The following is a 72089-nucleotide window of genomic DNA, read 5'->3' on the forward strand; positions in this document are numbered from 1 at the left end:
TTATTGCTGGTTCTGCTTAGAGTTTAAAATAAGTAGGATCCCTTAACAACTGAGGCCTACTATCTCATTTTTAAATCTACTGCAATATTTTGAGGGACATAAGCAGAGAGGGGTAAGAAATGAGTCTTTGGTTAATATAACAAAAAGAAAGATCTGCATATCTCTTTGGTTTTATTCTGCACTTTTTCACTATCTTCTAACATATTTTAATATTTGATTATGACATGCCATTTCATACCTGGGATAGGAGATCATGTTAGGGTATGTCAGTAAAGCCCAGCTAATTATTGTTTTATTTGCTATTACTAAGACATTTTCACTATTGCATTTTTCTATATTAGGGAGCAATTTCAACATATAGGAAAATATGAATTTTGTAGGAAATGCAACTTATAAAATTTTTGATAGGATACTTTATCATAAGTAGCCAAATCTAAAAGAGCTCACTATGCCAAACATTTTTCAGAGTTTTCTAAAGTTCACAAATCTAGGGCAATGATCATTTCTTATTGTCGCTCATCACCTTTTCTCCTCCTTTTTCATGATAGAAAAACCAAGAGGCACTGGAATAATGTGGTCTTTATACCATCATGGAAAGAATCACACTCATAAAATCCAACAGGAATGGATATTTCAGTGAGTGTGGAGTTGGGATAAGAGATGGCCAGAACTGATGGAATTCTGCACACTAAGGAATCTAGGTAAGAGACAGACAATGGATTGCAACCCAGAATTCTCTCCTCACACTTGAGCTGAACCAAAGAGAAGCTGAGAGTAAAGGGCAAGTCATCTTCCTTATTTTCCTTCGCTTCTCAGTGTCAAACCTTTTCACTTTCGCGAAGCTGAACCACACCCGAATTTCAAGAATCACTACTTTTACCTTCTTGTTATTTCCTTCACCTTTAACACCAACCCTACTTCTCAAATTCCCATCAAAATTCATTTTGCAAATATCAATCCCAGAGTTAATCCAGATAAGGGAAAGCAAATAAGAGATGTCTTTGTATTTCACTACAGTAGGTTGAGGAAATTAGAACTGTACTGAAAAAATCAGAGAAAATATATTAAACCTAGTCATTGTATACTGCAAAATACCTAGGAAGGGGATTTATAACTAGTTACCAAAGAGTTACTTTATCATCACTTTTGTGTACTCAAAAAATATAGAAAGGTGACTTCATTACCACAAATATTTTTCTAGTCCTTTATTTCTCCATTTTCAAATCTTCTTATATGTTATCTTTACTGACCAGTTCAGGAAGTACAGAACAAGAGCTTGACAAGCTCGGCTTCTTCGGTTTTCTTAGAATCAAGTTGTCAGAACTTGCCACCGTTGAGCTGGCCTCACCTGCCCAAACACCAACTTAAATAAACTAACAGTACCTGAAACAAATGGAATTTCAACCACGAGTGTTAAATAAGCCCTCAAAATGTCAGAGACCGATGACTATTGTTGCTTAGTCTCTTCAAATATTGAAATGTTATTGTAAACCTTGAGTGTGACTTTCAATGTACTTACGGGGGGCGGGGGGTGGGCAGCATGGGGTGGCGGGGGAGAGTCCACACTCCTCAAAACAGACACCCTCCTCTCCCGCTAAGCCTGGTGGGATATGTGAAAAAAAATGAAAGTGCCAGAATTTCTTTTGCTATCAGGTACTCCAGAAGAAACGTAAATTTGTGTCTGTCATAAAGTTACGGAGAATGAATTAAAGTCATTAATGCTAAACCCTTACTCACAAAATGTAACACTTTTTCCAAAGTAGAAACTCAATCAATATAATGCAATAAATCAAACATGATTCAGTACAGAAAGCAACTGGTTTTGTAGTTCACTTTAAAGGGATTCAGGATAAGGCAGCAGAAAAAGTTACTGTTTAGCACATTTTTCACTAAAAATAGATAAAATGTCTAATTCCAGGCTCAGAACAGAATTTGTTTTATTGCAATTTCCTTGAAAATTGCTGTTTCTCATGCACCTCTGAATATATGCTCAATGTGAATTAATTACCACTGGTTTCTTAGCTTAAATTTTAGTCACTGCAAAAAGTGAAACCTGTTCCCTTTGTCTTTCCACTAGAAAAAGGAAGGTAGCACCTATAACATTAGCATGGCGTATGGCCCTAGAATCAATGTGACACACGGAAAGTTTTTCTATAAAACTGGGTACATAGAACCATTACGTCTTATGTGATTGTATCTCTGAGATCTGCGATAACATTTGCTCAGTTTCTTTGTTTCTCCTGTTAACATTTTCATTTCAGTGTTGCTGATCATTTTCTATTATCTCTGCCTTCTTTATGTTTCTCGTGTATTTCCCTTTCAGATAGCCTCGTTGAATTAACTGAAGAATAAAACTATATAATATAGTCTTATTATAAGCAGAAGAAAATGAAGATGATCTGATGAGATAAATCACTGAAGGTTAATAGCTTTAAAAATCAATCTTCCTTCAAAGGAAAAGGCTAAATGGCTTAGTGGATGAAATGCTAGCCTCTCACCTCTGAGTTCAAGTCTTAACTGTGAAGCCTTAGGCGGCACGGTTACTGGGCAGAGATGTCTCTAGTGGACAAAGATCTGCACTGCACAAGTTGGAGGCTGCCCAATAACCCTTGCCCCATGCACCATCAGCCCCTGTCAGTGGGACTGATGGGTTTTTGTGTTTCCAGTCCATCCTGTCCCTTTGGAAATGGTCCAGGTAGATGCTAACATCACTGTCAGGAAACCATCTTTTCAGAGCAGCCTCCTCAAATAGCACCAGTGGTGTGAAGTCACTAGAGGTTGCTGCTTTGCAGGTCTGACCCCTCAGCTGCCACTCAAATAACCTGACCTTCCCTTCCTGTAAATTGAGTGACACCTTTTCCTGTCAATTAAAAAACTAGGACAAACAGAACTAATCACTGGGCTATTTCAGACTGGCCAAGGACTCATTTGCCAGAGGGTGGCTACACATGTGGAAGGCAAACTTCAATAATTAAAAATGAATATATTCAAATAAAAGAGGGAGGCATGAACAAGCACATGTATGTCCTCATACACGAACATGTATATTCCTAAAAATGCATGTAGTCATTTTTTAACAGATACAAGTTGGACCATTTGTTTATCCACACAGGTAATCCTCTATTGCTGGCGACTTAAAGGGCTTCTTTGTGTTCACCCCGAGCAATGTGTTTTTCTGTTTCTGTCCTTCAATAGTATAATGCACTGCATTTTGAGCCTCCAAAAGAGATATCCAAACTGTTTACAAAACATACACGTGGCACAAATAGCTGTTATTTAAGGAGATTGCAGTCAGTTCGATCTTATGAGCAGAGATGTTTATGTTGAATAAGACAACCGTAGTGTCCAACTAAAATCAGCACTCTATTTCACAGTTTTATGGTGAGATATGTTTTCTCTGTGCCCTTTTATGCATTGTGCAATAACCCACTTGAAAGTGGAAGTAATGTCTAATTTGGAACCATTTGGACAAGGCATGGTATTTGCATACAGTGAAATAGTATGAAAAGTTCAAGAAGTAGAATCATGTTAAAATGTTGACGCAGCCATGATATTTCCATATTCTTCCAAAATGATTTATTAATGATTGTTGTTTACTGCTAATTCAAACCAACTGCAAATCCCTTTGTTATGATTAAAGCGAGCATTTTTCACCCCAGGCTGATAGATGGCTCTGTAATTTCGGAGGAAATATGCTAAAGGTCATGAGTTAATACATCCTCTGGTACTTTCTCTTCCCATCCTTTCTTTCCCAAATGGAAGGAAAGCTGTGTTGTATTATTTCCATGTCTTTGTAATGTCCATTCAAAATAAAATTAGAGAGTGCATTAGAAAGAGAGTATCTGTGTGTACACACAGCAAAATCCACACGTATTCTGTAGAGTCTATTACTAAAATTATACAATTGCCTTTTGAGAAATTTCATACAAAAAAATCTTTCCTTAATAATCTATGAATATCACTGTTTGAATCAAATAGTATTATTCCTTTTAAAATTAAACTATCCACAAAACATGCATTTACTTTCCACTATACAAAATGCTAATAATGCTTTTAGAATGGTCTTTAAAAAGTCTAATTATATCATTTAAAAACTGAGAGACCAAAGGGCAAACTAAATTCTCCTAACATAAATCAGACTTTTTTTATTTCAATGACTTTAAAAACCTCAAATGCAGCAATTTTAATAGCAATGAAAGAATGAATAAGTCATAACTCCGCCTGATCACATAACTGTCTATAACTGTTATTAAATGCTCCAAAATAAGTGAACTCATTATGTTTCTGCACTGCTTTTAGCTAATCTAAGATTCTGCTCACTTAATCATGCAGAAAAGGCTTTGGTGCAGTTTTAGACCCTCAGCAAGGTCACTTCAATGCCTTTTTTCTGTTCTATACTGATCATTTAAGAACAGCACTTTGACCCGAAACTGATGCTGTCTCATATAAGCCTGAATGTTTAACCCCCACAGAGCTGCATTTTAGACATACATTTGCAAAGCCTACTGTCATATTTGCTGCAAACTGAGCTAGGTTTCCTTCAACAAAAAATGAAATGCCAATCAGAATTTGGAAATGCCATATGCCCAGTGGAACTCCCTCTCATGATACCTATGGAGACAGAATTTGTGATTTTAAAAACACACTATCCTTCTATGAACACTTTATTAAGTTTTAATTGCCTTTAAAGTTGTGGTGATTAAGTATTTTTTACTATCTGTTTTTGTCAGATCATATGTAAACTTCATGTGGATAATTTACCTAGCAAAGCAATTCTTTCAGAGACAGGTTGAGGTTTTCCATGCACTTAAGGAGGTTATAAGATAAAGAATATGGTACTTGACTTTGGTCAGGTTCTGGTTCTTTGCCAATGAAACAAATGCTGATTTCAAACTTGAATAATATTCCTTTATACCTGTTAAGCCACAATTATGAAAATAAGTATTATAGGAAGGGTCCTAACAGCTGTTCTAGAACCTGGAGTGTTTCCTATTGTGAAACAAAAAAAGAATCTGCATGTAAAGAGAAACCAAGTGGAGCAGTGTTGAGCATAGATGAGAAGAAAAAGACAACAGCTGAAAGCAAAATGGAAGCAAGCAGTGCAAAAGATGAGAATTTAAGAATAGAGAGAGAGGAGGAGGAGAAAGAAAAAAAAGAGGAAGAAGAGGGGGAGGAAGAAGAAGAAGTAAAAGGGAGAAGCCAAAGAAGATTATTAAGGCCCAAACAAGAGTTTTGTAAAAAGATGATTCACATCTGGAAAACAGGCAAATCAAAGGAAATTTTGGTGTCTTGTGAAATTTCACTGGAGGTTCCTAAAAAGGGAAGGACATCCTTTGAATCTTGTACTTGAGGCATGGTGCTAGACTGCATGGCTTCTTAGGAGTTATTCCCTGGGGTCTGACTTCCAGAAACAGACACTCCAATTCAGTACAATCTCACCAGCTAAAAGATCTAGTGCATGACTCAGCTCACATCCCCCATCCTGACAATTTTGAGTGATCATTTCTCAGACCAGAAAATCAAGAACTGAATTCCAATCTTGAACCTTACTCATGGTGCATTCAATATTTTTTCTGTATCTCTTTGAAGAGTATTCACCATGGAAACGGAAATACCAAGCAGAAATGCACATGGAATACGTATTGAGACACAGCAAGTGTGGTATAACTAGGTTCCAATCACTTCCAAACCAGGTGTATTAAATCTGTTAACTATGTCAGTTTTCTATTTTTGCTTAAGTATAAAGTGTTCACTTGAGTTTGTATAAGTGTTCACTTGAGTTTGTATTAGTCTTTAGCCATGAAATCATGCTTTTGAATAAATCTAACTCTATACAGCACACACGTATTAAGCAACTACCATGAGCATTGTAATATACCATGTGAGATGCCAGGGTGGGACACTAACAATAGGAACATGTGTCCTTGCTCTCAGGGCACAGAGAATATACCAGAATCTAGGGCACTCCTCTGAGAGTCAGAATACCAGGCTTCTTTTGTTGGTTCATGTTCTGACACCAGTTGGTGTACTGCAATTTCAATTCTGGCTAACCACCTGGAGTTAGCACAGACCCCATAAGTTAAGGGTTGAGTCCTCCATAAAACTGCTTCACTTTAAATACCAACCGCATTTCAGGGGTCTCCAGACCATCAGCATTCCGACCAACTGGCTACAAATTTGGGGGTTCCCATGGCCCCCTTAGGTCAATAATTCAATTCAGTAGAATGACACACAGAACCCAGGAGAGCACTACACTTATTATTATAATTATTATAGTTTTGTTATTAAAATACAAATCAAGACCATCCAAATGAAGAGACAACTAGAGTGAGGTCTGGGAAGGTCCTGAACATAGAGCTTCTGTGCCATCTCTCTGTGGAATGAGGTCATGTCACCTACCTGGCACACAGATGTGTGCACCAACACCAGGAAGCTCCACTGAGCTCGATGTCCAGAGTTTTTATTGGGTTTTCACTATGTAGGCATAATTGATTGAATCATTGGCTACAGATTGAACTCAATCTCCAGCACCCTCCACCACCCCACAGGGTGGGAGGTCCAGCTGATACAAAGTGGCTCAAAGGTCCAACCCTCTAATCATATGGTTGGTCTTTCCAGCATGACCAGCCTCTATCCTGAAGCTTTCAGGGGCCCACTAGGAGTCACCTCATTAGCATAAATATCAGGTATGACCCAAGCAGTGCATGAATAACAGACACTCCTATTACTCGTGAAATTCCAAGGAATTTTCCTAGGAACCAGATATAAAAGCCAGTCAGATTCTTTATTATAAACCTGTTTATTTGTTCATTTGTTGATGAATTTATACAGCACCTACTTGGCAAGCATGCCTTCTAAGAGGGGTCTTCAAGGCTTTAAATCAGGGTTTCTCAAAGTTCTGTGGAACCTGGTAGCTCAATGAGATGTTTCTTGAACAAAGGTTTCCGATAATCAAAAAAGTTTAGAAAATATAGCGTGCCTATATAGGTCCCTGTAAGATAAGTATTTCACAATCCTACAGTAAGAGGCAGGTTTAACTGTTGAACTGTTTCCCAAATTATCGTTCTCTTGCAAAAAACTTAGATAATGTTTCAGAAAGCCTGCTTTAATTGAAAAGAATTTTACTCCCTCTGTCAGGTCCTTGAAGGAAGTATATTTGGAAGTAGATATTCTATATTAAACCACTTATAAAATAATAAAGCAAAATATAAGTATTATTATTCCTTTAAAGGAAGATCCAAGTATAATTAATGAGTAATTAAGCTACTGTCTAGCAAGAATTAAGATAATCCTATTCATGAAGCATTATTATTGCATTTATTACTATTACTACTAAAAATACATCTTTTTTATAAGGTATAAAGTGTCCACACTTAGCAGAAAAATATAATTGAGGAGAAAAAAATAATACAGTCATATAACCACCCCCACCCTGCATTTGATCCTTTCTCTGTCTTCAAATATATCTTCTACTTGCATCTGATTAAAACTGTAGCTGGGGATGTGTCAGATGTGTCTGATCAATTCCACTGGAAATATAGCCAAGACTCAGATACAGTCCTTGCCCTCAAGGAGCTCACAGGAAAAGGGAGGAAAAGACCAGATACAGATAATGTCCATACTTTAGAGATTAGAACAAAGGAGAGAAAGTGATGGGAGTGTAACAGTCCACAAATAGAAATTAACATGAACTAGGACCCAAGGAGGAGAAGCTGTTGGACCAATGCAGGGAACTGCCTTAGGGGCACTAGTGGTCAACAATGGAGAGAGGGGATCCTGGAGATATTACTTTGAACGAGCTTGTATATCATTCTTAAGCTACTTCTCTAGTCTCTAGAGCTGGGTCACCAAAGGGGTGTGCAAAGATCCTTTGAATATTAGGAAGAAACTAGAATTTCTGATTACATTTAGTGCTTTTAAAAATTTTATTTATCTGTTTTTTTAAAGCACTTAATACCTTAGTACTTTGTATGTGCATATTATTTACAACTAAATAAATACATATATATTGGAGTAGGGAAATTCTTGAACTTTTTTCTTTAATGATAAGAGTGTGATCAAATAGATTGAAGACCATTTTCTAGGCAATATGGAGCATATGAAGAGTTTTAAATATGGGAGTTAACTCACATATGAAGTTTTAAATATAGGAGTCAGATTCACATTTTTGATAGATAAAAGTTCATTTTATGGATTCACTGGAACCCTTCTCATCCACTATTCATTATGAAACAAAATTTAGTACAAAGGTGTTCTGTGCTTAGCTTCTACCCTTTCCCTCCTTATGCATCTTCAATACTATCAGTGGAATGAACTTTCCAAATGCAGATATTATTACGTAAATTCCCTTGTTTAAAATCCTTCAACAGATACCCATCACCTCTAGGAGAAAATTCAAATTCCTTAAAAGAAAACATCATGCAGTCTCACCTCTGAGCTTGTGCACGTAACATGCTTTAGGGATAGAGAGAGGGTTAGGTCCTTTTTTGTATGCCTTTAGCCCCTGCTCTGGCCCTGACCTTGGGTTGAGTTCTTGCAGGGAAGATAGCAATAAATAATCAGGTTTTAGTGCACACCCACAGTCTCCAGCTCCCACTCTCCAGGGGGAGCCCACAGCCCAGTAGGACAAAGTATATACGGCTCTTTTAAAGATTTGAGTAGGGACACTCATGCCTCCAAAGAATGTTCAGACCCTTACTGGGCTTCCAAACTGGGCTGGCTTGCCTGAACACTAATGGCAGAAGCAGGCCTTCTTGGGCTTTGGAAAAACAGGCATCTGCTCAGGTCTATTTCAGGTAGCTGCCCCGTTTGTTAGGGCTCATTCCCAGTTTACTGTCACTAGTGTCTTCTCTTGAGATAAAGTGATGGACTATCTGATGACCAGCCGCTTGGGCACTCGGGCTTAGCTGTTGGGCCTGAGCTGTAGGAATTCTCATCAGGCTGAGCAAGAGGGTTCAAGTCATCATTTTAATGCTTAGCCTAAACAGTGGTAAATCTTAACAGCTGGTGTTTACTTTGACAACACTCCCTGTTGCCATGACTTACAGAGGTGAACTTATAGATATTTTCTATATATGCTAACTTCAGTATCTTTTTTTCATTATCAAACAACCCATAATTTTACACTTAATTCATATGTGTATTTAACATTTCCACAGCCCAACTGAGCAGGCATTAGACCCATGACATGGTTTCCTTTGTACTGAGAGAGTCCTTGAAGTGGGTGGGAATTCTCCACAGAAACCGTTCTCCTATACAGGCAGGAAATCCTATCCCAGTATGGAAATCCCTGTGGACCCCTTGAGATTACTCAGAGATCTCTCTTCTCCCCTTTGGTGAGGCATTCCTTAACAGCACCCCCTGCAGTTCCTTAGTTGACGTATAGCACCCTAGGTCTGGGTCATTTCTCCCCTGGAACTTACTTTCCACTGGTTCATACATCTCCCTCCCACAATGCACTAAATATTCTTGGAAATGAAGGTTTACCTCATCTGTCACAGCCAGGGTCTCAGGGAATGTTGGGTGATTGAGTAGCTGGTCCAGTCTAAAGATGTTAATGGTTGCTGTGATATTTGATGCATAATAAATATATTTATCTGGTCTTTGTCCCTGTTTCTGGACAGAGTTCCTAAAACCCTTGGAATTTCCTAAGTGATGAGAGAGATAAAGGTATCTTTTATTATGAACTTGAGGTTACTTTTGGAAAGCATTTAAGGCTGGGGCCTGGTTGCCAGTGAAGCTAACCCTGTGATTAGTGGGCTATAACTTTCAGTTCTACCACCAACCTCTGAGGAGAGGAGAGGGGCTGGAAGTTGAATCAATCACCAATGACCAATGAGTTAGTCAATCATGCCTATATAATGAAGCCTCCATAAAAACCCAAAAGGACAGGGTTCAGAGAGCTTCCAGGTTGGTGAACACGTGGAGGTGCTGGGAGAGTGAAGAGCCAGGAGAGGGTGTGGAAGCTCCGTGCCCTTTCCTCAAGTCTTGCTCTATGTATCTCTTCCATCTGGCTGTTCCTGAGTTACATCCTTTTATGATAAACTAGTAATCTAGTAAGTAAAATGTTTCACTGAGTTCTGTGCATTGCTCTAGCAAATAATCAAACCCGAGGAGGGGGTCGTGAGAACCTCTGATTTACAGTCGATCAGTCAGAAGCACAGGTAACAACCTAGACTTGCAACTGGCTTCTGAAGTCCAAGGAAGAGGCAGTCTTGTAGGACTGAGCCTTTAACCTGTGGGATCCAATTCTGTCTCCAGGTAGACAGTGTCAGAATTGATTTGAATTATAAGACAACCAGCTGGTGTGGCAGAGAATTGCTTAGTGTGGGGAAAACCTCACACATTCGGTGACCAGAAGTGTAAGAGGTGAATCTTTCTAAGTGAGCAGTAAGGAGACTCACGGGGAAGAAAAACACAGCGGGGAAGAACTGAGTTTTTCCCTAAACAGAACGGAAAAAAAGGCTGAGCTCTTCCTTTAGAGTTGCTGACAAAAAGAAACAACCTCCATTATTAACAGTTCTCCGATATAAACCCCTAAGGCAATAGGACAGGTGAGGTACATCCAGTGATTCTAAAACAGGAAAAGGGGTAAGAATCACTGGGCAAGCTCTTTTCCCCAAAGAACATCCCAAATACTTCCCTCCCCTGCCACCCCATGTAAATCCACATCAGAAAGTCACTTTGAGAGATTCAAAGGGGCTAAGCTACCAAAGGATCAGGACCTAACTGGTTGACTAGTGTTTAGGAAGCATTTTTTTGTTTTTTGTTTTTTTGCGGTATGCGGGCCTCTCACTATTGCGGCCTCTCCCGCTGCGGAGCACAGGCTCCGGACGCGCAGGCTCAGCGGCCACGGCTCACGGGCCCAGCCGCTCCGCGGCACATGGGATCTTCCTGGACCGGGGCACGAACCCGTGTCCCCTGCATCGGCAGGCGTACTCTCAACCACTGCGCCACCAGGAAAGCCCTAGGAAGCATTTTTTAAAATTTATTCCTGTAGCTGCATGTAGTCTTCCCCAAAATGGGCTTAAGTAAGTGGGTTATCCGAGGCCAGACCACTGCTCTCTGCATCATGTCCATCTTTCAGATCGGTGTTCTCAGAGTGTGGTCCCTGGAACGGCAGCATCAGCATCACCTGGAAACGTGTCAGAACTAGAACAATACAAACTGTCAAACAACACCTTCGACCTACTGAATCAGAAACTCTGGAGGGGGCGGGGCAGCAATCAGTGTTTTAACACACCCTCCAGTGATCCTGAGATCCTGAGGCACGCTAACTTCTACATTCTAGAGGGAACCATCTCTCCGTCCTGTTTTTCAGCCACCTGAAAGAACCACTTCTCAGGCTTGACTCTTCATTCACATCATTTCACTGAAACACCTTGCCCATTCCACATGGTATATTTGCTTTAATGGTAATGATACCCATGGTATATTTCCACATGGTAATTTGCTTGAATCAAAAGTGCCAATGAGTTCCACTGAAGAGTAAACCTAAAAAGAGTAAACCTAAAAACAGAAAATGACCGAAATTGAGACCATCTGCCCCTTCTGCCACCCCCGCATGATAAACACACAGGCTGTTGTTAGCAAGACAGGTTTTTCGCTCAAAGAGACACCATGCATAGTACCCAAACAGTACCACTCTGTATTTAAACACAGAAGCTCCCAACAATTAAAGATACAAATGACATAAATTTACATGGAAAGTGATATGTTTTAAAAACATATGTTGGGCTTAAAATAATTGATCTTGGTAAAAAAAGAATTAAAATGCTTACAAAAAGGATTCAAGGATATAATGATATTAATGCCATCTGCGCAGTAGCCATCATAAATGAATCAGCAACACATGTTTTTAAAATTTTTTTTTTTAATCCTATAATGGGTGCTCCTGAGCAACACTGTAGTTTCCATGAAAATGCGCTTGAAACTTACTACCGTATTTTAAATACGTTAATTCATTATCATTTTCTCCTATGTTTACCCCCTCCTTTTTCTTGGAAGGTATTAAAACCACGAATCATGTTTTTCAGATACTTTTCATCTCTTTAAAGTACACTGTTGGGCTGTAGATGTTTTTCTAAATATATTACCATTACTGATATATTTCATTATTTTGCTCAATATTCTGCTAAATATTGTTTTTCTTTAAAATGACACATGAAAAGCTGCTATTCCCTGAAGTACTTTAAGCCCAAATCATCTCACAGATCAAACGCATTCAACTCTCGGCTCATTATTTGAATTTCCTGTCTATTGAGACTTACTAAGAGGATTTCAGTTCTGCTCCTACGAAACTATTAAAAGAGTAAGAGATGTTGGGACTTCCCTGGTGGTGCAGTAGTTAAGAATCACCTGCCAATGCAGGGGACACGGGTTCGAGCCCTGGTCTGGGAAGATCCCACATGTCACAGGGCAACTAAGCCCGTGCGCCACAACTTCTGAACCCGCATGCCACAGCTACTGAAGCCCACACGCCTAGAGCCCGTGCTCCGCAACAAGAGAAACCACGACAATGAGAAGCCTGCGCACCGCAACGTAGCCCCCACTCACCACAACTAGAGAAAGCACACGCACAGCAATGAAGACCCAACACAGCCAAAAATAAATATTTTTTTAAAAAAAAAACAGAGTAAGAGATGTTAAAGAACTTAACTTTTTTCTCTATAAAAGGATTCTAGGACCTTGGAGAGCAGGCACCAAACAAGGAACAAAAGTTGTAAAGAGAAAATTTAAATGACTATTAAAATAATGTGAAAAATAGGTGAAATTAATCTATGCTATTAGAAGCCAAGGTCATGGTACCCTTGGTAGAGGGGTCCATAGTGACTGGAAGGGAGCAAGAGCGGGTTTCTTCAGTGCTGGTGATGTTCTTTTTCTTGATCTGGGTGGTGGTCACACAGTTGTAGAGTTTGTAAAAATCAGCACTTATTCTTTGTACACTTTTCTGAAATTTATTGTTTCATGAAAACTTCAATATTCAATAGAAATAGTTAATGATCCTTTAGTAAAACTCAAAAATAATAAAGGTACAAGCATATTTAGCTCTATTTTAATATTCAAACCAGTATCTGCTAAATAAATACTGCGCTTCCAAGGAATACGCACAATACATATGGCCGGGGTAAGGCATGGGATCACTTAATTCTGGAAAAAAAAAAAAAAAAAATATATATATATATATATATATATATATATATATATATATATATATATATATATATATATTAGAGAATAAACAAGCCAAAACAGGCTGAGGCAATCACATATTCCTTCTTTTAGCAAAAACGCATTCGCTCTGCCCCTGGCTCCATTCTTGGTGCATGAGTACAGAGAAGCAAGTCCCTGCCTTTGGTAGTTTACATTCCCCCAGGGTAGGCCAGCAACCAGGAGATAAATCCATGCTAGGACGTTAGGGAGGAACAAGTGCTGGGAAGAAAAATAAGGCATGGTGAGGGAGCAGAGTGGAGCGGTGGTATTAGGATGATCAGGGTAGGCCATAAGTCCTCTGCAGAGGAGGTGACACTTGAACAGAGACCCAAATGAAGTGAGCGAGCAAGCCCTGCACACATCTGTGGGAAAGTGTTCAGGCACAGGGAAGCAAATACAATGGCTCGGATGTTCCTCGAGTTGAAGGAAATTTCATGAAAGCCAAATGGCTAAAGCAAAGTGGGCTGAGTAAGCGATAGCTGATGAGCGGCCAAATCACATAGGCAGTGGACAGTATCATGTAAAGCTTGGATGTTATCTTCTGAGTAATGGGAAGCCATTGGAGAATTATGGGGAGGAGAGTAGCATGATGTAATTAGAAGACAGAGGTTTAGATTCTGCTCCCAGGACTGCAATGCTATAATTAAGTTTTAAAGTATATACTAATTGTGCTTCATAAATCCTTGTGATTTGATCTGATTAGCTGCTGGTCATTTGACCATTTTTAGTTAGCTTGCTGAAAGACTAGAAAGGTTTTGAGTCCTGAGTTCAAATGTGACCTCTACCAATTCCTAAATTTTTAACTTGGGTATGTTTCTTAACCGTATCAGAAATGGTGGGGGCTGGGGGGGAACACAACACAAAGTAAATGCTCAACAAATGATATTTAGTGCACTTTTTAAAGGTGAAAGAAATCCAGAAGTATGTTTTAAAAACATATTCTTTGCTAATAAATTATGTCCTATAGTAGGAGAGACTCATTTCAGGCTGCTATAATAAAATATCACAAACTGGGTAGCTTATAAACAACAGAAATTTATTTCTCACAGTTCTGGGAGGTCCAAGATCAAGGTGCCAGCATAGATGCCTTCTGGTGAGAGCCCTCTTCCTTGTTCATAGTGGCATCATCTTGCTGTGTCCCCACATGGTGGAAGGGGTGAGGGAGTTCTGTAGGGTCTCTTGTAATAGCACTGATCCTATTCATGAGGGCTCCACTCTGAGGACCTAAACACCTCCCAAAGTCCCACCTCCTAATACCATCATCTTTGGGGTCAGAGTTTCAACCTAAGAATGTGGGGGTGTGCAAACACCCAGATCACAGCACAGGCCCACTCACACAGCTGTTCCCTGAGAGGTGCGGCAAAGAATTATGATACTCTGATCCTGCAGGGGGCTTGACTATATTTTATTCACTGGAAACATAAAGGCTTCAGAGAAATCATGGTTTCTATTTTAGATTTTTGAAAAACAAATTCTAAATGTTTGGCAAACAAAAAGTCTATCTTAAAAAATCAGATGTAACCTAGTTGTCATTCACTAGGAGAATGATTAATTTATGCCTACCATGGAATACTATGCAGCAGCTTAAAAAAACAAAGTAGATCCAGTGAACCTGTGAAAGCAAGCTGCAAAACTATATAGACAGCAGTCTTCCCTCAGTATCCACAGGGGGATTGGTTCCAGGAGCGTCCACAGAGAGCAAAATCCCCAGATGCTCAAGCCCCTTACATTAAACTGGTGGGCTACAATGAATACAGTTGGCTCCTTGTATCCATTGGTTGCATCCACAAATGCAAAACCTGAGGACTGGCTGGAGCTTCAAGATGGCAGAAGAGTAAGACGTGGAGATTAGCTTCCTCCCCACAAATACATCAGAAATACATCTATATGTGGAACAACTCCTATAGAACACCTACTGAACGCTGGCAGAAGACCTCAGACTTCCCAAAAGGCAAGGAACTCCCCATGTACCTGGATAGGGCACAAGAAAAAAGAAAAAACAGAGACAAAAGAATAGGGACGGGACCTGCTCCTCTGGGAGGGAGCTGTTAAGGAGGAAAGGTTTCCACACACTAGGAAGCCCCTTCGCAGGCGGAGACTGCAGGTGGCGGAGGGTGGAGCTTTGGAGCCACAGAGGAGAGCACAGCAACAGCAGTGCGGAGGGCAAAGCAGAGAGATTCCCACAGAGAAGATCGGAGCCGACCAGCACTCACCAGCCTGAGAGGCTTGTCTGCTCACCCGCCGGGGCGGGCGGGGGCTGGGAGCTGAGGCTCAGGCTTCGGTGGGATCCCAGGGAGAGGACTGGGGTTGGCGCCGTGAACACAGCCTGAAGGCGCTAGTGCACCACAGCTAGACAGGAGGGAGTCCTGGAAAAGGTCTGGACCTGCCGAACAGGCAAGAGACTTTTTCTCGCCTCTGTTTCCTGGTGCGCAAGAAGAAGGGATTAAGAGCGCTGCTTAAAGGAGCTCCAGAGATGGGCGCGAGCCGCGGCTACCAGCGTGGACCCCAGAGACAGGAATGGGACGCTAAGGCTGCTGCTGCTGCCACCAAGGACCCCAGAGACAGGAATGGGACGCTAAGGCTGCTGCTGCTGCCACCAAGAACCTTTGTGCAAGCACAGCTCACTATCCACACCTCCCCTCCAAGGAGCCTGTGCAGCCCGCCACTGCCAGGGTCCTGTGATCCAGGAACAACTTCCCCGGGAGAACGCATGGCGCGCCTCAGGCTGGTGCAACGTCATGCCAGCCTCTGCCGCCGCAGGCTCGCCCTGCATTCCACACCCCTCCCTCCCCCCGCCTGAGTGAGCCACAGCCCCCAAATCTGCTGTTTCTTTAACCCCGTCCTCTCTGAGCAAACAGACACCCTCAGGCAACCAACACGCAGAGGCGGGGCCAAATCCAAAGCTGAACCCCAGGAGCTGTGCGAACAAAGAAGAGAAAGGGACATTTCTCCCAGCAGCCTCAGTAGCAGTGGTATAAATCTCCACAATCAACCTGATGTACCCTGCACCTGTGGAATACCTGAATACACAACGAATCACCCCAAATTGAGAAGGTGGACTTTGGGAGTAACAATATATATTTTTTTCCCTTTTTCTCTTTTTGTGAGTGTACGCGTATGCTTCTGTGTGAGATTTAGTCTGTATACCTTTGCTTTTACCATTTGTCCTAGGTTTCTATCTGTCCTTTTTTGTTTTGTTTTGTTTTTTTAGTACAGTTTTCAGTGCTTGTTATCATTGGTGGATTTGTTTTTTGGTTTGCTTGTTCTTTCTTTCTTTCAATTACTTTGACAATTTTATTTTAATAATTATTTTTTGTTTTTTATTTTCATAAAATTTTGATCTGATTTGATATGATCATTTTATTTATTTATTTATTTATTTTCTCCCTTTTATTCTGAGCCGTGTGGATGACAGGCTCTCAGTGCTCCAGCCAGGCATAAGGGCTGTGCCTCTGAGGTGGGAGAGCCAAGTTCAGGACATTGGGCCACGAGAGACCTCCCAGCTCCACATAATATCAAACAGCAAAAATCTCCCAGAGATCTCCAACGCAACACCAAGACCCAGCTCCACTCGATGACCAGCAAAATACAGTGCTAGACACCCTATGCCAAACAACTAGCAAGACAGGAACACACCCAACCCAATAGCAGAGAGGCTGCCTAAAATCATAATAAGGTCACAGACAACCCAAAACACACCACCAGATGTGGACCTGCCCACCAGAAAGAGAAGATCCAGCCTCATCCACCAAAACACAGGCACTAGTCCCCTCCACCAGGAAGCCTACACAACCCACTGAACCAAACTTAGCCACTGGGGGCAGACACCAAAAACAACGGGAACTACGAACCTGCAGCCTGTGAAAAGGAGACCCCAAACACAGTAAGTTAAGCAAAATGAGAACACACTCAGCAGATGAAGGAGCAAGGTAAAAACCCACCAGATCGAACAAATTAAGAGGAAATAGGCAGCCTACCTGAAAAAGAATTCAGAATAATGATAGTAAAGATGATCCAAAATCTTGGAAATAGAGTGGAGAAAATGCAAGAAACATTTAACAAGGACCTAGAAGAACTAAACAGCAAACACATAATCATGTACAACACAAGAATGAAATCAAAAATTCTCTAGAAGGGACCAATAGCAGAATAACTGAGGCAAAAGAACGGAGAAGTGACCTGGAAGACAAAATAGTGGAAATAACTACCAAAGAACAGAATAAAGAAAAAAGAATGAAAAGAATTGAGGACAGTCTCAGAGACCTCTGGGACAATATTAAATCCACCAACATTCTAATTATAGGGGTCCCAGAAGAAGGAGAGAAAAAGAAATGGACTGAGAAAATATTTGAAGACATTATAGTTGAAAACTTCCCTAATATGGGAAAGGAAATAGTCAATCAAGTCCAGGAAGCACAGAGAGTCCCATACAGGATAAATCCAAGGAGAAACACACCAAGACACATATTAATCAAACTACCAAAAATTATATACAAAGAAAAAATATTAAAAGCAGCTAGGGAAAAATAACAAATAATAAGTAAGGGAATCCCCATAAGGTTAACAGCTGATCTTTCTGCAGAAACTGCAAGCCAGAAGGGAGTGACAGGACATATTTAAAGTGATGAAAGGGAAAAACCTACAACCAAGATTACTCTAACCAGCAAGGATCTCATTCAGATTTGACAGAGAAATTAAAACCTTTACAGACAAGCAAAACCTAAGAGAATTCAGCACAACCAGACCAGCTTTACAACAAATGCTAAAGGAACTTCTCTCAGCAGGAAAAACAAGAGAAGGAAAAGACCTACAAAAACAAACCCAAAACAATTAAGAAAATGGTAATAGGAACATATATATCAATAATTACCTTAAATGTAAATGGATTAAATGTTCCAACCAAAAGACATAGACTGGATGAATGGATACAAAAACAAGACCCATATATATGCTGTCTACAAGAGACCCACTTCAGACCTAGGGACACACACAGACTGAAAGTGAGGGGATGGAAAAACATATTCCATGCAAATGGAAATCAAAAGAAAGCTGGAGTAGCAATTCTCATATCAGACAAAATAGACTTTAAAACAAAGACTATTACAAGAGACAAAGAAGGACACTACATAATGATCAAGGGATCAATCCAAGAAGAAGAAATAACAATTGTAAATATTTATACACCCAACATCGGAGCACCTCAATACATAACGCAAATACTAACAGCCAGAAAAGGGGAAATTGACAGGAACACAATCATACTAAGGGACTTTAACACCCCACTTTTACCAATGGACAGATCATCCAAAATGAAAATAAATAAGGAAACACAAGCTTTAAATGATACATTAAACAAGATGGACTTAACTGATATTTATAGGACATTCCATCCAAAAACAACAGATTACACTTTCTTCTCAAGTGCTCATGGAACCTTCTCCAGGATAGATCATATCTTGGGCCACAAATCAAGCCTCGGTAAATTTAAGAATATTGAAATTCTTTCAAATATCTTTTCTGATCACAATGCTATAAGACTAGATATCAACTACAGGAAAAAATCTGTAAAAAATACAAACACATGGAGGCTAAACAATACACTACTTAATAACCAAGAGATCACTGAAGAAATCAAAGAGGAAATCAAAAAATGCCTAGAAACAAATGACAATGAAAACACGAAGACCCAAAACTTATGAGATGCAGTAAAAGCAGTTCTAAGAGGGAAGTTTATAGCAATACAATCCTACCTTAAGAAACAAGAAACATCTCAAATAAACAACCTAACCTTACACCTAAAGCAATTAGAAAGAACAAAAAAAACCCAAAGTTAGCAGAAGGAAAGAAATCATAAAGATCAGAAATAAATAAAAAAGAAATGAAGGAAATGATAGCAAAGATCAATAAAACTACAAGCTTGTTTTTTGAGAAGATAAACAAAATTGATAAACCATTAGCCAAACTCATCAAGAAAAAAAGGGAGAAGACTCAAATCAATAGAATTAGAAATGAAAAAGGAGAAGTAACCACTGACACTGGAGAAATACAAAGGATTATGAGAGATTACTACAAGCAACTGTATTCCAATAAAATGGACAACCTGGAAGAAATGGACAAATTCTTAGAAATGCACAACGTTCCGAGACTGAACAGGAAGAAACAGAAAATATGAACAGACCAATCACAAGCACTGAAATTGAAACTGTGATTTAAAATCTTCCAACAAACAAAAGCCCAGGACCATATGGCTTCACAGGCGAATTCTATCAAACATTTAGAGAAGTGCTAACACCTATCCTTCTCAAACTCTTCCAAAATATAGCAAAGGGAAGAACACTTCCAAGCTCATTCTAAAAGGCCACCATCACCCTGATACCAAAACCAGAAAAAGATGTCACAAAAAAAGAAAATTACCGCCATACATCACTGAGGAACACAGATGCAAAAATCCTCAACAAAATACTAGCAAACAGAATCCAAAAGCACATTAAGAGGATCATACACCATGATCAAGTGGGGTTTATTCCCAGGAATGCAAGGATTCTTCAATCTATGCAAATCAATCAATGTGATACACCATGTTAACAAACAGGAGAAAAACCATATGATCATCTCAAGAGATGCAGAGAAAGCTTTCGACAAAATTCAACACCTATTTATGATAAAAACCCTCCAGAAAGTAGGCATAGAGGGAACTTTCCTCAACATAATAAAGGCCATACATGACAAACCCATAGCCAACATCATCCTGAATGGTGAAAAACTGAAACCATTTCCACAAAGATCAGGAATAAGACAAGGTTGCCCACTCACACCACTATTATTCAACATAGTTTTGAAAGTTTTAGCCACACCAGTCAGAGAAGAAAAAGAAATAAAAGGAACCCAATTAGCAAAGAAGTAAAGCTGTCACTGTTTGCAGATGACATGATACTATACATAGAGAATCCTAAAGATGCTACCAGAAAACTACTAGAGCTAATCAATGAATTTGGTAAAGTAGCAGGATACATAATTAATGCACTGAAATCTCTTCCATTCCTATAAACTAATGATGAAAATTCTGAAAGTGAAATTAAGAAAACACTCTCATTTACCACTGCAACAAAAAGAATAAAATACCTAGTAATAAACCTACCTAAGGAGACAAAAGACCTGTATGCAGAAAATTATAAGACACTGATGAAAGAAATTAAAGATGATACAAATATATGGAGAGATATACCATGTTTTTGGATTGGAAGAATCAACATTGTGAAAATGACTCTACTACCCAAAGCAATCTACAGATTCAATGCAATCCCTATCACTCTACCAATGGCATTTTTGCCATTGAAAAGGGAACCCTCAAACACTGTTGGTGGTAGAAAAGGGAACCTTCATACACTGTTGGTGGGAATGTAAATTGATACAGCCACTATGGAGAACAGTATGGAGGTTCCTTAAAAAACTAAAAATAGAACTAACATACGACCCAGAACTAGAACAAAAAATTTTGCAATTTGTATGGAAACACAAATCACCTCGAGTAGCCAAAGCAACCTCGAGAAACAAAAACGGAGCTGGAGGAATCAGGTTCCTTGACTTCGGACTATACTACAAAGCTACAGCAACCAAGACAGTATGGTACTGGCACAAAAACAGAAATATAGATCAACGGAACAGGATAGAAAGCCCAGAGGTAAACCCACACACATATAGTCACCTTATTTTTGATAAAGGAGGCAAGAATATACAATGGAGAAGAGACAGCCTCTTCAATAAGTGGTGCTGGGAAAACTGGACAGCTACATGTAAAATAATGAACTTAGAACACTCCCTAATACCATACACAAAAATAAACTCAAAATGGATTAAAGACCTAAATGTAAGTCCAGACACTATCAAACTCTTAGAGGAAAACATAGGCAGAACACTCTATGACATAAATCACAGCCAGATCCTTTTTGACCCAGCTCCTAGAGGAATGGAAATAAAAACAAAAATAAACAAATGGGACCTAATGAAACTTAAAAGCTTTTGCACAGCAAAGGAAACCATAAACAAGACGAAAAGACAACCCTCAGAATGGGAGAAAATATTTGCAAATGAAGCAACTGACAAAGGATTAATCTCCAAAATTTATAAGCAGCTCATGCAGCTCAATATCAAAAAAAAAAAAAAACAACCCAATCCAAAATTGGGCAGAAGACCTAAATAGACATTTCTCCAAAGAAGATATACAGATTGCCAACAAACATATGAAAGAATGCTCAACATCATTAATCATCAGAGAAATGCAAATCAAAACTACAATGCATTATTATCTCACACCGGTCAGAATGGCCATCATCAAAAAATCTACAAACAATAAATGCTGGAGAGGGTGCAGAGAAAAGGGAACCTTCATACACTGTTGTTGGGAATGTAAATTGATACAGCCACTGTGGAGAACAGTAAGGAGGTTCCTTAAAAAACTAAAAGTAGAACTACCACATGACCCAGCAATCCCACTACTGGGCATAAACCCTGAGAAACATAATTGAAAAAGAGTCATGTACCACAATGTTTATTGCAGCTCTATTTACAACAGCCAGGACATGGAAGCAACCTAAATGTCCATCAACAGATGAATGGATAAAGATGTGGCACATATATACAATGGAATATTACTCAGCCATAAAAAGAAACAAAATTGAGTTATTTGTAGTGAGGTGGATGGACCTAGAGACTGTCATACAGAATGAGGTCAGAAAGAGAGATACAAATACTGTATGCTAACACATATATATGGAATAAAAAAAAAAAACATGGTCATGAAGAACCTAGGGGCAAGACAGGAATAAAGATGCAGACCTACTAGAGAATGGACTTGAGTATACGGGGATGGGGAAGGGTAAGCTGGGACAAAGTGAGAGAGTGTAAAATAGATAACTAGTGGGAAGCAGACGCATAGCACAGGGAGATCAGCTCAGTGCTTTGTGACCAGCTAGAAGGGTGGGATAGGGAGGGTGGGAGGGAGGGAGACGCAAGAGGGAAGAGATATGGGGATATATGTATATGTATAACTGATTCACTTTGTTATAAAGCAGAAACTAACATACCATTGTAAAGCAATTATACTCCAATAAAAAATGTTAATTAAAAAAAAACCTGAGGATTCTGAGGTCCAATTGTAAAACTATGTAAGTAAAAATCATTCTATATGCGTCTAAGAGACACTTTGAAAAAAAGTTCATGATTTGTTCACCTTTTCCTCTCTTTTCATTTTTATACTTTATGCCATTTAAATACTTTTCAACTAACAAGTATCTAAAACAAACAAACAAAATAAGATTTTAAGTATATCCTCAAGAAAATTAAGGTCTATATAACTGGAGTTAAGAATCCAAAACAATTGAAATAATTAAAAACAACAAGAACCATATTTCAGTATCCACTGAATGAATATATGTGCCAGGGACCATACCAACTGCATAGCTTTATTTATTTCTCACAACACTGTAAAGTGGGTACCATTCTATAGATATTACAAGTGAGTCATGTGGCAATAAATAACTTGTCCATACTCACATGTAGAGCCTGAATTCTATCCAGGTCCATCTGTTTCCAAAGAATACTCTTTACCCATGACGTAACCGCTTTCACATACAATGGAGATAAGACTAAATTTACAGGATCGTTACCTTTGCAAATTCTATGCTCTGTTTAACTTCCTGGCTAATCTGCACCTCTATTAGTGACAGTGGGTGATTCATTTTACGTATTGGTATAAACTGTAACCCGAAATTCTGTCACCAGAATTACTATCATCTTAAATTGTAACCCCACAGAGGGTAAGGATTGTATATAATAGAAATAGGTTTAAATGTTTCAGATAATAATTGTAATGTTGTTGATACAAGATCCCCTATTAAAAATTGCTTATTAAGTTAACAAATGCAACATATAATATTTAGTTTATACTATAATACAAATCAACAACTTTACCAAACGAAGTGTAGTCTTTGTTTTAAGTTGACTACTTACTTGTCATTCTGTCCTTTTGTCCTGTGACAGTTCTTAAAGAGTATTTTACTGAATTTGAGCAAATAAAATACATTTAGTGAATTTAATGATTCAGTTAATCTTTATAAACAAAACGGTGGCCAGGAACACTTTTCCAATGGGCACATCTTATGTATTTTTAAGAAAGTGCCATGCAGTGTGGTAGAGGATACAGAGAGAAAATGTCTCAGACGAAAAGGAAAGTTAACATTTACATCTGAAAACTGTTTCCTTGCCATGTAGCTTGACAAGTGATGTGGATAATTTTATCCCCTAGTGAGGTTTACAATTTGCAGAACTAGTAATTATGTTGATTTCATCAGAACCAAGTGAAAAAGAGTAGACATTACCTAAATATCATGCCTCAGATGGAAATAATCCATATGGCAAATGGATTCCATTTTTTATCGGGAAATTTTTTTACTCTGGAGATTCTGCAGGAGCTTGATTGGTTCCTAGTATCCTCTCTTTAGGTAAAAATTCCATTTTTTTCTATTTGTATAAATCTTCCCCCTTGATAATCACAAATATTGACTGGGTCATGGCTAGCTGGCTAGGAGGAAGGTGGTATGGGCAGTGGTTCTGTGTAGTATATCAGACATTGTGTTAAGTATGAAATCCATTTTGTAAATGTGTGTCTATGTTCCAAAGAAAAAATAAGTTTAGCCCTAAATATTACACCTTAAAAATGGATTTCATATATATCATCATCATTACACTTAACATTAAATCTATCCTATAAAAATCACTTAGGAGGTTCATGGGAACAGTGACCTCCAGTTTAACTTTCATTGTTTCATTCTTGTATCACATACTCTGGCCACCACCTTCAGCTGCAGCTCAGGACAGATACCACATATCTCAATACTTTCAATGCATCATTCTTCCACTCGGTGACAGTAACCAACAAGACTGTAACGTAGTCCAGTTGACGTATGGTGGTTTTTGTTTCTCCTAATTAATATTCACAAAAACCTTCTGCATCTCTTTTTTCATTGTTAAACAAGACATCTGGGAGCATTTTCATATGTGTTAGTGTGTGAGTGTGTATGTGTATATATACTATTAGGCAAATTTTTTTATACTTTATTGGAGTATAATTGCTTTACGATGTTGTGCTAGTTTCTGTTATACAACAAGGTGAATCAGCTACATGTATACATATATCCCCATATCCCCTCCCTCTTGAGCCTCCCTCCCACCCTCCCTATCCCACCCCTCTAGGTGGTCACAAAGCATAGAGCTGATCTCCCTGTGCTATGCAGCAGCTTCCCACTAGTCATCCATTTTACATTTGGTAGTGTATATATGTCAATGCTACTCTCTCACTTCGTCCCAGCTTCCCCTTCCCCCGCTGTGTCCTCAAGTCTGTTCTCTACGTCTGCGTCTTTATTCCTGCCCTGCCACTAGGTTCATCGGTACCATTTTTTAGATTCCATATATGTGTGTTAGCATACGGTGTTTGTTTTTCTCTTTCTGACTTACTTCACTCTGTATGACAGACTCTAGGTCCATTCACCTCATTAAAAATAACTCAATTTTGTTCCTTTTTATGGCTGAGTAATATTCCATTGTATATACGTGCCACATCTTCTTTATCCATTCATCTGTTGATGGACATATAGGTTGCTTCCATGTCCTGGCAATTGTAAACAGTGTTGCAATGAACATTATGGTACATGTTATCTTTTTGAATTATGGTTTCTCAGGGTATATGCCCAGTAGTGGGACTGCTGGGTCATATGGTAGTTCTATTTTTAGTTTTTTAAAGAACCTCCATACTGTTCTCCACAGTGGCTGTATCAATTTACATTCCCACCAACAGTGCAGGAGGGTTCCCTTTTCTCCACATCCTCTCCAGCATTTATTGTTTGTAGATTTTTTTTTTTTTTTTTTTTTTTTTTTTGCGGTACGCGGGCCTCTCACTGTTGTGGCCTCTCCCGTTGCGGAGCACAGGCTCCGGACGTGCAGGCTCAGCGGCCATGGCTCACGGGCCCAGCCGCTCCGCGGCACGTGGGATCTTCCCGGACCGGAGCACAAACCCGTGTCCCCTGCATCGGCGGGCGGACTCTCAACCACTGCGCCACCAGGGAAGCCCTGTAGATTTTTTTGATGATGGCCATAGGCAAATATTTTGCCAGCATTTTCTGCCATATTAATTAATTAACTTATCTGACGGTCACCAACTACATCCTCTCACTTATGTGATAGAGCCATCCTTATATTTAGTTTTATTTCCCACATTCTAAAACACTGAGTTATAGAGAGATGCTACTACATGCTCATTGGGTTCATACCAGTATTTTTCTAGACTTCTTGAGTTCCTGTCTTAGGACATGAGTCGGCTGCCTCTCTTAAACCTTCCATCACTTCACCTTTTAAGACTTTCCCTTCCTTAACCCTTGGACCAGACTCAGTGGACATTTGTGCAATTTCTCACACTGGATGTAACAAGATCATTTTAAAACCAGAAATATTTTTGCTATTATTATTTTTAAAAATTAAGTAAATCCATCAATGTAAAATCAGTGGGAAGTTACTGATCACCTAACATCATGGTTCTCAAACCTGTGAGGAATACAACAAGGCTGTCTTGTTAGTTTCTTGGGACCCATGGCCTGGAACTATGCTGGCAATAGCTACATGTGCTTATTGAACACTTGAAGGTGGCTGGAACAACCAAGAGACTGAATTCTTAATTTTCTTTCACTTTAAATTTAAACGCCCACATGTGGCTAGTGGCTCCACATGGGACAGTATAGACATCAATCATTTTCATTATCCCAGTGACATCTTGGCAAGTTTCAGTAGATCTAGCATTTGGCTCTAGAATCTATATTTTTCGAACTCCTTGGGTACTTCTGGAGTAGAACCAGATTTGGGAACCATGGAAATAAGTGGTGGAGAAGCATAAACAGAATTGGAGGAAATTGGAAAGGCAGTTGAGAATTAGGTATCCGAACTGTGTTTGTGCCAAATCCAGATAGGAGGTATATTTTCTCAAAGTAGTCTAAAGTAGCCACGTTAAGAGGAGCTAAAGTTTCTAACAGGCAGATCAAAAGAACAGAGAGATCTAAAAATAAGATCAAGAACCAGGATACCAGCATGTAAGTTGTTCTGAAGCAGGAGAAAATCAGATGCAAGGACTGGATAAATCATAAGGTGCAGTGCTAAGTCAGTGAAGTATGGAGCACCAGTGTTATTTGATGCTTTGTTGCAAGACAGTAGCAGCCAGTTGAAGGATCCATGCAAGGAAGAAGGTAGGAAAAAGGAAAGGAGATTTTAAGTAAAATAGAAAGAAGTATAAAAATACAGTAAAGAGAAGACCACTAACAACTGTCTGAGCTGCCACTTGGTAGTATTAGAGTCAACTGCTTCTCTATCTTAGCCTTACAATTTAGCCAGGGAGAATCTCTTGACATACATGGCATCAACTAAACATCTGTTATTTCATGGATCTGTAGTCTTCATGTCTTATATGCTGATTTTCAACATAAAAGTCTATCTTTGGGCTTCCCTGGTGGCACAGTGGTTAAGAGTCCGCCTGCCGATGCAGGGGACACGGGTTCGTGCCCCGGGCCGGGAAGATCCCACATGCCGCACAGCGGCTGGGCCCGTGAGCCATGGCCACTGAGCCTGCACGTCCGGAGCTTGTGCTCCACAACGGGAGAGGCCACAACAGTGAGAGGCCTGCATACCGCTAAAAAAAAAAAAAAAAAAAAAAAAAAGTCTATCTTTGAGCCCAACAAAAAAGTATACATAGTGATAGCAAGTTATTGCTTTTCACAGTCACTGCATATCATAACAAGAGATATGTAGTGATACAAAAGATATGCAGAACTACAAAAGAGTCATAGTATCCTTGTCCTACTAGACACTTCTCTGCCCTCTTCCTTTCTATGTCTCTTCTCTCCCCAGATATCCAAATGAGATAGATGTAGGTGATTAGAGACACAAAAACTGGTGGTTGCCAAGGGCTCTTGTTTCCAATATGGATAGTAGTTCTTAAATGTGTCTCTCTGTCTATCAATTCCTAAATAATATTAAATACCAGCACCAGGATGAAGTATCAGTGTCTCCACAATGTGCTTCTATTAGTAAATATAAATGGAAAGCTGCAGAAATGGAAACTGTTTGCTTCTGAGCCAGTTAATGGATTGCCCATCTAGCTCAGTGCCTAAAACATGGTACATGCTCAAAAGTATTTAATGGATGAGTGAGTAAACGAATGAATTTCCTTCCAATAGTGTTGATTAATAGTTATTAACCAAGAAATATAACCCAGAATCATGTGGGAGTTTATTTTTGTTGTTTGGTTGGTTGTTTAAAATATGTACACTTAAGTCTCTCTGAAATTCTCATACATCCTAAAGAATGGAGTAAGGTGGAAAAAGAGTTAGGATTAATAAGGGCATAATAAATATTTTGAAAAATCTTCCTGGATCATTCTGATATGTTCTGTTCTCCCCAACCCTATTCTGCTGAGAAGTACAGTTGTATGCGGTAACTAAACTGATACGTAGTAGTACTAATAACTGTAGCAATAATATTATTCATAAAGTTTGACTTTACTTATAATAATGCCTCATGTTTATAGATTTGTCAAAAGAGGTTCATGTATATTGTCTCACTAGATACAAAAACTCCAATGGCAGGATTAACATGAGTACGCAAAGATGGTAATATTTAGTGTTTTCAAAGGAACTTGAACTTGTAATGCACAGAAAAATGAGAAAATGGAAAATTAGGTTACTGAAAAAGAACACAGTCAAGCTAAGGGATTAAAAAAAGGACCTTGAATATTATCATATTGCAATTATAGTATTTTTGCTACTTCTATCATTACTAACAATTTTTGCTCTTAGCATTACTGACTTTCTCCTTATAGTGAAAACACCCTTGAATTAGATGTTGAGAAATAAATTCTAATCTTCATTCTGCCACTTACTAAATGGAACTGTAGGCTATAATACAATTCATCTCTTTGAGTCAAGGCAGTAAGATTTTCCATCTAAAAACTACAATGTTTAGTTCAGTCACCCTCTCTGAGCCTCAATTTCCTGATCTATAAAATGGAAATAATTGGGACTTCCCTGCCAGTCCAGTAGTTAAGACTCTGTGCTCCCAGTGTGGGGGGCATGGGTTTCATCCCTGGTCAGGGAACTAAGATCCCACATCCCTCATGCCTCATGGTGTGGCCTAAATAAATAAATAAATAAAATAGGAATAATTATATACCTGCCTAGCCATCCTCAAATACTGTTGGCATGATCAAATACAGTATGTCATATAATAAATGCATTTTATCCTGTTTGAATTCAACTAAATGTGCTCAGCCAACATTTAGAGACAGAACAATTTAATTAGTGCTGGTGTTTTCATCTGCTGTATCCTATGATGACTGTGAAGTAGCTACAGGAATCCAGAGCTCAGTTGGAGAGAGGGAAAACCAACTGCTTGGCCTTTTTTGAAAGCAAGTATATTGGTCTATAGTGTGCTTTCCTAAGAGATTTATAATGGCAATTGTGATTCCTTGTGATTTTTGCCTCACTCACTGACTTTGGCACCAACCATTATATGTGATAAAAATTCAATGTTGATGGCGTATTCCCCTGTTAATGATCTTGACATTTTGTTATCATAGTTGTTCTTAATCTATTTTTTAATCACAGACTCTTTGAGAGTCTCCTACACATAGACATAGGCAAATGCACATTTGTACAGAGTTTGCACACCATTCCATGAGGGTTTGAGTTTACTGAAGCCCACTCTAAGAATCCCCTACCTCAAAGGAAGCTGCCCTTAGTTATGTTCACAGCCCAAGACTCTAGTGATGACGTACCTGGAGTTGTCGGCTATAATTCCAAGTATAACAGCAAGAGATTGCCTAAGTAATTCTTCTCAATCAAGGCATTTCTTGTTGTCTCCTAAGTAAAGCTCCAATGTCACTGGTGATCTTTACCAAAGGAGTACATACATCGATCTCTGGTGCTTATTCATTACCAGGCAGGTGACAACACAGCTTTATTTCATTTTCCCCCTCTGATGCTAAAGCATAAACTACCTTTTAATTCTGACACATTTATCCATTCAGGAGACAGTATGAAAAACAGTTGAGGATCACCTAGCCATCTATCACCTTGGACTTTTCAGGCCAAAATGGGGTTGCTGTCTCATTTATAAGCCAGGGCAACAAGGGTGATTCCAGGTGGATGGGTTAAAAATGGAAACTCCAAGCTCTTCAACAGTGGAATCTGATGTTCTACGTTGCCACAGGCTAGTCTGAGAGCCTCTCGGCACAGGACCAAAGAAGTCCAAGTGAAATAAAAGAGCTACCGTATGACAACTGAAGTCTAAGCCCACATCTGTCTGAATGTGCTAACAAATGCCACAATCCAATGCATATATGGCTCCAAAATGCAGCTATATGACTGTGTCCTTTTCATGTAAAAACAAAAATGTGTCTATGCTGGCCTCATCTCTTCTTCCCTTTTTTAAATCCCCATGAACTTCTCCTAAATATATTCTTTGCTACCACAAAACAAAACTGGTAATGGAATTCCAAGTTATCTATATCCTTACCTATTTTGTTGGTCATTTTATCTACAATGATGAGACCTCCAGAAGGGACTGAACAAACAGCTTTGGGAGGCTGTGCAGAGGGACCCTCATCACTTCAGAGGGTGCCTCAAACAAATAAATACCACATTCCATACTAATAAGAGGATTGAATGTACCACTTAGAGGTTCATTTAGAGATCACTGAGGTCAGTCTATTAGCAAAGCCATCTACTATTATTTGACTTCCAATGTCTGAAATTTTTTGACATTCCACTACCATTCAGTGAAAACAGAATTCTCAATCAGATTAGCAAGGCATAACTTTGATTCCATAACTTTGAAATCTACCCAAAGCTAAAATATAGGTGATCCTTGAACCCCTGTGCAGGAAGCTTTTGATGAAATCACAATTAATTTTCTCCCCTGAAATACACAGTAGTCAGAAGCTGCTTTTTAATCATCACTCTTTCTCTATTTTACATGAATACCAATGAATTGTGCGGTACTGTTTTAAAAAAACATTTAGAAGGAAAACTCATCACCGGTTGCACATTATTTTTTTTTATAAATGTCATTCTACATTTATACCGGCAACTGTAGCAATCTATGCAAACCAGATTTGAATGGTTAGCAAAGCAGAGTATTTACAAACACCTTGGCTACTTTAGCATTCACACTCTCTTCCTGCCACAGTGAATTTGAATTGGATACCACAGCTGCTGTCAGATCCAAACACGAGTGCATCCTTCAGCTGCCGCCCCCTACCAAGAACGCCAGGCAAAATCTGCCCATCTTTCATCCACATCTCCTATCCTGTAGCTCATTAATTAGTATTTTCAATGGAAAAGGAAAATCAAAGGACACCAGAAGTACAGCTTCCTTCCCATCACTGATGGACATGAGAGCTGTCAGAAACACCAACTGAACAAAATCCATCCCTACAATACTGCACTTCTCCTGAACTAGCACTCCCCCCACCCAACCACCACCACCATCATTTTGGTTTGCAATATATAATCAGCAGAACCCACTGGGAGTCACACTACATTTCAATGATTAGAACAACATCTCATACACCTTTGTTTGAAGCACTTTCCCCATCAGGCCTATAGCTAAACCCCCAAAGATCGTGATATCACAATATGGCACTGTAGATGTTCTATAAGAGCTACAAAATAAAACAAAAGCCTATGTTCTGTTTTCCTTTCTATCCAAAAATCATAAAATTATTTGTCCTTACTAGTGAGAGATTAGCACATTGCATTATTCATCCATGTATCTTCTGTACCTATTTTAATCTAAAGCTGAGTGTGTTCAGGGAGACTTTTAATAACTACCTTTTCAGAGCAACTCATTATAACAGGGATTTTAATATCTCTTGTTGCCCATTTTTCTACCGGTAGCAGGCAGCACTAGAACTGCATGCACCAAAGTAGGCTTTAATGAAACCTAATGTTCGTTCAAATGAATCTCTCATGGCTATATAGGTAATACTGAAACACAAATATTTTTGTCTTTGAAGCAGATTCTCTAGAGAAAGGCACAGGCAATGGGAGTAATGAGTGACAGTTTCTTAAAGGTTAATATCTTCCTTAATCTAGTTCCATAACAGAAAGGGAAAATACTGTATTAATAAGCATTGGGTATGCTTTGGGGATTGCAGAAACAATTTCAACTATTATGTATATGTTAAACCATAGGGAAACAAGGAATCCTACACATACGTTTTATTTCATAAGAGAAGTGCTTTAAATATATTTTTTATTTCTTATTAAAGAAGTGCCTTAGTTGCATGTGAGCATGTGTATGTGTGTACAAAAAAGAAGAGAAATAAAACTGCCCTCAATACTGGACCAGGAACTGTGATTGTCACATCAGGTAATGAAACCATTAAATGCGCGGTATTAAGAAGAGACAAGATGCAATTAGCCAAGAAATTACTCTGATCTCAGTGACATTTTCAAAAAATCATAATACAATATACATCGGAAGATGTGATTGACAGCCTAATCCAGTTTTGATGGGACGTAGTCCACATACTGCGAGTAAAGCAGTGCATGTCCAGATAAAGCTCACAGCTGTGAATGTCTGATATGTCCTTACAGTCTTGTCACCCAGGAAATTCCTCAGGTTTAAAAGATGATGAAAGTATCGACCATTAATGACAGGATCATCTCCTGCCCTGAAATAAAATGTACTAATCCCTTTTGCTAGGTCTATGAATTCCTAATATAAATTATATAAACTCTAGTAATTCATCTCTGTTAGCACAGTTGTGTTTGGAAATTGTACAGCAGTCTTTGCCCTATTTGAAATGCTAGATGAAAGCAAGACATGTTCGTTTAAGCTGCAGCATAAAGTAATTTAACAGAAGGGACAGAATAACTTCTGGATAATGAGAACTACAGATGTAAAAGAAGGGAAGTTTAAAAGTTATAAGGTGGCTTGATGGATTTATGTTTCATCTTTGCAAAAGAGGACAGAAATACAAGTGTATAATGTTTTAATTAAGCATAGGTCCCTTAACTTTGAATAGCTAAATAAATGACATCAAACAACTGTTTGTGACTAACAAATAATTATATGGAATTAACAATTATTAATCAGAGACCTTAGAATTTTCAAATAAACAGAGTATTAATGAATAGCTAAGGCAAGATGATTTTCACCAGTTTCATAATTGTATGTGATTATGTTAATGAAACATTTCAGTGTGGCTCCACATATATATTCTGCATTAGATAGACACAATGCATGTTATGAGATATCTACACACAAATACACAGCGAAAAGAGTACATAAAGGGTGTTTGATCTTTCAAAGTCTGCACTTATTTCATGGTAATAAAGCACTTAAAAGGTAATGATGGTGTTGTCAATGTATTTATAATCTGGTGAATATTACATTAATTATATTTCCTGTTTTTTTTTAAATTTGAACACTATATACTACTTTGTTTATCTATCAGAGTTATTATTCAAGGAAAAGTACAGACGGACTAAACTTTGCTCTCTGAAATGTAAACTGGAAAAAATGGAATGCATATCTTAGGACAAGACTAAATAGTAGTCAGATTCATTTTTTAACTAAATGTACTAGATCTCATCTATGGGGAGAATAATTAAATGATAAAGAAACTGCCATTACTCAAAACATGTTGATAACTGCTCTTTGGAAATGCCTTCAGAACAACTGGTGAATTGTATGAATTTCTCCTATAATCATACTTTCTTTTAACAACAACCAATATTTTTGTACTTTGTCAGCCTTATCAATTAGACTTCAAATGACTTTGTTCTGTTCTCCAAACCTAAAGTTATCTTCAATCCTTAAGATTTGCTATTATTAATATTCTTTAGCAAATTTGGATAGCACCATTTATCATAATAGCCAAAAAGTAGACATAATGCAAATATCTATCACCTGGTAAACAGATAAACAAAACTTGGTATAAAAACACACACACAAACAAAAAAAACTTTGTATATCCATCCATACAATGGAATGCCACTCAGCAATAAAAAGGCATCGGCTACTGAGAAATGCTACAACATGGATGGATCTCAAGAACATTATACTAAGTGAAAAAATCCCGACACAAAAAACTACATATTGTTTGATTCGATTTATACAAAATGTCCAGAGAAAGAAAATGTATGCTAGCAGGAAACAAATTAGAGGTTGCCTGGGGCAAGCGGGGGGTGGGGGAGTGGGGGTGGGACGACAGGGACTGACTCCAAATGGGTATGAGGTTGCTTTTTGAGGTAATGGAAATGTTTTAAAACTAGACTGTGGTGTTGGTTACACAACTCTGTAAATTACTAAAACTCATTGAATTGTACTCTTAAAATGGCTGAATTTTATGGTACATAAATTATACCTCAATAAAGCTCTTTTAAATAGAGAAGAAAAAATTAAATGAGATATTTTTTTTTAAAAAAGCAAGAAGAATTTTGAACAGAATATGAGGCAAATTATAAAGAGGGCCTTTGAAAAACTAACATTACTAACACTTCCTAAGTTTATTGTTGATGGGAACGATATTAATTTGAAATAACAGTCATTACATTTTAGTCAGCCCTCATGTGTGTTGACATATGGATGGTTACTATTGCCTTGAACAGCTTATTAATGGTTACTACGGCCCTGAAATGCGGTTTCAACCGAAGCAAAGAAACAGAACAATTTTCAAATAAACTAACACTCAAGAGAGCTTATTTGAAAAGGAAAGCAAAGACAATTATTTTTCACCAATATCCTGTCCATCTTGCCATAAAACTCCAGCAGGAATCATTAGTACACATACACCTCTCCTTCCATCCGTGAAAATTTACCTTCACAAAGCCCACCCCTAACTTCAGAGCTCACAGTATTCCCTATTTTGAGAGCCCTATAAGAAACAGAATAGGGGGAACCAATTCTTTTACGTCTGCTTAGCAAGCAGATTGTAGTCAAAACCATTGTCATAAGATCAAATGCTAACAATGTACATAAATTCCCACTACTTCCAGGGATTAAATAGACCCTACAGGTGTGATGGGTTACATCTGATTCAAGTTCCTCAAACTTCAGCAGGTTTCAGCAAACAAAATTTAAACCAACCCAGATTTTATGTGGGAAAGAGGAAAGGGAAATGACCTATTTTATGTTAGTTACTTGAAATGTTTAAATATGTGCATAGTGGTGTCAGGCCATAAAGCAGAAGCATATCAACTTTAAAAGTCACATACAAAGATGGGGTGGGGGTAGGTAATGGATTATCCACTTATGACTCAGCTTTACAAAATACTGCAATTCCACTGCTCTAAATGGCTTTAAATTTATTCAAGATGGGTGGAACCGTGGGTGTTAACATGCTCAGCAACCTGTTAATGTTAAGAAGGTGCTCGTCCTAGAATCATTATTTGCATCTGAATGTTTGATACACTGGATCTTAAACTTCATGATATTTTCTTTGTATTCCAAACTCCAGCATCTTTTAAAATTATGCACAAATTGTGTTCTGCTTACAATTCTCGTGGCAACTTTTGTTGTACTTTGAAGTATCAATTTCCATTACTCTTTGCTTTTTTTCCCCTAGAAAAGCACTTTTAAAGAAAAAAACAAAGATTAAACTTCTTCAAGTTGTTATCAAGTTTAAACAGCAAAGAGAAGGAAAAAACTCTTATCCAGAGAAAAGAAAAAATATAGCCACAAAATAGCATTTAAAAATAAAGTTACTGTGAAACTCCTGGTAACCACTCTTCACAATTTTTTACCCCACTTGTTTATTTATAAACGTTGATCATACAGTGAAGAACAACACTGAGAATGTATTAATTTTTTTCTTTGTCTTCATTTTGGAACAAAGTTTCCAGGCATCTTGACAATGAAAAAAAGTACATATAATTTTTCTAAATTTTTATATATGGCATTTTTTCACTGTAAATCACAATTGTACTTTACGTGTGACTAATTATGATTGTTTCTTTATTTAAGGTAACTAAAGATCATTGACCCGAATTGTTTCGAATTGCTCTGTATTATTCACACTTTAATCCATAAAAGCACAAATCATTGGAATTTAGATTTTTTCTTAAAATGTAATCTTTAGTGTATTTTGTGTTGTTTAGAGAAATACACTATAACTTAAAAAGATGACTCGGATTTAAAATGGGTCAAAAAGTAAACAAATATGCTTAAAATTGTCTGATAAAATGCATAAGGATAGAGCTAGCATTTGAAATTTTTTTCAGAGGTTTTATCAACTTGTCATTTATATTCCATTTCTGGGCAATCAACTACAATTTTGGCATTGTGTTCTAAAGCAGAAAACTACCTCAATGAAAGCAACCTCATCACTGCCCACTTGGGTTGCTATTTCAGTCTACATAATGTGAGGGGTTAAATGGACATGATGAATAAACTGTTTCAGGGCCATTAACATTTCTAACTTTAAAAATGAGTGCCTTTCTGGTACGTACCAATTATGAAATGCCTTTTGTTAAAAATACAGCGCTCTTACCAAAAACACTGCATGCTTACTCTTATTGTCATTAGACTTAACGATTTGCCTGACATTTCTCTTTTAATATAAAAATTCATTTGCAAAAAATATTTCCAAAAGCGAAGACCAACTTCTATACCTCCCTTTGCCACAAAAAGACCTGGATAGACAAATAAAAATAAGTAAAATACAGGAAAATCTTCAGAAATAAAGTTTAATTTCTAGAATAATGGGTCAGGATTGTTATGTAAAAGATCATTATCTTTTTTTTCCTGTACCTACTAGAAACAAAGGCACATGAGACAGTCCTTTCATAAGAAAAGTTTATCACTTGTGTTTCATTCCAAAGGGTTGTATCTCACAAATGCCATCGGGGCCTAGTTTAATATTTAAGGAAAAAAATTAATACAGTAGTAAATCACTATTTTAGGAGGAAGGAAGAAAAAAAGAAAGGAGGGTGAGAGGGGACCCTCCAGCTCCCATGTACTTTTAATCACTATTTAGATGACCAAAAGTATACTATACCTCCTTTTTAGCATTCTCTATGTAGGGGCAAATTTCCCCACCTAGAGCTTTTTTTCAAACCTGCATCAACTATAAAAGCATTGTACAATTAATATAAGTCAAAAGAACTGGAAATTAATTTAAATGCTACTTATCATGTAATTAAGAGAGCGGCAATAGGAAAGCTTGCAAGAATAGAATTGCTTCTGAATTTTCTGAGCTAGATGATTTTTGTTTTCCACTTAAAGCAAATGTTAAAAATTTTTTTTCCATCAAAATCCTAAATAGCTTTCTGACAGGTTTGTTATGGTTAATTAATTACTTTCATTTGCACTAAGTTGTATACTTGAAGATGAATAGTACAAGATAACAAGGCCAGCCTCTGTGAGGGAGACCTTTGGTGGTCTATTCAGTCTGCTGCCTCATTACAGGACTAGCTATCTGCAGGAAGCCCGACTTTGAAAGGTACAGTACATCCCATAACACCCTCCCCTAACTGAGATGATTGTAGCTTCTTCCGAAAAGTGATGATTAGGAGAGAGAAAAGCAAAACGGAATGCTGTATGAATATTTCATGTAAATGAAAGCAGGCACTTAGCGACGTGCATCTTGATTGATGCTAGAGTGCCTCTAAACGTCTTGACATTGAAGGGTTCCGACTCCCCTTCCCTAGATGACTGCTTCAAGAGCTGCAGTTAATAGTGGAATATGGCCATAGTTAGCTCAAGGGCTCTTTATTACCGGCTGCTACTAAATAAGACCACAGGCATCCGGTTAGCATAAGTGAATTCTAGATAAAAGAGACTTCCGAGGGAACCCTAAATGAGATATGATAGTTATTTTGGGGGAGGGGGGGCGGTATTTTTTCCCTCCCTGGAGCATAACTGTTTATTTCATTGTTAACCATTCTCAAGAAAGAGCCAAAGAACTCAAATTGCTATGCAGAAAGAGGCCAAGTAAATAAAAATGGGGTGGGATGTACACAGATGCACATGATCTCCAAATCATTTTAAGTAAGTAGTAGTATAGTAGTAATAGTGGCAGTAATATTAAATAAGAGAAAAGCCCTCATCATGGGAGTTTTTAGAAATATAATTATTTTAGAGATAAGTAGCATTTTTCTAAATTTGTGCAATAAACCATCAGTCCTTTACCCTCCCTCCATATATGCAAGGTTTATCTTCCTAACAAGTAAGGAGACTTAAGAAACTTAAGGGACAGAATATTTCAAAATGCAAATTCAGTTGGATGAGTTCAAGGCTTTAGAAACACAGTTCTATGGCAGGGGTGTGAGGGATAACAGTGATAGGTCTGATGACATCACCACAAACCACTCCCCACAATGTCAGAGACTTAGATCGTTTTCCTCCAGAGAATGCTTGGGTAACTGTGCTTTGCTTAGCCCAGGATTTCTACCTCCATTGGCTCTTCATGAATCATTTGTCATTGAAAGGTAAATAAACTCTCCATAAGCTGTGACCACCAGAGAGCTTTCTTTCCATGACTCGACCAGAACAAGAGCCCAAGGAGAGTCACTGGCAGTATCCCAGCATGCCAGCAGCCCCCCAGCCTCAGCTGCCACTACTTTTCTTCAAGAGTCATCTAAAGACAGAAAGAAAAGGAAAGTAGAAAGCTCAGGAAATAACTCAGAATCCCTGAAATCACTTAGAGACTTTCTGTTGCATTTAAAATATCCAACTGCTGGGTCACACAAAACCCAATAACCTGTTTTTTACTTTCCCAATGTCCCTTCTCTTCTGACTCCCACTCTGTAACTCCTGAGGCTCCTTTAAGGGGAGACTTAATATTTCATGCAGAAACAATATAAACCTCTGAGATGTACAGAAACACATGCATATGGATTTAAGAATGGAAAACTTGATATGCTTTTGAGTCTGCTCAGATCTGGATCACTGAATCAGAGAACTGGAAAAGACTTTTCAAAATCACTTAGCCCAGTCTCCTGATCAAACGAGGCAAAGGGTGGGACTTGCCAAAAATCACATACTTAAGGAATAGCAGAGCCAGTACGAGGTTTTAGATCTCATGATTCTCCATCTTTTTTTTTTTAATGTCACCAAAATTACTCTGTCATTAATATATCATTTTTGCCTGAATTTACATAGTGTCTTTCTTTCAAAAACCCAATTTTTAATTGATAGTAATTTATCTCTTGTCTTAATAGTATTCTAGACCCTCTTATACTTGTTAAACATCAATCCATGTGTAGCAATTTCATTACAGAATAACAATACATCACATATATTTATACAAGTTTTCAAAGCACTTTCACATTAATTATCCAATTCAGCCCATCCAGAAGTCTTGGAAAGCAGTTATTTCCTCTGCTTTCAAGAGGAAGAAACTGAGATTGAGGTCCTTGTCTTAACTGATGGAGATTGTGAATGACAGAGCAGAGTCTCATACCCACATCTTCTGGCTCCAAGGTCATTGCTCATTATCCTTCCTTCTATTATTTAATAAATATTTATTAAGCATCTACTATGTAACAGGCTTCTGATTCAATCCTGGGGTCATCTATTACAACTAAGAGACTGTTTCGTATTTTCCCTACGTTAGAATACAATCTTCCCATATTTGTCCAATCAAGTTTTGTCTAATAGCCAGTTAGAGATAGACAGTTGAAAAGCTGACCTTATGCTCACTTAATTTTTATCTACTGTATTACCTCTGTTTTTCACAGATGCCCCGTATGGTACACATATGGCTTCTAAGTGAGGTCTTTATGTAAAAACTCTACATACGAGGATGCAGTGACTTTTCAAATGGCATTAGTACTATAAGACAGAACAAAGAAATCTGCAGTCCTGTCAGCTTTTAGTGAGTTACAAAGCCTGACAGTAACACATGCAGCTTTCAGGGCCATAGGCAGCAGGCATGAAAAAATCTGCACACAGCGTTTCGAAAATGACAAGTTTTGGATCCCGGATGCTATTATTATTATTATTATTATTATTAAAATTAAACAGAGATTCAATCTAACATTCTATGGGCAGTCATGCAGCTGACTTTAATAACTGTAAACTGAGGCATACATCGTACTGCACTGAACCTAATGCTTTAATTAAGTTTCAATGCAGCCAGTGACAATGACCAGGATGCACTCGGGTGCTGCGAGCTGCAGGCCATTCTCTCTCTGCCGGAGCACAGTTCCTGGGAGCCCCGCAGGAGCAGCAGCCACTGATGCCACAGTTAGATATTTATGAAAGAGATGCTCTGAATTTTATCATAGTGGTATAGATCAATTTTTAGGACAGAGTCCTTAACAGTATATTTGGAGGCTAGGTACAAAACTAATTTTATCTGCTTCAGTGATGTGTGAACTGTATGAGGAAACACATGTCCCAACTCTCTGATAGCTTATCTTCCCTGGTGACCATTTATGCATTCTCTTGTAAATATACATATTTTACAAGGAAAGGGAGGGGGGAGAGGAATGCTCTTTCAACTCTCCTTTGAGATGACCTTGAAGAAGGAGCATTTGAATCTTCCGGGAAATTAGCAGCCACATGCATTTCGATAATGATGAGTGGGTGGGAAGTGCCACTCAGGGAACTGGCAATATCCTAGGTTGTGGGCACTTGACCAGTATGTCTTTCCCACTGAGGCTTTTTCTTCAAGGAGACAGAGAAAAGCAGAGCTGCCTGGACCTGCAAGTCAAGTCCTCCCCCTACACTGGAGGGCTTAGCCCATAAAGAGGCTATTACAAAGAAAGTAGCAATGAAAGAGCTGTTGATTTGGTATTTTCTCAAGCATGTAACTCTAATGAACACCAAGAGAGAAATGAAAAAGCCCTTCCAAGCAAATGTATAGGTAAGCAGTTGCTCTCTCAAAAAAGCAAGGATGACAGGATAACAGCAACGAAAATTAACCTTTGCTTTGTGTTGTTTATACCAAGACCATGGAGTCCATATGTAAGCCAGACGGATGGAAGCATGTTTTCCTTTTTTCTGTTTCCAGAGTGTCTGTATATAGGATGCCACTTTAAATCTTACACTTTCTTTTTTCAGCTATGTCTCCCTTCTCCCACTTTTGAAAACACATCTGAAGAATGATTCCTCTCCTACACCCAACATTTGGGCTCAAATATCCAGTGGACAGATTTTTATATGCATTGCCACATACCTTCAAATAAGTACCTCTTCACTGCCTAGACCAGAGGCAGACAAATTTTTATATAAAGGGCCAGATAATAAATACTTTAGGCCTTGAGGGCCATGTGGTCTCTGTCACTACAATTCAACTCTGTCATCATAGCATGAAAGCAGACAAGGACTATACATAAATAAATTAATGTAGCTATGTTTCAGTAAAACTTTATTTATGGACACTGAAAGCTGAATTTCATATAATTGTTGTATTTCAAAAAATATTATTATTTTCAACCATTTAACATGTTTGAAAACCATTCTTAGTTTGTAGGTCATACAAAAAAAAACAAACAGCAGGTAGAATTTGGACTGTGGGCTATAATTTGCCAACCCTTGGTATAGAGAAAGCATAGTCAGAATTACATGGGCTACCATACTTAGACTATTAGAGATATTTTATACAGGTATTTTCTGTAAAGCATGTGCACCATTTCACAGCTATACCCTAATCTAACTTTTACAACACTGTTAAGAGGCAAACAATGGGCAAAGCATCTACCTGGCTTGTGAATGTGCTTCTGACTGTGTGTTCTGCTTTCACACAGAACACTGCTGTGTGAAACCCTAGGCACAAGGACAATCAAGTGAGATGACCAAGAATAGAAATGAGGACATTTATATACTGAATCCACTAATCATACACAGCTCTAGATATGTGCTGCATTCGTAACCGATCTTTATATACCTTAACAATCACACACACCTTCCACTTACGTCCAGATATTTACATATTTCAGTCAAAATAAATCATAACAAGTAAATGTGATCTTATTACTTCTCTCCTCTGAAAATGTATGAGACCATCCACAATCAGTATAATTTTGTGGGAGGAGAGGAGAAGGCAGCACAGAATGGGTGGTTATTACTACCTTTAAGTTTTCTATCAGAAGCAACATGGTACAGTTGATTTTGAGGTTAAGAGATCTGGTTTTGAATCCTGGCACCTTGGGCCTATTTACCTCTGTGACTTCCAAGGCGCTATAAATGGGAATTATAATATTTAATTTATGGAATTTTTGTGAGCTGAAGGAAAACACATGTAAAGCTGGGCTCTCGTTAGATGCTCAGTCAGTCTTCGTACCCATTCCCTTTTCCAATGCATCCTCAGAAAACAAAGAGATGGCCGCTATAAAGTGGTGAGCTGACATCCTTGCTATTTTTTTCAGGTTCATCATATCTGCAATGCTACACTCACTGCTATGGGTTTTTGAGAGGACATTTCTCCCATTTATTCTTATATAGCCCATAGAAGGAAGCCTGATGCTAATGTGACTTTACTTCTCCTTTCATCCAGGTTCATTCCATCAAATTCCCAGGACTTAAAAAGAAAATAGAGAAGACTTTCCAAATGCAACACGTTTTCTCTTTCATGAATCCATTTGTCAAATCAGCTTGGTGGTGCCAATTCCAGGATTAAATCGCCTGTTCACAAGCAGGAATCATTAAAGTTTCAATGGTAATGGCATTTTCAGCTCTATAGAGAGCCAGTAAATTGTGATTCCTCAACTGACCAATTTCAATAATGAGAAGAACCTCCATTCTGGGCAGGAACCTGAGACAGTCCGTGACACGGTAGATTCTTTCATATGAACAGTGCCTGCAATTGCTCTTTCTACTACTTTCTTCAGTCCACCCAGACCCTGTTCTCAGCCCTGGGAACATGAAAATCAGCAAGCCAGTCCCTATCCTCACCTCTTTCCAGCCCAGTGGTGGACACAGATGCATGTGGAGACAACAGCACAACCTCATAAGGGTGTGTGAGCACCTACAAGGGGTGTGCAACACTGTCTGACTGCAAGAATCAGGGAAGACTTCACCAAGGAGGTAAACCTGGATCTCAGCCTTGAAAGATGGAGTTTGCCAAGGATGGACAACATTCCACACAGAACAAACAGAGAAGACCAGGTAAAGAACTTCTCCACTGTGGCAAGTCCCCAGATTACCCATCAGGCTGAGGCAAGCACACTCTCCTGCATGCCACCACTATGCCTCATTAAATCCTCCATTTCAGAATTAATCACACAGCACTCCTTTTTTTTCCCCACTAAGCTGTAGTATAGACTCCCCAGAGGCAATATGTATCTATCTAATGGAAAGGAGATAATCAAACACTTGGAAGATGAACAAAAATGTAGAAGATGATATATTTTAACCTCAAATGTACTTCCAAAAAAATTTAGAGATTTTTAAAAAAAAATTTTTTTTTAAATTTAGGTTAATTTGTAATCTATAGTTTACTTATAAATACTTGTGAGCCCTGCCATAAGAATTAGTTTAAAAAAAAAAGCATACAATAAATGATGAATCAATATGTGTTATGTTAGTGAATGAATTAAAAACATTAGGTCAGAACCAACTCAGGCCTTTTCAAATATTAGTCCATATCAAAATTTTAAAAAGGTACAAGATCTGACACTTTAAGAGGATGTCTGTCCTACAGCAGAAGTAACCTGTCTGTCCCTACCAATTCAGCTTCAAACATTGGGAGCCTCCAGAAATACCAGTCCCACTGGCAGGCGATGTCTGGAATCAGTCCTACTTACCCAAAGCAGATGTGAATCATATTTGGGGTAAGTCTGTTGAGCTGCTGATATCTCCTTTCCCAAGCATGCTTACCTAGCATTCGTGACCAGACTTCTACTCAGACCTCTGAGTCCATGATTCCGATTATAGTACTAACCACAGTTTACCTAAATAAAACCTTGACATCCTGTCTAGACCTCTCTAAAGGCCAGACTATGTCTCTAAAAACCCCAACTACACACAAACCATGGTTCTGGGATGGCCTGTATGGACCGCCCAGAATAGCAGTGATGACAGCCTCACACCTCCTCTTCTTCTTCTCTATTGGGAGCCCCTTCCTGCTTCACTACACCAATTACTTTATCTCACCCCTGTCTACATCAGACAGCCAGGATGGAGCTAGTGTTTGCCATCCCCTGCCACAAACACTGACATCTGGATTGCTGGCTCCACAGATTAGGGGCCCAGAACTATCTCAGCATTCCCCTACCTGCATCTCAAACTCAGGACTCTCCTTGCCTAGAGGCAGGGCTTATTGAAGCTAGCCCACGGCAGAACACTTACAGGTGTGTTGCTTTCCACTGAAGTTCTGTTTAAAACACTAAGTATTTGACAGTGTTTTTAAAAAATAATGGAGGCGACAATTTCTGCTAATGCAAGTACGTCTTAAACCTCTTTAAACTAGTCGATGGTGAGTATTGCTTCATTGTGGGACTGATATTCAGGTTTTAGAATTTACTGAATTATTACCTTTACAGTACAACTCTTTGCTAAACTTTTGCACCCTGTGCAGCTTGGTGGTATATACATGGCGCTTAAAGTCGTAAGCGAAAGTTACTTCTATTTCCACCTTTGGTTTTAAAGTATGTCCTCTTTTAATCTCATTTTGCATGTTCATTTCCCCATTCTTTTCTTCTTTTTCTTTTTTTTTTTTTTTTTTTGCGGTATGTGGGCCTCTCACAGTTGTGGCCTCTCCCATTGCGGAGCACAGGCTCAGTGGCCATGGCTCACTGGCCCAGCTGCTCTGTGGCACGTGGGATCTTCCCGGACCAGGGCACGAACCCATGTCCCCTGCATCAGCAGGTGGACTCAACCACTGCACCACCAGGGAAGCCCCATTTCCTCATTCTTTAGCAAAATCTATGAAGCAATCAGGTGAACACTAAGTACATGAAAGAAAATAACCTAAAATAAACTCTAAGGAATACATCCTCATATGTAAAGAGAAAATAGGTTTTAATATCAAGACTTTTTTTAGTATCCTAGAGTGAAAAGTGTGAGTCCCACAGATAGCTGTTTTCCTTTTTGAAAGCATAATTCACCTTTGTCAACTTAAAGGTTCCTTTCATTATGAACGATCGTAACCCCCAAACCCAGCCAACCTTTTACGTACATTTAACAATTATTCTCATGTTGTAATCAAAATAAGTCTCATTAAAATTACAAGAGCTTTTCTAATCTTAAGAGCTGAGGTTTAAAAAAAAATCTTTAGTGTGTTGAGATTGTCATTTACTTTTTATACCCAATTTGCTGTCTTCACTGGTTAGACAATTAACCAGTATTCAAGTATGCGAAATAGTGAGAAGTATGAAATTTACATAAATAAAATAAATTAACACTGTTAAACAATACAATATTGCCTCCTGACATCTCCATTTTCAGATGTCATCAACAAATAATCAAGATACCAACTCAGGGTAGGCATTGTTCCTTAATAATTGCTTAGATTATCATAGATTCACTAATCATTACAATATTATTCAGAAATTTGTTTTTAATCCAGTGAACATATTGCTAATTACTGAAACATCTAACAGCATCATCTTTTCTAACAGCAGCAAAATGCCAGGGAATTGATTTTAATTAGGTTGTAGAAAAAGAATTATGTGGAATTTAAATATGTCATTCAATTTATATGTCAAGGAGACTCTCAAAAAGGATTATGTGGTTAACCGGACTTTGGGATAAAGGGAGGTCTGTGTTTGGAATTCTGTAATTCATTTCGAAAGCTCTTCTATACATACACATACTGCTGCTGAATGTCTTAGCCCCTCTGCATTTTCCAACAGGTTTCCTTCTCTCTCCTTCTTCCATAGCAATAACCACCAAGGCAGAACGTTGCGATGTCTCAGTATCAAGAAAAGTGATCACTTGCCTATATCTTTCTTTTTTATGTAACCACAGGGGCCTCAGGCTTCCATTTAGTAAGGCAGTACAGAATTTTGAAGCGAGGATTTATTTAATGAGGATTAGAATAAACAAAGTCTTCCAAGCAGGCACAATAGAAGGGAAACAGAAAAATGCCACTGCCATTAAAAATGGGACATTCTGAGATGGTTAAATGGGGGAAGGGGTGCAAATTAGATATGTCTTTATCTTCTAAAATTCTAGCAATCCACATGCTTAATTACTTTAGATGACCCTTGAGGAGAAGCCAACAGTATTGCTTCTTGTGCATTCCGGGTATCTTTGCTGCACTGGGACCTGTGAGGCTAACACCCATTCAGTAAGATCCATTAAAGCGCCCTGGGCTTCCTGAAGGAAAATTTTCTAAATCAACATTACATCAAAGGATGAGTAAAACATGATGTGAATGTTTTCAAATATTCTTTTGAAAACCAACTCCACCTAAACAATACATTCCACTAAACACATTAACTAACTAACAAAAACCTATAAAGAAATTCTGACTCCAGTCAGATATTTGAGCTCCTAAACTCCCTCAAGTCCTTTGGAAACAATCCATATTTTGGGTTGAAAACCCTTGGAAATTCCTTCTTATAAGTAACTACCTTTTCAGTTACTGCATACCTGATGTACACAAGATTTATAAAATTAATGTCCAAAGCTGATAATGTTTCCATAAAGAAAGGTTAAACCTCTCATTATTTATTCATTCCTTCTTTCACTCATTTATCCACCTTTCCACCACTCATCCACTTAAGATTGTTGAACACCTACTATACTATCTATTCCACTCACTAGCAGTGGAACAGCTCTCTCCTTACCTCAAATAAAGCCAGGATATTCATGCAAGAATCTTGCAACAGGGTAAACACAAACACAGTATGCAAAGTAAAAACATTCTAGAGAATATAGCCAAGTTTCACAAATGGTACAGAAATTTTTTTTTATATACAGCATGTTTTTATTAGTTATCCATTTTATACATATTAGTGTATATATGTCAATCCCAATCTCCCAATTCATCACACCACCACCCCCCACCACCACTTTCCCAATTTGGTGTCCATACGTTTGTTCTCTACAACTCCGTCTCAATTTCTGCCCTGCAAACCAGTTCATCTGTACCATTTCTCTAGGTTCCACATATATGCGTTAATATACGATATTTGGTTTTCTCTTTCTGACTTACTTCACTCTGTATGACAGGCTCTAGATCCACCCATGTCTCTACAAATGACCCAATTTCATTCCTTTTTATGGCTGAGTAATATTCCATTGTATATATGTATCACAACTTCTTTATCCATTCGTCTGTCGATGGGCATTTAGCTTGCTTCCATGACCTGGCTATTGTAAATAGTGCTGCAATGAACATTGGGGTGCATGTATCATTTTGAATTATGGTTTTCTCTGGGTATATGCCCAGTAGTGGGATTGCTGGGTCATATGGTAGTTCTATTTTTAGTTTTTTAAGGAACCACCATACTGTTCTCCATAGTGGCTGTATCAATTTACATTCCCACCAACAGTGCAAGACGGTTCCCTCCCTTTTCTCCACACCCTCTCCAGCATTTGTTGTTTGTAGATTTTCTGATGATGCCCATTCTAACTGGTGTGAGGCGATACCTCATTGCAGTTTTGGTTTGCATTTCTCTAATAATTTGTGACACTGAACAGCTTTTCATGTGCTTCTTGGCCATCTGTATGTCTTCTTTGGAGAAGTGTCTATTTAGATCTTCTGCCCATTTTTGGATTGGGTTGTTTGTTTCTTTAATATTGAGCTGCATGAGCTGTTTATATATTTTGGAGATTAACCCTTTGTCTGCTGATTCGTTTACAAATATTTTCTCCCATTCTGAGGGTTGTCTTTTCGTTTTGTTTGTAGTTACCTTTGCTGTGCAAAAACTTTTAAGTTTCATTAGGTCCCATTTATTTATTTTTGTTTTTATTTCCATTACTCTAGGAGGTGGATCAAAAAAGATCTTGCTGTGATTTATGTCAAAGTGTGTTCTTCCTATGTTTTCATCTAAGAATTTAATACTGTCCAGTCTTAGATTTAGGTCTCTAATCCATTTTGAGTTTATTTTTGTGTATGGTGTTAGGGAGTGATCTAATTTCATTCTTTTACATGTAGCTGTCCAGTTTTCCCAGCACCACTTATTGAAGAGACTGTCTTTTCTCCATTGTATATCCTTGCCTCCTTTGTCATAGATTAGTTGACCATAGGTGCATGGGTTTATCTCTGGGCTTTCTATCATGTTCTTTAAGCAATGGATTGTCACTACAGGGATTTTACTTTTTAGAACCATCAGGACAACACATACCTCTTCAAATATGGTCAATATTTGACTGTTCTTAAAATTGATATAAGTAAAGTAGTTATGGGTAACTTTTTGTCAATCAACTTGAAAGTTTAAACAAAATGGACAGGTAACTAGAAAAATATAATTTACAAAAACTTACACAAAAAGAAACAGAAATCCTGAATAGTCTGCTATTCATCTTGAAAGCGCTAATAAAGTCATATCATTTATCTACAGCTGTCATCCATTGATCAGTCAGGTGTCCACTCTGGTTGGCCTATGCTTATACCCTATCTAATGTTAAAGATATAAAATGTTATACTGACCTATATTCATAAAAAGATTGAATCAAAATAACCTTCCTGCAAATAAAATTCCAAATCCAAATGGCTTCACTATCTAGATATACCAAACATTCAAGGAAAAAAAAAATTATTCTTAATTTTTGCAAATTATTCCCAGAAGAGGTAAAAAAGAACCATTCTCTAACTCATTTTAAGAGATTAATACAGCCTTGATGCCAAAATCTGACAAAGAGTATACAAGAAAGGAAAACTTAAAAGACCTCAGTCATGAACCTAGATTCATAATTCCAAAATAAATTAAAGCAAACTGAGTATAGCAATATATAAAAAGGATAATACATCATGGCTAAGGTAAATTCATCTAAGGAATGTTAGGGTGCTTTAATATTAGAAAATCAATTAATGTACTTTATCATATTAATAGATTAAAGGAAAATAATGATATGACCATATCAATAGATATGGAAAAAGCAGGTGATAAAATTCCACATCTTTTCTTTTCAGCACTGGTCTGGAAGTCTTACCTAGCACAATAAGCGGTGTGGGGGGAGTTATTATTTGCAGATGATATAATTGTGTAAACCCAAAAAACTATGCATATATATTTTAGCATTTGTTACAGACTTTAACAAGTTGTCATGATATAGGGTCAATATTTTAAAAATCAATTATATATCAGGAAAAAAACAGAATATGAAGTAAAATTTTAAATACAATTTAAAATACTATCAAATATGTGAAATAGCTAGGAACAAATATAACAAAAGATTCCAAGAATTTCTCTTTCCCCTTAGGAGAGAGGAAAATAAAGTATACTGAGAAACATTGATGAAGACTTAAATGAATGGAGAGATACTCAGTATTTATGTATTAAAAGACTCTATTATAAATTTACTAATTCTCCCAAATTAACTAATAAACTCTAAGGAATCCCAATAAAAATCCCAACAGGCTTCTTGTGTAAAGTAACAATCTGATTCTAATATTTAAATGGAAATTCATTGGTAAAACAGCCAAACTGCTCTGGAAGATATAGTACAAGATGAGAAGACATGCTATACCAGATATGATGAGTTATTTTAAAATATAGTAATCAACATATTGTTGACTAAAAAAATTGCCTAAAATAGAACCAAAAAACAGCCCTATATATGCATATGGACTTGATTTATAACTGAGATGATATTTCAGAGCATTATGAAAGAACTTTCTCTTTTAAATAAAATATGCTGGTAACATGGGATATACATATGGGGATTCATACCTCACAGTGAGCACAAAAATCAATTCTAATTGTGAACAAAAAAACTCTAAAGCCCTTAGAAAGTAATATAAATATCTTTATATCCTCAGAGTTTGGGAGGGATTTCTCAAATAAGACACCAAAAAGCAGTAACCTAATACTGGCACAAAAACAGACACATAGATCAATGGAACAGAATAGAGAGCCCAGAAATAAACCCATGCACCTATGGTCAATCAATCTACAACAAAGGAGGCAAGAGTATATAATGGAGAAAAGACAGTCTCTTCAACAAGTGGTGCTGGGAACACTGGACAACCACATGTAAAACGAGATTAGAACATTTCCTCACAGCATATAAAGAAATAAACTCAAAACGGATTAAAGACCTAAATGTAAGACCTGAAACCATAAACCTAGAAGAGAGCATAGGCAAAACACTCTTTGACACAAATAGTAGCAATATTTCTTTTTGGATCTGTCTCCTAAGGTAAAAGGAAAAAAAGCAAAAAAATAATAAATGGGGCCTAATTAAACTGAAAAGCTTTGGCACAGCAAAAGAAACCACTGGCAAAACAAAAAGACAACCTATTGAATGGGAGAAAATATTTGCAAATAATATGACCAATAAGGGGTTACTATTCAAAATATATAATCAGCTCAATACCAAAAACCTAGACAGATTAAAAAATGGACAGAAGACCTGAATAGACATTTTTCCAAAGAAGACATACAGATGGCTAACAGGCACTTGAAAAGATGCTCAACATTGCTAATTATTAGAGAAATGCAAATCAAAACAAGAACGAGATATCACCTCACACCTGTCAGGATGGTTATCACCAAAAGTCTACAAATTACAAACCTTGGTGAGGATGTAGAGAAAAGAGAACTCTTGTACCCTGTTGGTGGAAATGTAAATTAGTGCAGCCACTGTGGAAAACAGTATGGAGATTTCTCAAAAAACTAAAAAAAGAAGCATCATATGATCCCTCAATTCTACTTCTGGGTATATATCCAAAGAAAATGAAAACACTAATTCAAAAAGATACATGCACCTCAATGTTCTAAGCAGCATTATTTACAATATGCAAGATATGGAAGCAACTTAAGTGTCCATCAACAGATGAATGGATAAAGATGTATGTATGTGTACATGTATATACATATACATACATACAATGGAATATTACTCAGCCATAAAAAAGAATGAAATTCTGCCATTTGCAACAGCATGGACAGAACTAGAGAGCATTATGCTTAGTGAAATAAGTCAGACAAAGAAAGACAAATACTATATGTTATCACTTATATGTGGAATCTAAAAAACAAACAAACAAGTGTATATAACAAAACTTAAACAGGCTCACAGCTATAGAGAAAAAACTAGTGATTACTAGTTGGGAAAGGGTGGGGGAGGGGGCAACATGGGATATGTGATTAAGAAATACAAACTACTGTGTACAAAACAAATAAGCAACAAGGATATATAGTATAGGACAGGGAAATATAGCCAGTGTTTTGTAATAAATAATGTTAGATGGAGTACAATCTATAAAATACTGAATCACTATGTTGTATACCTGAAAAATATAATATTGTAAATCAACCAAACTTCAATTTAAAAACTACTAACCTAAAAGGAAATGATTGAATAATGAGTATATTAAAATTCAGATTTTTTTTCTTCATGAAAAACACCATAAAATATTAAAAACACCCCAGAGATTAGGAAAAGTTATTTGCACAGCATCTACATCAAAGACTAGGGTCTGGAATATATAAAGAATTTCTACAAATAAGTAAGACAGATAATCCAACAGAAATATAGGCCAAAAAAAGAAAAAGAAGAAGAAGAAGAAGGTATATGACAAACTCACAGCCAACATCATTCTCAATGGTGAAAAACTGAAACTATTTCCACTAAGATAAGGAACAAGACAAGGTTGCCCACTCACACGACTGTTATTCAACATAGTTTTGGAAGTATTAGCCACAGCATTCAGAGAAGAAAAAGAAATAAAAGGAATCCAAATCAGAAAAGAAGAAGTAAAGCTGTCACTGTTTGCACATGACATGATACTATACATAGAGAATCCCACAGATGCTACCAGAAAACTACTAGAGCTAATCAATGAATTTGGTAAAGTAGCAGGATACAAAATTAATGCACAGAAATCTCTTGCTTTACTATACACTAATAATGAAAAATCTGAAAGAGAAATTAAGGAAACACTCCCATTTACCACTGCAACAAAAGAATAAAATACCTAGGAATAAACCTACCTAAGGAGAGAAAAGACCTGTAAGCAGAAAACTATAAGACACTGATGAAAGAAACAAAAGATGATACAAACAGATGGAGAGATAAACCACATTCTTGGCTTGGAAGAATCAACATTGTGAAAATGACTATACTACCCGAAGCAATCTACAGATTCAATCCAATCCCTAGCAAACTACCAATGGCATTTTTCACTGAACTAGAACAAAAAATTTCACAATTCGTATGGAAACACAAAAGGCCCCGAATAGCCAAAGCAATCTTGAGAAAGAAAAACGGACCTGGAGGAATCAGGCTCCCTGACTTTAGACTATACTACAAAGCTACAGTAATCAAAACAGTATGGTACTGGCATAAAACCAGAAATATAGATCAATGGAACAGGAATGAAAGCCCAGAGATAAACCGACACACATATGGTCACCTTATTTTTGATAAAGGAGGCAAGAATATACAATGGAGAAAAACATCCTCTTCAATAAGTGGTGCTGGGGAAACTGGACAGCTACATGTAAAAGAATGAAATTAGAACACTCCCTAACACCATACACAAAAATAAACTCAAAATGGATTAAAGACCTAAATGTAAGGCCAGACACTATAAAACTCTTAGAGCAAAACATAGGCAGAACACTCTATGACATACATCACAGCAAGATCCTTTTTGATCCATCTCCTAGAGTAATGGAAATGAAAACAAAAATAAACAAATGGGACCTAATCAAACTTAAAAACTTTTGCACAGCAAAGGAAACCATAAACAAGATGAAAAGACATCCCTCAGAACAGGAGAAAATATTTGCAAATGAAGCAACTGACAAAGGATTAATCTCCAAAATTTACAAGCAGCTCATGCAGCTTAATATCAAAAAAACAAACAATCCAATCCAAAAATGGGCAGAAGACCTAAATAGACACTTCTCCAAAGAAGATATACAGATGGCCAACAAACACATGAAAGGATGCTCAACATCACTAATTATTAGAGAAATGAAAATCAAAACTACAATGAGGTATCACCTCACACTGGTCAGAATGGCCATCATCAAAAAATCTACAAGCAATGAATGCTGGAGAGGGTGTGGAGAAAAGGGAACCCTCTTGCATTGTTGGTGGGAATGTAAATTGATACAGCCACTATGGAAAACAGTATGGAGGTTCCTTAAAAAACTAAAAATAGAACTACCATATGACCCAGCAATCCCACTACTGGGCATATACCCTGAGAAAACCATAATTCAGAAAGAGTCATGTACCACAATGTTCACTGCAGCTCTATTTACAACAGCCAGGACATGGAAGCAACCTATGTGTCCATCAACAGATTAATGGATAAAAAAGATGTGGCACATATATACAATGGAATATTACTCAGCCATAAAAAGAAACGAAATTGAGTTATTTGTAGTGAGGTGGATGGAACTAGAGACTGTCATACAGAATAAAGTAAGTCAGAAAGAGAAAAACAAATACCGTATACTAACACATATATATGGAATCTAAAAAAGAAAACAAATGGTTGTGATGAACCTAGAGGCAGGACAGGAATAAAGACGCTGATGTAGAGAATGGACTTGAGGACATGGGGAGGGGGAAGGGTAAGCTGGGACGAAGTGAGAGAGTGGCATGGACATATATACACTACCAAACGTAAAATAGATAGCTAGTGGGAAGCAGCCACATAGCACAGGGAGATCAGCTCGGTGCTCTGTGACCACCTAGAAGGGTAGGATAGGGAGGATGGGAGGGAGACGCAAGAGGGAGGAGATATGGGGATATATTTATACATATAGCTGATTCACCTTGTTATACAGCAGCAACTAACACAACAATGTAAAGCAATTATACTCCAATAAAGATGTTAAAAAAAAAAAAAACAGAACGGATATTCCACAAAAGAAGAAATCCAGATGGCCAGCAAACGTATGTGTACTTCATATGTACCATGTCAGATCTTCTTGGCCTTAAAACTGTCTCCATGGCCTCTAGAAACTTGTTCCAGCCCCAGCCAACTCTGAGCGGTTGTGACCAACTTCAGCCAGATACAATCCAAGAGCACGTAGCTGCACACCCATGCCAAGAACCTCTCACCTCTTTCCCCAGAGACTTCTTGGTTGACAGTTAGAACCACTTAACACCCATGCCTGCAGAGTCATAAGTGAATTAATGTCCCATGGGATTGATCAATCGTTGACTAGTAGAAGATAGGAGCCAATGAATGAATTCTCCCTTCTTCCTGTCTTTCTTCCTTCGCACTCTATTACCAGCAGATTGTCATGAGAAACAATCCTTTAAGCAGCTTCTCAAAAGGTAGTTCCCTGAGACTGACAATCATTCGAATTTGAAAAGAGAAGTGGGTAGTTGAAAACACATCCTTGCATTAGCCATTTCTCCTCCTCTGCCTCACTCCCAGTACCCTCCATACTGCTCCCTTGGATTACACCCTCTATTAAAGCAATAGCACAGAAATCTTTACCACAAGCTCTGCTTTCTGGAGAACATAAGCTAAGGTAATATGAAAAGTTGCTCAGCCTTATCTGTAATCAGTGACCTACCACAAGGAAATACCAAACACACCTATCAGATGAGCAAAAATTTAGAATTCTGACAGACCAAATGTTAACAAGAATATGGAAAAACATAAACTCATACACTGTAAGTAAGAGTGCAAATTAGTGCAAATTGGAATACTATTTGGCATTATCTACTAAAGGTAAATATTTGCATATCCTAGAATTGAGCATTTCAACTCCTGATTATATACCCTAGAGACATAGCAGATTTACCATGAAGTGAATCAAAGGCCTTTCACTGGCATGGATCCCCTACAGGTCTTGGTACTTAATTTGTGTGTGTGTGTGTGTGTGTGTGTCTATCAATATATGTTTTAAAGCAAGCCCCTAAATTGTATGAGCTTAAGGCTTCAAAAATACTGGATCCACCCTTGCCTAGATAAAAGTTGTTCAGGATACAACTACAAGAATCAACATTGTTCCTAATAGCCCCAAACTGGAAACAACCCAAATGACCATCAAATGTTGAATGATGCATCAGTCAGGGAAGTCTGACTGGGAAAAGGAATTTATTGTAGGAATTCAACCTTTTACTATTGTGGGACAAGCTAGAGAAATAAAGGTCCAGAAGGGGGAGTTGGAGGATCACAGAAGGAGCTGCTAACTAGGCAATCTTAAAAGCCAAACTGAAGTGGAGGGAGGAAGGGAAAAGCTCATGGAGGTGTCTCTAGCAAGTTGCTGCTTCTAGGTAGCTATCGCCTCTCTGGGCCCAGAGCCAAGGGGATATGGAGGTTCTGTTGGTCAACAGAACCAACAGTCAAGATGAAATGGACAAAGAGAAGAGTATGAACAAGCTAGGATCCGCTGGGCATCTCTGTGTCTGTCTGTCACCATAACTTCATCACCATAAAGACTTTTAGAGGATGATGGTTGCTGCTTTATTTCTGCCTTGCAAGTATCACACATGTTATCCTTTTGGCCAACTCCAACTCAAAACCCCATGAGGAAGGGAATTCTAGAAAATACAGTTTATGGCTTACCCAAATCAGCACATCACAGTCCAGCACAAATAGACAAATTGTGGAATATACATGCAATGGAATTCTATATTGCACTAATTATGAATAAAATTCACCTACACACACACAACACAGATGAATCTTACAAACTTAATGTTGAGGGAAAGAAGCAACCTTCATTCAAGTAAGAATTCATAGTGTACGATTCCATTTACATAAGCCTCAAAAAGAGGCTAAACCAAACCAAACATTAATGATGCATGCATAGGTGATAAAACTAAAGAGAAAAGAAAGGAATCAATTATCACCAAATCAGGATAATGATTACCTCTGGGGGGATTGGGAAGTTATACTCTAGAAGGGATTCTGAAAAGCTAGCAATCATTCTATTTTTTGTCCATGATGTTTGTTACACAGCTATTGCTTTATAATTATTAATTTTGCATTTCTATTTTTCTGCATATATATTACGTTTCATAAAATTAAGGAAAAACTAATATTTAATAAACTGATTTCCATCACTCTGTCTTTCTGTCCCTGTGGGACTAGAAGACCATACATCACATCGAGTCCTAGAGGAATAGGGAGGGAAGGGAGGGAGTATTCCCTTGCAGAAGATCTAGTAGTGAGGTTCTCACTCATGAGTCTGCTTTCAGCAATTACGATGAATTCCTTGCAGGTTATTATGCCTGGATTTGTAGACTTATGAATATCATAAGTGTAAAGATTGAATATTTGTGTTCCTGAAAAATGTGTATGTTAAAACTTAATCCCCAGTATAAAGGTAATTGGAAGTGCAGGCTTTGGGTTTTTCTCCTAGCATAAGCTTTTTTGCAGTCTCAATATTAAGGTGAAATCGATAGTGATCAGCCAAACAGTAAGCAAAGGTATCAAGAATATAATTTGGTAAATATTTAAATTAACGATTGTTTACATTAAAATCTGCCCTAAGAGTATATTATGTATGAATAAAAAAAATCTAGAGGACTAACACTTTCTGTTGACGTTGAGCATGTTATTTAACCTCCCTAAGGCCTGAGTGGCCTATAAAATTATGATAAATTGAGTACCCATATCCCACGTGAGGATTAAATGGGATAATCCATGTGAAATGGTTAGGACAGTACCTGGGAAATAGCAGACACTCAGTATATCTTTTATTTTTTTTTGTTTTTGATTTTGTTTTGGGCAGTTTATTGTTTTTCAGAGAGTCCATAAACTCCCTAAAGTAGGTAAAAAGAGATGTGATGGAAAAATTTTTAATTGAATATTTATTTTCTGAGGAACTACAAAATCTGCATGAAGAAAATCAAGTCCCCCAAGCATTTAAACTTGAAACAAGAAAAAGAGCGAGCATCTTTCCAGTAGATACTCAGTATCAGTGTCTGGTGTTAAAAGCACAAAATACTTCTTATATAAGGCCTTCAAATACAGTGGTAGCAAACTGTATATAATAGACCTATGGATAAACCATCTATCTATCTTCAATAATAGTCTCTGAAATTAACCCTATTTTCTTTCAGCTTGAAGATTCCATTTTTTAAGAAGCAAGAGAAAATTTTGTGTTGGAAATACTAAAAGATTTTCTTTTATTTATAAGATAAAAAACAAAACATTTCAATAACTCAAAGGTAAAACATCCAATTTAGCAAGAAAATAGTCTTCAATGAAGAAACATATGCTTTTCAATGGGAAAAAAATACTTATTTCAATTCCATTCAATTGGCTTCAAATTGTATCACTGTGAAGTGAAAATGTTATAAAAGTAATATTATTGACTTGAATAGACATTGTGCTAGTTTTATCATAGTTGATGCTTAAGCTATAATTCCTGTACATATACCACAAGAAACTTTTAAAATCCATAGAGGAGACACTATAGCAATTCCCTCTTGTGTAAAAAAGACTTGTCTCAATGCTCAGATTAACTTTTTGACATGTTAGGGAAAGATCTACAAGGATCTCCAGAATAATTTTTCTCTTAAAGTATGGTAAGATTTAGTGACACCTTGCATATTCTGTGCTTGAGTAACATATGTCCAAAGAGCCCAATCTATTTTTCAATAATTTTTGAATTAAAATACAATTGAAAGAAAAGAGATTCTTTTGGTTGGTTGAACCTGCAGATGCAGAACCTGCAGAAATGGAGGGCCAACAGTACCATGCTATTTCATATAAGGGACTTGAACATCCTGATGTTGGTATCTGCAGGGGTCCGGGAATCAATCTCCAGCAGACACCAAGGGATGACTGTGTGCTGAAAAGGTACTGAAATTCACTAGTGGTGACAGAAATGTTTTAACAAGAGACATCACTGTGCAAGAATCAGACTGACAAAAATATGAAAAAGCAGTAACACCTATTTTAGGTTGGACGTGAGGAAAGGGACACTTGCATACATTACTGGGGGGACTAAATAGTGTTTCAAGCAAATGGATGAGTGAATGAGATTTTAAAAACCTTGGCCAACTTCACATTTTGCCAACCAGGATCCAACTATGGACTCTTTAAAAAGATAAGGCAAATTCCACACAATAATGGCAGTTTCAAAAACAAACAGAAAGCAGCTCTCAACATGGACAGATTTTTCCCCATTGTCAAATAAGTTAGAAAAACTATGGCCTGATAAGTAGTAGATTTCACTGTATGTGTCAGTGGTACACAAGAAAATTAAGGGTTTTTGCAGTCAAAGAGCCCTAAATTTAGCAATCCATTAGCTACTTAACTTGGAAGGTTTTTTAACCTCTATAAATCCTAGTTTCCTCATCTCTAAGATATTATAGCCCTAACTTGTTGGGTTATTGTGCTTAGTACCTAACACAGTATAATGCTGTGTCTTTCTGGAGGCCAGAGGGTGGTGACCCTTTTTTATTGTATCTAGCTAGCAATTAGGTCTCATATCTCTCAAACGAAGAACTAAGGTTATTTTAGGTCAATCATGAAGAAGTAAATCTATTATTTCATTGATACACATGGATAACTTACAGTGATTCATGTTAAGGTGAGTTGACTGTCTCATCTTCTCCCTAGGACCTGCACAATATCCTGTCTTTACACTGACCATTTTCCTCCAGAACAGAGACTATTCAACCCCTACCAATTCAGTGAATTTAACCACCCCTGACACTCAATAATAAACCTAGAAATAATTGATCTATAATTTCAGTTTAAATGATCTGACATAGCCAAGCTACTTTTAAATGACAGCAAATGGGATTTTTTTAATGGAAATATTGATAGGCCCTTAAGTGTATTGGGGAGTCGAGGGCAATGACAATGATATTGCACTAATAAACCTAATGCCATGGAGATTGTCTTTTTAAAAAATGTGTCTTTTCTTTATCACAGCATAATACCTAGCTTGACAACAGAAATGTCAACAGTTAGGGCTCTATTCTTCAAACCGTCATGCTCTATTAATGCTGTTTTTCAGCGGGATTTACTTTGTCAAGGAAGGAAGGACCAAAGAGGAAAGTCTGTGGTCTTCCTATTCACTAAATCCCTCTTCTCACTGATGCACAAATGACTAACTACTCCCAATGCCACAGAAAGAATGAGAGTTGAAAATGGGCCAAAATCATCTAGGGAACAGGCGGAAAAAGCTAGCCTTGTATAAGCAAAGTCATGCTTAGACAAGAAGAAAAAAAAAAAACACAGAGTAGGTGATAGGAATGCCAACGGGTGCTCCCAGTGCTGTGTGTGTGCTCTTTCAGTCGCGGGGAGCAGTAGAGAAAGGCTTCGTCATGCAAATAAAATTGAGCACTAATGGCTGGGGCTGAGAAGAGTGTCTTAACTGGGTTCCAAAAAAGTCCATGCAGCTTAACCCCCTTAATCCAAACAGGAGGAGGAAAATAAACTATTTGGCTGGCAGAGACACATAGGGATGTAAAATAAGGCTAAGGAGGGGTTAAAAGGATTACAGATGGGGACTGTTCATTGTAATCAGAGGGCCTCAAGAGCAACAAGACAGCAGAAAGGAGGCAGAATGGAGCTTTGTTTAGCTTGGATTCATTGTGAAATTTGGGTCTAGAAGAGATTTTGGTTTACCCCTTACATTTAGAGAATAATCTGATAAACGTTGATAGGGAATAATGAGATAAACAAGTTCTAAATAAGGATCCAGAGCTCAGAAACTACTTGAAGCTTTAAATATCTGAGTCAAAAAATCTGCTGTGTCACCCACCTATGTAGTAGTTTCCTGTCTCCAAACTACATTTACACATACTCTCTTTTTTCAATTTTCACACAACTCCCACAAGATAAGCACAACAGGGTTTATCCTCTCCATTCTACATGTGATGACAACTGAGGGTCACTGAGGGTAGAGACTTTCCCAAAGTGACACAACCAGAAAGGATCTCCTGTGACCATCTGTTGTCAGGCTCTGCGTCTGTGCCTAAGAATCTCCCTACAGGACACAATGTCTTCCAAAAAGTTTTTAAAAAATATTTAGCATTGAAAAAACCCAGATGCCAAGGCAGAAAACTCCCCTACTAATGTTTAATTTGGCGACAAAGCAATATTCAACCCTAATTCTAGAATTTATCTAACTTCTTTCCCAAAGAAATGTTGTAGGAAATAAACATAAAAGTTAGAATTTTTTTCATAGCAAGCTGCTGTAGAAGCATAAAATTATCCCTGTGTTAACCTTATTATGTCTTGTTTTTCTGTATAAATGGTTGGGGAAATTATGCTCTTTATCTACCTTCCATTTATGACTGACAATTAGGAAATGTCCAGAAAGCATGTGAATTATTACTACAGTGGCCAAACCCCAATATCTGTGTTTCTGAATATGCACTCATGAATAACATCATTAGAATTGCATACAAAATATATGATCTGTCTAGGTATTTTTCAACATTCTAAAACAAAAGTTATGTTCATCAAATAAAAAAGCATAGACTTTCACTTCTGGCTGAGATCAGATAGCTGATGAGGCAACCAGGATTTGAGGGACCATAATCCAAGAGAGAAGAATATTTCACTGAGGTAAACCCATATTCTGCATGCTTCTTTTCCTCCTGAAGGAGCTTGCCAATTCTTTGCTCAGAGAGGGTAAGAAGTGAGGTACGAGGACTTCCCCGGTGGAAAAGTGGTTAAGAATCCACCTGCCAACGCAGGGAACACGGGTTCGATCCCTGGTCTGGGAATATCCCACAAGCCACGGAGCAACTAAGCCCATGTGCCACAACCACTGAGCCTGTGCTCTGGAGCCTGCGAGCCACAACTACTGAGCCTGTGCACCACAACTACTGGAGCCCGCAATGAAGAACCAACACAGCCAGAAAAAAAAAGTGAGGTAGGAGATCCACTGTTTAGCAGCAGAGAAGCCAACAGAGCTTTTGGCTCTCTCATGGTGCTGGGGCAGTAACAACTGGGGTTATTAAGGCTAACTCCCAGGGACAAGGGAGGCTCAAAGTAAGCCCAGCACTCTGCACAGCTTTTTCCTCTCCCCAGTCCCCATCACCCCCTACCCCAGGCATTTGCTGATCAAATGGGCAAGACAAGAAGCTAAGAACCAAAAAGAAAACAACTAAAAAGCAGAGTGGAATTTTTGTAAATCTCACAGTGTACAGAAGACAAAAATAAGAAATCAAGACTCAACAATGAGAAAGGACTCCAGTAGAGCCCCTGGGTTGCCAATTACTACATCCTAGGAGTCAATGTGAACTTGAGGTCAACCAAGCCTTACAAAGACTGATAATTATCCTTGAATTAAATTTGCCCCTGTTTGGATTGGGATGATGGCTTGCACTTTTTCTGTCTGCCAGAGTAAAGGATGAATGTACTCTAGAGAAGGAAAACATTCAGAGACTATAAAAGTTATCATTCAAAATGTCCAGCATTCCATCAAAAATAACCAAGCCTGCTAAGAAATAGGATGGAGACAGGGAAAAGAAAGACAGTAACTGTAAACCTATAGGTGATCTGAATATTATCAAACAAGGATTCTTCTATAACTATGATTTAGTCAAAAAACAGATAACAAAAATAGAGATTTTTCACCAAAGAACTGCAATCGATAAAAATAATCTAGTGGAATTTCTAGAACCAGAAAAATATAACTGAAAATAAGAATTCAATCAATGGATTTAAAAGCAGATTAGACTCAGCTCAGGAATGAATTAATTAAATAGAAGATAAGTCAGTAGCATAGAGAACAAAAAAATACAGAAAAGACAGGAAATTCTGAAAGGGACACAGACTGTGGGATAATGGGGAAAAATCTAGTAAATGTATAATTGGAATCTAAGAAAGAGAAGAAAGAAGTACTAGTATAAAGCTAGAAATCAAAAGCGAAAAAGAATAGCTATAAGAACTCCAATTATTTATAAATTAAACAATGTACTTATACTGTATATCACTCATGGTCAAAGAAATCACAGTGGAAATTAGAAAATTATCTGAACTGAATGAATTTAGGATGAGGCTAAGGCTATAGTTAGAGGAAAATTTAAAGCCTTACAATGTATATTTTTAAAAAGAAGGCTGATATCAATATACTAAGGATACAACTCTAAAAAAGAGCAGCAAGTTAAACCAAAAGATAAAAGCAGATATTAACAAAGTTGAAACTAAACTTAAAAATGCAGAAAAATCAACAAAACCAACATCTGATTCTTTGAGATTATTAAACCCTCTAATAACACTGATCAAGGAAACAGACAATATACCATTTATCATAGTCAGATACTTGAAAGGGGATGCTACGACTAGATTCTAGGATACTACAAAGAATATAAATAATATTCTGAACTATTTTGTGTCAGTAAATTTGATAATTTGGATGAAATGGGAAAACACACTTACCAAAAATGACACAGGAAGAAATTTTAAAAACATTTTTATTGCAGTACAGTTGCTTTACAATGTTGTGTTAGTTTCTACTGTACAGCAAAGTGAATCAACTATATGTATACATATATCCCCTGACACAGGAAGAAATTTTTTAAAAATAATACTTTCTGTACTTGGAACAGCAAGAAGAAATCTTAAGGGGACTGGGCAAAAGCCAACAGGCTAAGAAATAAAGCAAGAGGGATTGCAGTCAGATATGTGGAAGAACTTGCTGACCATCTCTGGGATAAAATGTTGATCCAAGGTACCCATTGACCAGAGATACTCAGAAACATGATACATATTTCTATTTGGTTCCCTAATTACACAGTGGGAGTTTTCTCTTCCTCAGAATCTTTTAAGAGCACAAATATCCTTCAATATATATTTGACCCTCCAAAATATATACATTAACCCATATTTGTTGTTTAGCAATATTGTCTCAAACATTTAACTATATTGCTCTGATTTCCTAGCTCTGCTTAAAGAATGTGTTAACTTATTTCCTGGAGTTGTCATTATCTTCTCCATAGACTTTGCTCAGTATTTTTCTATTTAGAGAAAATATTTACACATTTAAATCCTTTTTCAGAATGCTCTCTTCTCTGATGGAAATGTTCTGGAATTAGAGAGTGGCAACGGTTGCACAACATAGTGAATATACCAAAAACCACTTTAAAATGGCAAGATTTCTGTTATGTGACTTATATTTCAATAAAATGTTAAAAATAACAAGCTTTGGTTAAAAAAAATAAAATAAAATTTTCTGTATCTAAAAATACCTGGGCTTCCCTGGTGGCGCAGTGGTTGAGAGTCCGCCTGCCGATGCAGGGGACACGGGTTCGTGCCCCGGTCAGGGAAGATCCCACATGCCACGGAGCAGCTGGGCCCGTGAGCCATGGCCGCTGAGCCTGCGCATCCGGAGCCTGTGCTCTGCAACGGGAGAGGCCACAACAGTGAGAGGTCTGCATACCGCAAAATAAATAAATAGATAAATAAATAAATAAAAATACCTAATTAAATCTTTAATTAAAGACATACCTACAAAGAAAAGCTGACTTCACTGGTGAATTCTACCAAACAGTTAAAGATAAAATAGTACCAAATTTACACAAACACTTCCATAGAAGAACAAAAGAGGTGACACTTTTTAACTCATTTTAACAGTTTAGGATAACCTTAATAGAAAAATCTGATAGGGACATTACAAAAAATGAAAATTATAAATTACTTTCATTAATAAATATAAAATTTTAAAATCTAAACAAAATATTAGCAAATTGAATCCAGTAAGATTTTTTTTTAATTTTATGAACAAGTGGGGCTTATTCAGGAACATAAGGTTAGTTCTCATTAAAAAAAAAAAATTAATATAGCTAACCAAAATAAATGAAAAGTAAAGGAGAAAGATTTTATCATCCTCAAAACAAAACATCTGATAAAATTTATCATCCATTCATGATAAAAAGCCACAAAACGTTTAAATCTGATTAAAAAGAAATGAGGGAACTTTTTGTTTTAACTATTGAAAAGTTTATTTTTAAATTTACCATTAAATTGTCACCCAGACCAGATGACTTCTAACCTTGTATTTACATACATATTTGTAACAGACTTTATTTTTTGGAGTAGTTTTATGTCACAAAAAACTTGAGCAGAAAGTACAGAGATTTCTCATGTACCCCTGACCCTACACATGCACCGCCTCCCTCACCATCAACATCCAGCATTAGAGTGGTACATTTGTTAAAATTGATGAACATATATTGGTACAGAATTATCATCTAAAGTCCATAGTTTCCACTCAGGTTCACTTTAGTGTTGAACAGTCCATGGATTTTGACAAAAGTAACATGTATCCACCACTATAATATCGTAGAGAATAGTTTCATTGCCCTAAAAAATCCTCGGTGCTCTATTACTCTCTCCATCCCTGTAAACTCCTGGAAAACACTGATCTTTTTACTGTCTCCATCCTTTTCCAGAATGTCATATAGTTGGAACCACAGAGTATGTAGCCTTTTCAGATTGGTTTATTTCACTTAGCAATATGCATTTAAGGTTCTTCCATGTCTGCAGTGACTTGATAGCTCATTTCTTTTTAGCACCGAATAATAGTCCATTGTCTGGATGTACCACAGTTTATTTATCCATTCACTTAGTAAAGGACATCTTAGTTGTTTCCAAGTTTTGACAATTAATAAATCTGCTAAAATATCTTTTGCTGATTTTTTATATAGATATAAGTTTTTAATTCTTTGGGCTAAATACCAAGGAGCACGATTGCTGGATTAGATGGTAAAAGTATATTTAGTTTTGTAGGAAACTGTCAAACTGTCTTCCAAAGTGATTGTACCATGTTGCATTCCCACTAGCAATGAATTGGAATTCTTCTTGCTCCACATCCTCACCTGTATTTAATGTTTTAATGTTTCAGATTATTACATTTATGGGTGTGTAATGGTATCCAATTCTTCTTTGTTTTAATTTTTAATTCCCTAATGACATATAATGTTGAGTATAAAAGGGAATTTTCAATATTATAAGGAATATCTACAAAAACCATACAGCAAACGTAATAACTGCAAACTCTTAAAATCTTCCCACCTAATATTGGTAATAAGATGAAGATGTCAGCTATCACTAATTCTATTCAAAATTTTACTAAAAATCCCAGCAGTCAATATAGCAAAAAAAAAAGATATAAGAAATGGAGAGGAAAATATAAAACTATAATTACTTAAAAACAGCAAGAAATTCCAGAAGAATCTACATTCAAACTATTAGAATTACCAGTTGAACTTAGCAAGATCCCTGACTCAATGTCAACACACAGAAATTAATTATATTTCCTTATAGCAGTAATAAAACAAGAAAGAATTATTGAGAAACTTTATTTAAAAATCTAAATTGACAAGATACATAATGAGGGAGTGAAAGGCTCAATACTGAAAAAGTGTCAATGCTCCTAAAATTGATGTGAGAGCTATCATTACCTCAAACAACTCCAAACAAACTTCTGTGTGTGTGAGTTTATGTAACTTGATATGCTGATTCTAAAATATATACAGGTGTACAAAGAAGCAAGAATAGTGAAAACAATCTCGAAAAATAAAAACAAAACTGAAGGACTTATATTTAGATATATCAAAAATTACTGTAAAACTACAGTAATTAAGAATTTTGATATTGGCCCCCCAAAAATATAAACAGATCAGGGGAACATAACATAGAATCCAGAAACAAATCCATACATATGTGGTTATTTGATTTATGAAAAAGATTATATTGAAGGCAATGGGGAAAGGATGGTCTTTTGAATGTGCTGTTGGGTCAAATGAATGCCCATATAGAAAAAAGTATTGATCCCTACCTCACACTATATGTAAAAATCAATTCCAGATGGAATGCAGATTTAAATATGAAAGTAAAAACAATATGTCTTCTGGAAGAAAACAGGCTATCTTGGGAATGGCAAATATTTTTTAACAGTACACAAAATATTAATCATAAGAAATAAATTGATAAATTAGACTACATGAAAAGTAAGAATTTCTGTTCATTAAAAGACACTATTTTGAAGAGGCAAGTCACAGAGTAGAACCATTTGCAATACATACATGACAAAGACCTTGTATCTTACATATATAAGTAACTCCAACAGGTTGATAAGAAAATAAAACCCAACAGAAAAAATAACGGGCAAAAGACTCAATAGGCACTTCACAAAGAATACCAAATGGCCAGTAAATTTATAAAAAGTGTACAACAGGGCTTCCCTGGTGGCGCAGCGGTTGGGGGTCCGCCTGTCGATGCAGGGGGCGCGGGTTCATGCCCCGGTCCGGGAGGATCCCATGTGCCACGGAGCGGCTGGGCCCGTGGGCCGTGGCCGCTGGACCTGCACGTCTGGAGCCTGTGCTCCGCGGCGGTGAGAGGCCCGTGTCTCGCAAAAAAAACAAAAAACAAAAGTGTACAACGTCTTTAGTCCTTAGGAAAAGAATATTCAAAACACAATCATAAATTTAAAAGCTGAGTATACCAAGTGTTGATGAGAATATGGAACAACAGAAATGCTCATAAATTGGTGGTATTCCTTTGGAAAATTGTTTGCCAATATCTTCTAAAGCTGAGCACAGTCTATGACTCACCAGTTACTCCTAGACATATACCCAACAGACATGCATACATATATGCATCAAAAGACATTTCCAAATGGCCATCGTAGCACTAAATAGTCCAAACTGGAAACAACCCAAATGTCCATCAACAGTAGAATGGACAGATAAACTGTGTGTGTGTATGCATTGCAATACTATATGGCATTGAAAATGAACGAACTTTTGTTACTCCAAACAACATGGGTGTAGCAACATGATATGTCTCAGGAATAATGTTCAGAGGGAATAAAAATAGCATAGACTATATATTTCCATTTATTATATACAGTTAAAGACAGGTAAAATGAACTAATTGTGACATCAGAAAGCTTCTATTTACCTTCAGGAGTGTGTAGTGAGGATAGAGAATGAGGAGGATTTTGAGGAACACTGATAACTATTTCTTGAACTGGGTGTTGACTGCATGGATGTGTTTATTTTGTGACAATGTGTCACTTGATAGTTGCTCTGTATGTATGCTACACTTCAGTAAAAACTTTACTTAAAAAAAGTCATAATGGGCTCAAAGGGACATTTAGTTATAAGTAGGAAGCTAACCTAGATAATAAAGGAGAGGGATAAATAAATTCTTTAGATGGATAAGTTTAAGCACTGAAAATTCCTAAGGATCAAAGCCAAGGCATGTTTATAAATAATCTAAATGAGGGAGTATCTAATGAAATCCCCAGGCTTGCAGATAATACTGATATATTTTAGGCTGTAGAAAACCCAGTCAATGGGGATAAACTGCAGGAAGATTGAAAAGGCTTTGCTAGTAAACTGAATAGTGGCAAATGTGTTTCTCTGTGGTCAGCTAAATTGTAATGCAGGGAATAAAAAGAATATAAAGATGTCTTCTTCAACTTTATATATGCATCAGAACATATAGGAGAGAGCATTTTACATACTCAGTACTAAAAATCATTGTTGATGAATGAAGGATTAAATGAATGAATAAATAATGGGCTCAGACTAAGCCATCAGTTAGAACTGAGGAAAATGTCAAAGTTAGGAGTTATTATAGACTATCCCCTGAAGAAACAGACCTAATGTGCTAGTGAATGGGAGGTAATACTCCCAACAGCAAGAAAGATTTTAAATGTAAAGTAGAAAACCTCATTCAATGGAAGCTCTTAAAATATATGGACAAGACCTCCAAAATATAGGAATAGGACCTCAAAGAGGAGAGTGGGTAGAAAAATCTGACCTGTAAAGATGAAGGTTGGTCAGGAATATAACTGGAGGCCATAAAATTATCACTACTATAAACCATTTAAATATAGATATTAATGCCTGTGATGCTTAGTTTTATTTGTCAACTTGGCTAGGCTGTAGTACCTAGTTATTTAATCAAAAGCTAATCTAGGTGTTGTAGTAAAGATATTTTGTAGATATGGTTAACATCTACAGTCAGCTGGCTTTAAGTAAAGGAGATTACCCTTCATAATGTGGTTGTGCCTCATCCCATCAGTCACAAGGCCTTACTTAAGAGGAAACACTGAGGTTTCCTGGAGAAGAAATTCTGCCTCAATACTGTGTTGTCAACTCCTGCTGAATTTCCAGCCTGCCAGGCTGCCCTACAGTTTTCAGACTCTCCAGCCCCCACAACTGTATGAGCCAATTGCTTAAAATAAGTCTGTGTGTGTGGGTGCGTGACTAGATATAGAGGTAGATATACATATGGATATCTCCTGTTGGCTCTATTTCTCTGGAGAAGCCTGACTGATAAAATGCCCAAAGTACATCAATGCCCAAAGTACATCAGCTGAAATGAGAGAATTAGAAACAAAAGAGTAGGAAAATTAACAGTAGACATAGAGAGCAACACATGAAAGAATATGAGAACAAAAGGAGAGTGGTTCATTTGATAACTTTTAAATACGGGTTGTGTGAAAAGAACAAGAGAGAGAGAAGTATAAAGTGAATGCAGAGAAGTAGCAGGAGTTAGGCGTGCCTAGATCTCCATGGGCCATCCTAACTCCTGTTCATTCTTTAAATTTCAACTCAAATATCACCTCCTCCAGGAAGACTTTCCTGACTCAACCCATACCAATTCCCCCATTCTGCTCTCTGATAGAATCCAATTCTTTTTTCTTCATGGCAGTTATCACAGTTTATTATTATTGGACTATTAGGAGGATCTCATTATCTAGACTATAAGGTTCATAAGAGCTCAATATATGACTGCTTTGCTCAGGGCCTGAAACATAGTATGTACTCAAAAAATAGTTGTTGCGTGAATTAATAGATATTCCTACTTTGTAACATTTTCACTTTGTATGTAAGATTCAAGATGTTTTGGTATCACAGAGAATAAGGCAATACTAAAATTTTAGTAAAAGTTCTTGAGTGAAATCCACTACCAAGTATAATGTAATTAGATAAAATGCACATTAAGTTGCTGCTTTATGCTGGAAATTATATTGACTGTGGAAACTCAAATGAGCTTTAGACAGTTTCTTGATCTCAAGAAGATTATAATGACAATATTCAGCCCATTTATGAAAACTTTTGAATACTGAGAAAATAATATTTAAATTAGTAGAAACAAAAGTTCATAAATAATGAAAGGATCACAGATTAAATCCAGCCATAAAGACATCAAGAACAGACTTTGTAAGCTAAACAGTTTGGGTTTGAATCTCCACTACTTCTTAGCTGTAAACCTTGACCTCAGATTCCTCATCCATAAAATGGTAAAACCACATTACTTATTTCATATGATTTATGTAAAGATTTTTGAAAATCAATATATATAAAGCTTTCAGAACATTGCCTGACACCTAATAATTGCCACAGACATGGTTGTGTAGAAATAGTTGAGGCTGTTGTTATTACTTATGTAGAAACTGGACTGAAAGAATAATCAGAATGGACTGAAGTAAGTTGAGAAAAGCTTTAAAACTTGTGAATATTTAAGCTGTGTTTTCAAAGAGGGTTGAGTTAAGAATTAGAAATGAGATGGTTAGGTCTTCCTGATGAATAGGAGTCATAGTGGTGATTTTTAAATATTTAAAATTTAAAGTATTTTGCTTGCAAATATTAGTTTGTTGATTTGGTAACCTTTTCCCCATAAGGTCTGGGCATCCACCTGCCTTGGGAAGATTAGAAATGATACATAAGAAATGTAAATAGAGGAACTTCCCTGGTGGCGCAGTGGTTAAGAATCCACCTGCCAATGCAGGGGACGCAGTTCAAGCCCTGGTCCAGGAAGATCCCACATGCTGCGGAGCAACTAAGCCTGTGTGCCACAACTATTGAGCCTGCGCTCTAGAGCCCTCAAGCCACAACTACTGAGCCCACATGCCTAGAGCCCGTGCTCCGCAACAAGAGAAGCCACTGCAATGAGAAGCCCGTGCACCACAACGAAGAGTAGCCCCCGCTCGCCACAACTAGAGAAAGCCTGCACACAGCAACAAAGACCCAATGCAGCCACAAATATATAAATTAATTTTTTAAAAAAAAAAGAAAGAGGGCTTCCCTGGTGGCGCAGTGGTTGAGAGTCCGCCTGCTGATGCAGGGGATACGGGTTCGTGCCCCAGTCTGGGAAGATCCCACATGCTGCGGAGCAGCTGGGCCCGTGAGCCATGGCCGCTGAGCCTGCGCATCCAGAGCCTGCGCTCCACAACGGGAGATGCCACAACAGTGAGAGGCCCGCGTAACACAAAAAAAAAAAAAAGAAGAAAAAGAAAAGAAAGAAATGTAAATAGGTAATAGTTACCTTCTGATAAACAAGATTATACAAAACAGTAGGCCATAGGCTAATCTACTGTCTTAAGAATTTTTTCCTTATGTAATTCCCCCTTGAGTTAATATTCAATTCTGTCACCAAAAAACCCTACTGATCATCCTCCTCCCTGGTCCATCAGCCTGACTGACACTGTGTTTTAGGGGCCTTCTCTCTAACACAGAGAACAGTCCTCCCCATATTTTCCTTCATCTAAGTCCCAGACCTCACACTCTTGTCCACCAGAAGAGATCCAAAGTTCCTTCCTTTAAAACAATCTTTGCCAAGAACCATAGCCTCTCCCTTAAATTGTTTAAGAGAAGTAAACATCCTAGCCTGGAGTATTGGCCTTCAGATTTTTTTAACCAATGTCAGAAACAGTCAATGTCAAGTCCATGACTTCAAGGTTTGTGGCCAAGACAGAGAGTTCTCCAAAACAACCCTTTGCAGAATGAAGTATCTCCCCCCAAAATTAACTCCTGCTCTGCTCTTAGAACCACTGGAAGCTGGTTCCTGGATATGGGAATAGCCACTTCATCTCCTTGGCTAGCCATCAGAGGTGTGGGAAGAGTCAGCTCTGGTGGTTAATTAATCAGTCGTTAAAGAAGCAAGTTGCCAAAAATCATAAAGATCAGCTGCCTTCAGGCAGTTATTTTTTCTGAAGCCTGTTTATATGAAATTGGGCTACCTATAGTGGCTGTAAATCCCAAAATAAGGAGAGCATGTTAGGGTCATTCAAAGAATTGAATCAGGGAGTCCCTGACCTAAGAATGCTGTTGTATTCTTACTGCTAAGGGAGGGAAAGGATGGAAAACAAACCCTTTCATAAGTATAGATGAACTTTCCCCACCTCTCCTCAGGTTCTCCCATAATTATTCAGGATTTGAATCACTGAGAGCTCTTTTTTGTCAACTAATAAATGGTTTGAGTACTAGCTGCATGTTGCTAATGGTTCAAGTGACATTTCTAAGTCAGTCTTTCAAAAATACAATATGATGAGGAAATTCATCCTCTTCCTGTCCCACCCCCTTTCCTGTTGTTTCCCAATGCCCAGTTGTGCTGTGGCAACACCTGAGATTAAATAACTCCCAAAATATGAAGCATCAGTCTTCATATTTTGCTCTCCAGCTCCCAAGTCCAGAGAGATGTACCAATGGACAATTCAGTGCCCAGAACAGTACCTATTGTCCTACTGTGGCCAGCAGATGAGAATGGGTTCATTTTGATTATGAAGCAGGCAAGAAAATATGCATAAGATACAGAACTTAGGGCTTCCCTGGTGGCGCAGTGGTTGAGAGTCCACCTGCCAATGCGGGGGACACGGGTTCATGCCCCGGTCCAGAAGGATCCCACATGCCACAGAGCGGCTGGGCCCTGAGCCATGGCCGCTGGGCCTGCGCGTCCGGAGCCTGTGCTCCGCGGCGGGAGAGGCCACAGCGGTGAGAGGCCTGCATACCGCTAAAAAAAGATACAGAACTTGGATATACATGGGAAACAGGTTGGATACTCATGTGGGAAAATATTTCAAACATAAAATTACATGAAAATCTCTCTAAATAAGGGACTCTATCCATCAAGCAATCAAGAGGCATTCCTCATGTAACCCATTAATATTCCTAGTGGATCACAGCATATGCTGTGAGGGTATAAAAAACTGATGCTTAAAGAACTAACATATGAAATAAGTGCTCAGCTATGTAGCTGTGACTATAAGTTTAACAGGACTTCAGAGACAGTGAAGCAGCTATTCTCTCTCTCGGCTACATTCCTTTAATTACCCACCCCTACCACAGCTGAGAGTGCTGGTGATATGTGAAGTGTTCCAGCAAATACTTTCACATATTTAGCTCCCTCTTATTGGGCACTGGTTTCAGCTTGCCCATTACTGGCTGTTACTCATTCTCTAGCTGCCCAGTTCTTTCAGCTTTTTTACATTATCTGCTGCTAGTCTCTATCTCTCTTTTCGGAGTCTGATTCTATTCTGTCTACTGGTGAGCATTCCCTTGGACAGAAAACTCAGAAAAGAGCCTCACTCATCTCCATGTGTTTGAACTCCTATGCTTTCCTCACCCATTCTGGTCAGGACTCAGCCCTATGGTCGGGAACCAGATTTTATGCCAATAGCCCCTCATCCCTGGGGCATGAAGAACAGTGGAGTATAGAAGTACGCGAGTGTGCCGAATGTTCTAGTTCTCTGGATTAAAGCTCTGTCCAGGTGACTTCCTCTGGGTGAAAACAGACCCCTGTTGGGACATCTGGGCACATTTTTGTGTGGTTGACTAATATACATACACACAACTCACCCTTGCCAACAAGGCACATCTGGCCACACTTCCAACAACTACACTTAAACCATTTTTAGAAAATCTGGATGTGCTGCCTCAGTTTCTGATTTATCTGGACGATTTTATGACCAGCTCAGCTCACAACTGAGTCAGAAAAAGAAGTATTTTTGATCTTCTGAACGTAGCCTAAATATAGAGAAGTGCTAAGTAGGTACCTACTCCTTCAAATACTCAGTCTGCTG

This window comes from Phocoena phocoena, chromosome 2 (genome assembly GCF_963924675.1).
Source record: "Phocoena phocoena chromosome 2, mPhoPho1.1, whole genome shotgun sequence".
Classification (NCBI taxonomy): Eukaryota; Metazoa; Chordata; class Mammalia; order Artiodactyla; family Phocoenidae; genus Phocoena; species Phocoena phocoena.